Below are 72089 nucleotides of genomic sequence, written 5' to 3'. Positions count from 1 at the left end.
TTCAAATATGGCTCAGAAACTTATTTCAGTTTATGATAAAGAGGGAAAAATCATGTGCTTAAATTCTTATAAATAAGGAGACAAAGGGTGAAAACATTACTTCTGTTAACATTTAATTGATGAAAAATTAGCCTGCCAAAGTGGGGCAAGATGCTGGAAAATATATCTACCTGAATAAGAGTCTATCACAAAAGAGGAGCTAATGGATTTGTACCAATATTTCCTACCTTCAGTATATAGCACACACTGAAAAAAGTTTAGTCTCTCTATAGTCAGGTGTGGAATATGTAGAAGTTTGGATAGAACAGTTTTATTTTCTGTTTGAGTACAAAGAAAGGGGAGATGTCCATAGAAATTTGAGGGTATATGCAAAAAAATGGTTATAAGGTAAAGTGATCAAGCCTTTGGGAAAAGTAAAATAAATATATGAAATGGGGGCTGCTGATGAGGACTACTGGAAAAAAAATATATGAGAAATGCAGGTTTATAGGAAGTGAAATGTGACTATGGCCTTTGAAGGGACTTGAAAAGAGTAAAATACCTTAAGTCAATTTTTTTAATATGTAAAAATACTGAGAAATTCTAAGAAATAAATATAGGATTAAATTGTCATTACCGGACCTCCTGACTTGGCCCCCAGCAAGAGTCCTTCTGCTTGATGTTGCTCGCACCAAGAGAAGGAGACCAAGTTCAGTTCAGGAGCAAAGGATTCTCTATTCTATCAGAGAATGGAGAGGTGTGGGCATGTACTTTAGATACACTGTTCTCCTCCAAGGAGGTGGATGGGGCTGTTTTAAGGGTTTTTCAGTGGGGGAAGGGGTGGAGTTCTCCAGGGTCAGTGCAGCTGTAGCTGCAGTCTTGCTGCTCAGGCTCAGATGGCAGCTTCCAGGGCAGTGTCCTTGTACACCAACATCCACCACCATCTTGAATTAGGGTGTCCCACTGAGCTGAGGTGTCAGGGCACAGCCATCTCACATGGCAAGACCAATACAATATTGTAAAGTAATTAACCTCCAATTAAAATAAATAAATTTATATAAAAAAAAGAATTCTGGTCAGAATTGTCAAGTGCAAGATCTGTGTGTGCCTGTGGCACCACTGAAACTAGACTGCAGAACACATGTATATCTGTGGCGGATTCATTTTGATATTTGGCAAAACTAATACAATTTGTAAAGTTTAAAAATAATATTTAAAAGTAAAATTTAAAAAAAAAAGGAAAAATGGTTAGACTTTATTGTATTACTCGTATTCTGTTTTTATTCTGTGGAATTGCTGATGGGCTTTGCCAGGTGACATTATGAATTCATGTTGCTAAATAACATAATTGGAGGAGGGGTCTTCCCATGTGGCACTAGTTGTAAAGAAGCCACCTGCCAATGCAGGAGACGAAAGAGACATGGTTCATTCCCTGCGTTGGGAAGATACCCTAGAGGACAGCATTACAACCCACTCCTGTATTTTTGCCTGGAGAATTGCATGGACAGAGAAGCCTGATGGACTACAGTCCACAGGGTCCGCAAAGAGTCCGGCACTCCTGAAGCAACAACACATGAGTAATTAAAGAGAAATTCAAGCAATTGAGAGGCTAGATTCTTAGACACACATTGAAATACTCACTGGAAAACCTACCATCTGTAGGTCTACTTAAATGCCAATCATTTGTCCTCTCCTCTTGGAAAAAGATCTTAGCATAGATTTTCTATGTAAATGTTCCCTGCTTGCTTACAACTTTAGTGATGAGCCAGTCCCAGTCATTGTGAGTAACCTTTTATATGAAGGATTTAAAAAACAAAAATAACAAAGAAAAAAATGAAATTCTACTCCATAGATTGATAGTGAGTCAGACAACATATCCTATATCTTTCTGTTCTGGTTTTGATAACATAGTTCACATTCACTCCCTGTCAGTGCATGAGTAATCCATAAAATAACACATTTTAGTGTTTTGTGCAAGAGGGCATTTAGTGCTTAAGGAGAAAGATTGTTCTTCTATTTAGTAGTCCAGTCAGGAAGTTATGTGTGTGTATTTTAATCTTTCCTTGGCATAAATAACACTGCCAGTTTTCATTCAGATTGCATTGCCTCTAATTCTGCTTCCACCTCAAGAATTCCTTTTCTACTTGTTATTTACATCTTTCAAATATTTGCAGATCATTTTCATATTCCCTTAGCTCAGCTATAAATATTATACTGCTTTAATTTCCCTGCATAAATCAGTCTTCCCTTCTTATTATTCAGTTGTTTTTCCCCCCTGGACTCTTTCCAGCGTTATGCCATATGCCTGATATTGGAGTGCCCCAGAATTAACACAATATTGCAGCTGCAGTCTCACAAATGATAGTATCAATTTCCATTCTTATTACAGGATATCTCTTCATTTTGTATTTACTATTACTCATTTTTGTTTCTTTGTTGACTATGCTATATCACTTTTCTTTATGAAATGTTTTAATTAATCTAAAACCTTTGTATGTCATTATTTCTAATATCCATGGATTAGTCACAATGATAGTCTTTAAAATACATGATTTTATCTTGTATTTAATTGTTATTTTATTTTCCCTGGAAACTCTGTAATTTACAAAGTTCCATAAGCATCACATTATACTGTTCACTGCCTCATTTAGGATAATTTATAAATATGTTAAAGGAGAACTGAAATCTAATGACTGAAGGGACGCTAATTACCCACAGGTAAACTCTGCAATGTTTGTCATTACTTTGATGACCATTTTTCATCCAATATTTAAGCCAAGAAGAAATGTTTATATTCTAAAAAATTCGATTACATGGAAGGAGCATTTAATGAAATATTTTTTAATGCCAAATATGGTTCCGAAATAACCTCACAGAGTATATGTCCCCAGTGAAATAGAATATCTCTAAACACTTGGAAAAGTATTACATAGTTTCCAGCTGCTACTGTGATACTATGTCCTCAATACCCCAAATACTATCTATATTATATTATTAGTGTTTTGTATTAAAAAGGACAACTCTCTGTTTGTATTTATTTCCATGTAGAAGCCTGAAAATGGAATTACTAACCCTCTATATAAAAAAAAAATTGCCTAATGAATTTTTAATTTTTTTAAAATTTTTAATGAATTTTTTAAACTTAAAGTATACTTGGAGGTACATCATGCACATGGAGATACTGAGAATGTGTAATCTGGAAACATTAGACAGAATATACAAAGGCAGACAGGCCTAAAAGGAAGCATTCTGAAGACTTCAATTTTGACTGATGACAAGTTTGGGAAATAGGAGAAAGTAGCTTCACCTGCAAGATAGGTGAATGGATACTCTTGGTTCATACCCAAAATCCAGTGCCTCCATTAATTTTGTCTAGATGTCCGCTCCTTTAATGTATTATTGAGTTATAGGTGATCTCACATCCAGTTTGAGATTGCTTCTGATTAGTCATTTCCAATGTCAGTAATTTCAACAGATGTGAGAGAAATTTAACAAAATACAAAATTAACTTTTGTAAAGAAAAACTTTCAGCAAAGTAAGAGAAAAGGTTTTCTTCAGCCTGACATAAGCATTTATGTCAACTCTTTAGCAAGCATCATGATTAATAGCAAAGGACTGAATGTTTTCTCCTTGAAATCAGGAAAAAGACAACTATATCTCATTCTCATACTTCTATTTAATATTGTGCTGAAATTTTTAATTAGGTAATAAGATATGAAAAAAAAAAGTATCCAGATTGGAAAGGAAGAGTATTGATAAACTATCTTAATTTGCAAACAATAGGATAATCAATGTAGAAAATCTGATGGATTTACAAAACTGCTACTACAACTAATATATGAGTATAGGAAGGTTACTATGTGCCATATTAATATAAAAACCCTCTGATAATTTTTTAAAACAAAGTTAAATAAAATAACATCTATAATAATTTCATGGAATCTTTTTTTAAAATTTTATTTTATTTTTAAACTTTACATAATTGTATTAGTTTTGCCAAATATCAAAATGAATCCATCACAGGTATACATGTGCTCCCCATCCTGAACCCTCCTCCCTCCTCCCTCCCCATACCATAATTTCAATTATATGTCTTAAAATGTGTGAGACTTGCAAACTGAAAACATTGCTCATTGATGTTATATAATTAAAGAAAGCTTAAATAAAAAGACAGAGGTACCTTGGTCATGATGTCTCAAAAGTTTGAATATTATAAAGATGTCAAATATATCTAAGATATTAAGATGAATTAAATAACTATTAATATCTCAGCAGGCTTTGTATAGGAATTGATACACATTAATTCTTTCAGATATTTTAAGGACATATAATTGGCAAAATAACTTATTGGGTTAACCTGAGTAATTTTTTGTAATGGCTTTACTGAGATAATGGCTGTACTGAAATACAGGCTTCCCAGGTTGCACTAGTGGTAAAGAATCCACCTGCCAATGCAGGAGTTGCAGGAGATCCGGTCCAGTTCCTGGGTGGGGAAGATCCCCTGTCATAGGGAATGGTAACCCATTCTGGTATTCTTGCCTAGAGAATCCCATGGACAGAGGAGCCTGGCAGGCTACAGTCCATAGGATCACAAAGGGTTGGACACGACTTAGCAACTGAGCACATGAGAAAATTTACATACATGTACTTCCCGTAAATAAAGTGTGTGACTCAGTGATATTTATCAGAAAGTGTTGCCTGTCATCACTTGCTACTGTTTGACATTTTGGTTATATCATAATTCTACTGGATGTCAAGTAGAATGCCACTGTGCTTTGGATGTTCATTTCCTTGATGACTGATGATATCAAGCATCTCTTTATGGGCTCAGTAGCCATCTGTTTATCTTTTTTGAGACATGTTTATTCATAACCTTGATATGTTTTAATCATGTTACATGTATTTTTACAAGAGTTCTTTATATATTATCAGTTATGTAATTTGGAGATACTCACTGCCATTGTTTGGGTTATCTTCTTACCTTCTTGATAGTGTATTTTGATGCACAGAAGTTTTTACTTTTGATGAACTACAATTATTTTTTTTCTTTTATCACTTGTGTTTTTACTGAAATATTTCAGGATCTGTTGCCAAATGAAGGTCACAAATATTTATGCTTAGGTTTTCTTCTAAGAGTTTTATAGTTTGTGACTTTATATTTAGGTCTTTGATCTGCTTTAATTTTTGTACATGGTGTAAGTTTTGTTGTTAGCTTCCTTCTTTTGTATGTGGATATCAGTTGTCTTGAAATCATGTGTTGAAAAGTATATTCTGTCTCAACTGAATGATCTTGGTACCATGGTTGAAGATCAGTTAATCAAATGTGTATGGATTTTTTCTGTTCCATTGATCTACATATCTATCTGTATCCATGTATCACATTGTTTTAATTACTGTAACTTTGTAGTAATTTTTGAAATAGGAAACATAAGTTACCCTATTGTTCTTCTTTGTTCAAACTTGTTCTGACTTATTATTTTGTTTTGAACTTCCATATGAATTTAAAGGATGAATATGTTAATTTCTACAAAGAAGGCAGCTGTAATTCTGATTGGGATTGTAATGAATGTATAGATGAGATTAGTTAGGGTCATATTGCCAGCTTGTCAATATCAAGTCTTCTGATCCATGAGCATGGAATGAATGTGTTTCCATTTGTTTAGATCTTCTTTATTATCTTTCATCAATATTTTGTATTTTTCAGAATTTAAATTTTGTGCTTATTTTATTGACCGTATCCCTAAATATTTTGTTCTTCTGGGTGTTGTTATAAAAATTTTTCGGGGGGTTATTTCTTTGTTTTGGAAAATTAATTTATTTTAATTGGAGGCTAATTACTTTACAATATTGTAGTGGTTTTTGCCACACATTCACATGAATCAGCCATGGGTGTACATGTGTCCCCCATCCTGAACCCCCCTCTCACCTCCCTCCCCATCCCATCCCTCACGTTTATTCCAGTGCACCAGTGCTGAGTGTGCTGTCTCATGCATCAAACCTGGGCTGGAGATGTATTTCACATATGATAATATACATATTTCAGTGCTACTCTCTCACACCATCCCACCCTCGCCTTCTCCCACAGAGTCCAAAAGTCTGTTCTTTACATCTGTGCCTCTTTTGCTGTCTCACATATAGGGTCATTGTTACCATCTTTCTAAATTCCATATATATGCATTATTATACTATATTGGTGTTTTTCTTTCTGATTTACTTCACTCTGTAATTAGGATCCAGTTTCATCCACCTCATTAGACCTGATTCAAATGCCTTGTTTTTAATAGCTGAGCAATATTCCATTGTGTCTACGTACCACAGCTTTCTTATCCATTCATCTGCCAATGGATATCTAGGTTGCTTCCATGTCCTAGCTATTGTAAACAGTGCTGCAATGAACATTGGGGTACACGTGTCTCTCTTAATTCTGGTTTCCTTGGTGTGTATGCCCAGCAGTGGGATTACTGGGTCATATGGCAGTTCTGTTTCCAGTATTTTTAAGGAATCTCCACACTGTTCTCCATAGTGGCTGCACTAGTTTGCATTCCCACCAACAGTGTAAAAGGGTTCCCTTTCCTGCACACCCTCTCCAGCATTTATTGTTTGTAGACTTTTTGATAGTAGCCATTCTGACGAGTGTGAGATGGTGCCTTATTGTAGTTTTGATTTCCATTTCTCTGATAATGAGTGATGTTGTGCATCTTTTCATGTGTTTGTAAGCCATCTATATGTCTTCTTTGGAGAAATGTCTGTTTAGTTCTTTGGCCCATTTTTTGATTGGGTCATTTATTTCTCTGGAATTTAGCTGCATGGGCTGCTTGTATGTTTTTGAGATTAATTCTTTGCAGGTGCTTCATTTGCTATTATTTTCTCCCATTCTGAAGGCTGTCTTTTCACCTTGCATTTCTTTCATTGTGCAAAAGTTTTTTAAGTTTAATTAGGTCCCATTTGTTTATTTTTGCTTTTATTTCCATTACTGTGGGAGGTGGGTCATAGAGGATCCTGTTGTGGTTTATGTCAGAGAGTGTTTTGCCTATGTTTTCCTATAGGAGTTTTATAGTTTGTGATCTTACATTTAGATCTTTAATCGATTTTGAGTTTATTTTTTGTGTATTGATTTCTTAATTTCTTTTTTTTTTTTGCTTTGTTATTGCTGTTTTGATAAAAGCACAGCTACCTTGTGTGTTTATTTTGTATCCTGAACTTTGCTGTAATTTTTCAGCTCTAAATATGTGCGTGTCTGTGTGTGTAAGTATGTGTAAATTGTTTAAGTTTTTTTAAGTTATGTATATATCTTGTATTTATTTTGTAATTATTGTGTACCTTTAAAATTATTCAAATTTCAGAACTCTCTGGAAATAAATCCGCTTTATTGCCCTTGGCAGGCAGACTGCAAATAGATACTCTGTGCTGACAGCTCACAAGAGAAACTGAATTGCTATCTGTGGAGCTGTGTGTTCTCACTGAACCAAAATCAGTTCAGTTCAGTCACTCAGTTGTGTCTGACTTTTTGCGACCCCATGGACTGCAGCACACCAGACCTCCCTGTCCATCACCAACTCCGAGTTTACTCAAACTCATGTCCATTGAATTGGTGATGCCATCCAACCACCTCATCCTCTATTGCCCCCTCCTCCTCCTGCCTTCAATCTTTCCCAGCATCAGGGTCTTTTCAAACGAGTCAGCTCTTTGCATCAGGTGGCCAAAGTATTGGGAGTTTCAGCTTCAACATCAGTCCTTCTGGTGAATATTCAGGACTGATTTCCTTTAGGATGGACTGGTTGGATCTCCTTGCAGTCCAAGGGACTCACAATATTTTTCTCCAACACCGCAGTTCAAAAGCATCATTCTTTGGTGCTCAGCTTACTTTATAGTCCAACTTTCACATCCAACCAAAATACCTGTCTTCTAATATTGAAGGAATAACGACCAGTGAAGCTTGAATGAACGTGGAGGGCATTATGCTAACTGAAATAAGTCAGACAGAGCAAGACAGATACTGTATGATATGAGTTACACGTGAAATCTAAAAATATATAACAAACTAATGAATATAACAAAAGAAACAGACAGAGAAGTAACTAGTGGCTGGGTGTTCTTTGGAAGGAATGATGCTGAGGCTGAAACTTCAGTACTTCGGCCACCTCATATGAAGAGTTGACTCATTGGAAAAGACTCTGATGCTGGGAGGGGTTGGGGGCCTGAGGAGAAGGGGACGACAGAGGATGAGATGGCTGGATGGCATCACCGACTTCCATGGATGTGAGTTTGAGTGAACTCTGGGAGTTGGTGATGGACAGGGAGGCCTGGCGTGCTGCAGTTCATGGGGTCGCAAAAAGTAGGACACGACTGAGCGACTGAACTAAACTGAACTGAACCAATTTTGGGGGAAGGGCAATATAGCAGTGGGGGAGTGGGAGGTACAAACTATTGGATATAAGGCTCAAAAAGGTAATGTACAACATAAAATAGCCAATATTTTGTAACAGCTAAATGAAAAGGAACCTTTATAATTTTTATAAAAATGTTAAAAATATCTTTTAGATCAACACACTAAAAAAAAAAGACCAAAAACAACACTGCTATAGAGTCAGTATAAGGGTGGTTTTTAAAATATTAAAAACTAAGAAAGTCTGTCAGATTTCACTCTTTTGGTATTATAAAATTATTCTGATTGGGATATAAATGTATATAAATTATACTTTAAACCTGATTCTGATCAGCGCTTCTGCACACAGTATATCATCTATGAGGACTTACTTGTCTAATCATCGCCCAGAAAGGGTTCAGCAGGGCAAAGTCTGGATGGCTCCTTCCAGCTGGTTTATAGATTGTGTGATGTCCTTTGAGTTGATCCCTCTTGACAACTGAACTCGGACAGTGTGATAACCTAGTGACTGCACTGTTTTCATCAGTCACATTTTTACAAATAGGTAGAATCATTCATTGGAGAAGGCAATGGCACCCTACTCCGGTACTCTTGCCTGGAAAATCCCACGGACGGAGGAGGCTGGTGGGCTGCAGTCCAAGGGGTTGCGAAGAGTCGGACACAACTGAGTGACTTCCCTTTCACTTTTCACTTTCATGCATTGGAGAAGGAAATGGCAACCCACTCCAGTGTTCTTGCCTGGAGAATCCCCAGGATGGGAGAGCCTGGTGGACTGCCGTCTATGGGGTCACACAGAGTCGGACACGACTAAGTGACTTAGCAACTTAGCAGATTATACTTGGGGAGGACAGTAAAATCTGTTTCTAAATTAAATTTTTTTTCTTTTAAAAATGGCGACAAACTCTTGAGGTGATTTCTCTTGCAATCACCTATTTACACATGTACCATGCATCTGTATCTAATGTGTATGCTAAAAATGGGTTAAAGTCTGTTATATTAAACAATTTAATACAAAGTGAATACATTTAATTTTGACATCAACTTTAATTTACATTGATTCATAATACAATGAAGATTAATGAACAAGGATACAATTAATAAATACATCATATCACTGTATTGTAGATGGGATTTAGAAGAGAATCATAGAAGTATTAAGTTGATAGTATAAAACAGATTTTAAAAAGTAAATTGCCTTTCAAAATGCTCGAAAGATTGTTTTAACATATCTTGTTAAGAATCTAGTTAAGAATTTATTTTAGACAAGTATTCCATTTAGGTAAAATTAGAGAGAGGTCAGAGAAGGGAATGGCACCCCACTCCAGTACTCTTGCCTGGAAAATCCCATGGATGGAGGAGCCTGGTAGGCTATAGTCCATGGGGTCGCTAAGAGTCAGACACGACTCAGCGACTTCCCTTTCACTTTTCACTTTCGTGCATTGGAGAAGGAAATGGCAACCCACTCCAGTGTTCTTGCCTGGAGAATCCCAGGGACTGGGGAGGCTGGTGGGCTTCTGTCTATGGAGTCGCACAGAGTCGGACACAACTGAAGCAACTTAGCAGCAGCAGCAGCAGCAGCAGAGAGAGGTACTCAAATATAAGATCAATGCAGTTCTATGCAGTTCTAATGAGATGGATGAAACTGGAACCTATTATACAGAGTGAACTAAGCCAGAAAGAAAAACACCAATACAGTATACTAACGCATATATATGGAAATTAGAAAGATGGTAACAATAACCCTGTGTACGAGACAGCAAAAGAGACACTGATGTATAGATCAGTCTTATGGACTCTGTGGGAGAGGGAGAGGGTGGGGAGATTTGGGAGAATGGCATTGAAACATGTATAATATCATGTATGAAACAAGTCGCCAGTCCAGGTTCAATGCACGATACTGGATGCTTGGGGCTGGTGCACTGGGACGACCCAGAGGGATGGTATGGGGAGGGAGGAGGGAGGAGGGTTCAGGATGGGGAACACAGGTATACCTGTGGCGGATTCATTTTGATATTTGGCAAAACTAATACAATATTGTAAAGTTTAAAAATAAAATAAAATTTTAAAAAAAAAGATCAATGCAAAAAAAAAGAAAATACACATTTTCACCTGCTGGAGGGACAATATGGTGTACTAGTAACACAAGGCAGCTATATATCCAAAAAGTTCATTATTTGCAACTTTGTAATTATTTTATATATCTGAGTTGTTTGGTAGAGATTTGTAGCAGAAGAAGGAGACTGGGCTGGGGGAAAAAATACTGCTTGAAACAGTTGTAGAATTTAATATGAGAAACATAAATAATTCAATATGTTGGTATAATAATAAATTTATATATATAGTTATATTTTGTCATGGATATGTATTACAATTTTTTTTTTTTTTTGGTGATGTTAAGTGACCTTTTTATTTCATAACAAAGCATTGGAGAGATAACTGATGCTTGTATAAAGTAATTTGTACTATACTTTTTTTTTTTTTTCAGTTCAGCTCTTTTTTTTGTTTGTTTCTTTTTTTTTTTAATTTCAGATATACACATGCTCCCCACAATTTTAATGGATGTATCTTTTTAATTTCATTTTTTGTTCTTTGATGTTTATTGCTTCTGCATTATTTATTTATTTGCTATATTGTTTGTGTACACAAGTTTATTCTTACAAAAGTATGCCTTTCATCAGCAAATACTTTTTCCTTTATTAATTATCTTAATTTTAAACTTCTTTGTCTTTATATTACTTTTACTTTTTCAATATTATTTTGTTTCATATTTGAAGATATCCAAATTCATTGCTAGTATTTTACCATATTTTATATTTTAACTCTTAACTCATTTAATTTAAATGTAAAATTCATTGATATGAATGTATTTCAACATAGTTTTAATAGTGATTTTCTTTAGTTCACAACCTAGTTCTTGAATTTTTAATGCCAAGAAGTTAGAAAGTGTTGTTTCTGTTTTATACACAGATGTTTGTTTATGAGTGCATGTGAGCTAAGTTGCTTCAGTCGTGTCTGACCCATGTGATCCATAGGACCCCATGAACTGTAGCCTACCAGGCTCCTCTGTCCATGGAATTCTCCAGACAAGCATACTGTTGTGGGTTGTGATTCCCTTGTCCATGGGATCTTCAAAACCCAGGGATCTGAACTGCCTCTCCTTGTCTCCTTTACTGCAGATGGATTCTTTACCGCTGAGCCAACCTGGGAAGCCCATGTTTGTTTATATTTACTCACTGTTCTGGGCTTCACTGGTAGCTCAGTGGTAAAGAATCTGTCTGCTATGCAGGAGCCTCAGGAGGCACAGGTTCCATCCCTGGGTCAGGAATATCCCTTGACCCAGGATATGGAGGAGGGCATGGCAACCCACTCCAGTATTCTTGCCTAGGAAATGCCATGGACAGAGATGCGTGGGGGTTACAGTCCATAGGGTCACAAAGAGTCTGACATGACTGAGGCGACATAGAACACACAGTCTGTGTTTTCTTGCTTCCTCTCACATCTTCATCTGGGATTGTTTTATCATATTCTGAACAACAACCTTTAGAAGTCCTATCATCAGTAATGGCATTTGGGGTAAATAGTCTCAATTTGTACTTTGCAAATATTAAAAAAAAAAAAAATTTGAAGCCAATTTAATGAAAAAAAACAAACAAACAGTTTTTAGGTTGACAATTATTTTTAGGTTACAATTTAGGCATATTTTACACTCTTCTAGTTTCCCTGATTGTTATGTAGTCTGCAGTCTGATTTTTTGGATGTATTTTTCTGGCTTTATTTTTCCTTCCACTAAATTGGAAATTATATACTCTGTGTTTGTTTAATGATTAACCTAAATATTATGTCAAGAATTTTTAGTGTTTAAATATATAAATGTAATTCAATTTTTTGGTCTCCTTTTAGATAACAAAGACCTAGATCAGTATCAGTAGGTTTACCATCCCAGCTTTTTTATTTTTATATTTTAAGATAATATTTTATTTAATGATATGGGATATTATTGCTTTTAAGTGTGAATTTAATAATGTGTTTAGTTGAGTTATTTGCCTCTTTCTTTAACCTTCTTTCCCTTCTTCTATCTCAAATACCCCATCTGGAATAATATTCCTTTGTCTTCAAGGTCATTCCTTTACAGTTCTATTTAAATTTCCAAAAATTGAAAAGACAACGTTTATTTATATTATTTAAGTATCGTTAACCTCAGTTCAGTTCAGTTGCTCAGTCGTGTCTGACTGTAGTATGAAAAGTCAAAAAGTTTGTTAACCTAGCTATGTTGAAATATTAATATACATGGGTGGGTAGACAGATAACAATACATCGAAGGTAAGTAAGTAATTATGTTTCTATTAATGTTGTTAGGAAACAGGTTATCAGTGGAAAAGAGGTATCAATACAAGTATAAAATCTAAGTAGTTAAATAAATTTTGTGATCTTGCATTTCCATTTTTTTCTAAAGAATACATTTTTTCCAACTGTATTTGCTGAAAAGTCCTAGAAGAAGGCAACACAGAAAAATAAAAGCACCCCAAACACCCATAAAATAGTATCTAGGTAGTTTTGTGAAACTCTGAGCTATTTTCTCCCCAAATATTTGAAATATTATATCCCCAAGTATTGGCCTCCATTCTCTCTCTTTCTACATTCCCCTCTGGAGCTCTGATTAGATGTATGAAACTTCTTCCTTTGTAACTTTTCATGTTGTCACTTGGCTAAGATAAATACATCACTCGAATTTCATTGATATACAGATAATTTGAGTTATATATCCACAAAGTGGCCAACATACAGACATAAAGTTTCAAATATTTATTTGGTTTTTATTTACTGTGTTCTTATATGAAGATAACTTTTCATGAACTCCTAAGAGAGGATGGAGTACATTTATTTCTGGGTCACTGGTAAAAGGTTGGTAGTACTTTTAGTTCCTGTAGCTGTTGAGAGGGTCTGTATTAGAATCAGTAACATGTCCTGGGAAATATTTCCTTTCCTGCAAGTTCCTCAGGTGTGTGACCATAAATCTCAGTTTCAGTAGCTATATGAAATACCCACAAAAGCCATTGTAGTGTTCAGTTTACTGTTCTAGATTCTTTCTGTGTTTTCATCTGATACATATATAACTATATTGTTAGTAGTAGTGTTTTTTGCAATATTTCCCCAGTATTTTAAGGTGTTTGTTGTGGGGTTATCACTTAAATAATAGCCCATCATGTTACTGGAAGTAGAACTACAGAGAAGACTATATTGAAAATATGCTCAAAGTACCGTTTGAGTTTTTAATATTAATCATCTTAACTCTTCCCAGAAATTATATTTGGATTGTTCTTGTCAGTTCATTCTCTATGCCATAGTTCTTTTTTTTTTCTCTAAGAAATAACACATTAAACATGTTTTTTAACTCAATGAAAAGCAAATAGTTTTTCATTTGACAAAAACTTATCAAATAGTATTCATTAGGGACAATGATAGGAATCAAAGTCTCCAATGCCTAACAAAACAGACCCCCCCCCCAAAAAAAAAAACAAAAACAAAACCTGTTCTGTGAAGTTCAAATTGTAACAAGGGAGATGAATAACAACATAATAAATAGCTAAGATATTTGGTGTATTTGGAAGTAATAAGTGCTAAGGAGGAAAACAAGGATGAAAAAGGGTGTTAGAAACTGTCAGAGAATGGTGCTGAAGTTTAGATAGAATGCTCAGTATCTGGAACCATATGAGTGAAAAAGAAGGTGAAAAGAGGTTAGAAAGATAATAAGCAGAACATGTGTTTTAACATGTAAGAATTTTTGGCCATTATAAAAACTATACAATTTTGAATAAAGAGATAACGTCATTTAACTCACATTGAGCAGAAACGCTTTGAATGCCGTATTAAGATCCCAAGTGGAGCTAGTGATAAAGAACCTGCCTGTCAATGAAGGAGACATAAGAGATTAGAGTTCGATCCCTGAGTTGGGAAGATCCCCTGGAGGAGGGCATGGCAACCCACTCCAGCATTCTTGCCTGGAGAATCCTATGGACAAAGGAGCCTGGTGGGCTACAGTACATAGGGTCACAAAGAGTTAGACAAGACTGAAGTGACGTAGCACGCACGCACGTATAGGCAGAGGTAAAAGCAGGTATAACAGGATGTCTGTACTGTGATCCCAGAGAGATTTGGTGGTGATTTGTATCCAGGGTTGTAGTTATTAAGGTGAAGAGAAATAGTTGAATAAGGAGATTATTTGTATAAGTCAAACAAAAGGAATATATATTAAAATCAGAGTTTCTTGAATTTATTTCATATGCTGGATCAGCTTCATAATTTGCTAATAATTCAGAATCTATATGACTTAAAAACATGAATGCAGTCTCTCTACCAATAGTTAATAACTGCCTAATTAAGGACTTTTTTTCCTTGTTAGTAGCAGTTCATTTCTGTTAATTATCCAGACTTATACCTCTAAATTTTGTTTTGTTCTCACATTGAAGAAGATGGTTAGTTCTGTGGGCTCTTCCTTCTGAAATGTGTCTGATGTCAGTTTCTTATTTTACATGAAAGAAAGTGAAAGTGAAGTCACTCAGTCGTGTCTGACTCTTTGTGACCCCATAGACTGTAGCCTATCAGGCTCCTCCGTCCATGGGATTTTCCAGGCAAGAGTGCTGGAGTGGATTGCCATTTATATATGCAACCTCTAATCAGATTTTTTGATTTATCAGGAAAGAACCCTTACAAACATTTTCTGACCTCCACCTTTAACCACTTAAATAATTTCTTCTCTGCCTTAGTATATCAAGTTCTTAAAAGTCTGATTATTTGCTTCATTTCTTTAATACATGCTCATACTTAATTCTAGTTTCTTTTAAAAAGATATTATAAGGCCCGAAGTTTAGGCTAATAAAATTAATGCTTCTTGGAGTAGATTAAAATCACAAACTTTGAGGAATAGGGTAAAGAAGAGAATAACAAGGACTTCCCTGGCGGTCCAGTGGTTGAGACCATGCTTCCACTGCAGGGGGCACTGGTTCAATCCCTGGTTGGAGAACTAAGACTGTACATGCTTCCCACCTCAAGAAAAGAAGAGAATAACATGTGTTCCGTGTTATAGTTTTATGATTGTGTGCTGTATCTGTATCCATAACCATATCTATATCTGTATCCATATCTTGATCCATGTGTGCTTGCTCAAGTCACTCAGTCCTGTCTGACTCTTTTGTGACCCCATGGACTATAGCCTGCCAGTCTCCTCTGCCCATGAGATTTTCCAGGCAAGAAGACAGGAGTGTGTTGCCATTTCCTTCTCCAGGGGATCTTCCTGACCCAAGGATCAAACCCATATCTCCTGTATCTCCTGCATTGACAGGTAGATTCTTTACCACTGAGCCACCTGGAAAGACCTTATATATATGCATATCTATATCTAATCCACATTTTAGGTATGTAGAGATATGCGGGCAAGTTTTCCATGATCTATTGATGACATAAATCAAATATTCTTAGATGTCTATGTATAATTTTAGATTCATTATCCCCTAAAACTAGAAGATTTTCTGGAAGATTCACCTCAAACATCTGGAAATATTAATCCTTCAAATAGTAGCTAAAATTCAATTTCCTAAAAGATTCCTTTTCTATCTCCCACAGAATTTTGTTACTAATATTGTATTACTGCGCTTTTAGTATGTCTTCTATACTGTAATTTATTGAGCTTCGTTAGTAATTTCTCCAACACTGAGAATATTCTTGGACCAAACAGCCATTAAACAATTGATTCAGTGTTTCTGTTTTTTGTTCTTTCTTTTATGAAACAGTATTCATTGAAATTTTACTCATATGCAGATAATTATACTAACATTTCAAAAAATAGAATATTTTTCTCTAATCTCAAATTTTCAAAAGATAAAATGCTGTGGTGTGTTTATGCATTCAAAATATTTATCTAAGATTTGAACATGTGGATCAAAGCTTACATATTGTTCATGTTTATTTTCTTAGTCTTATAGTCTATGGCTAGAATACATTAATTTTATTCTGAGCATTTCATGGGAATGAAATTGGTAGCTTATGAACTTGCCTATTCTGCTTTCTATTGCAGCTAATAACATCTAAAAGAACTATAAATTTACAGTTACTTTTTCCAGATTCTCTAATAGTAGACCCACAAATTTGTGTGACCAATTTGTTATTTCAAGATTTGTTTTTTATTATACGAAACTTATTCTCCAAAACTACCAACTGCTGAATCCTAAATACAATTAGAGTATTGTCTTGAGATAGTTCTGCGATTACTTACATTTTAAAAACTCACTTAAATGCATGGAAATACTGACTTAAAAAAAGTTATATATGTTTTATATTGTCATGAATTTTGTAATGATTATTTAGTGCTGCGGGATAGTCATTTAATGCTAAATAAATTTATTTGGAAATGAACTAATTACATCTTTTAAATGGTAACTAAAATTCAGCTTCCTGAAAGGTTTCTTTTCTAATCTCCCACAGAAATTTTTCCATGCTCTTCTCTTGCCTCTATTTACACCTATCACTTTTTATTTAAATAATAAAAATATACTTCAATGTTAGTTTGCTAAGGCTGCAACACAAATAACATAGACTGGATAGATAACACCATTGTCCCCCACAGTTCTGAAGACTGGAAGTCCAAAATCAAAGTGTCTGCAGTTTGGTTTCTTCTGAGACCTCTCTCCTTGGCTTGCAGATGCTCAGTTTCATGCTATGTCTTCACGTTATCTTTCCTCTATGTGCATGGACCTCTGGTGTGTCTCTGTGTGTGTCCAAATTTCCTATTCTTATGAGAACACTAATCAGATTGAATTAAAGCCCACTATACTGGCCTCATTTTAACTTAGGTCCCATCTCCAAATCCAGTATAATTTAGAAATTCTGGGAGTTATGACTTTCACATATGAACTTGAGGGTACACAATTTAGCCTCTTTTATCAGTTATTTGCTTTCTTGCCCTTTTGTCAAACAAAGTTACTATTTATAAATCTACATTCAACTTGGGTCTGAAATACTTGAAATGTCTTCCTGAAGCTTAAATTATGTGATAACTTTCAGTTATGCAATATAGTCATATAATTATGAACTTAATAATTATAAGCTTATGCATATGGTACAAGGTGAAATAAAGGAAGGAAAAAGTACAGTTATTCCCCCAAATAATTGTGGATGATAAAAAGGATGCAGCTTGAATGTTTTCCTATTCACTTAATTGAGGCTTTTTTTTTTTTTTTTTTTTAATTTGATGTTCAGTCGCTTAGTCATATCTGATTTTGGAGCCCAAGAAAGTAGTCTGTTACTGTTTCCATTATTTCCCCATCTCTTTACCATGAAGTGATGGGACCGGATTCTGTGATCTTAGTTTTCTGAATGTTGAGTTTTAAGTCAGCTTTTTCACACTCTGCTTTCACTTTCTTCATGAGGCCCTTTAGTTCCTCTTCACTTTCTGCCATAAGGGTGGTATCTGCATATCTAAGGTTATTGATATTTCTCCCAGCAATCTTGATTCTAGCTTGTACTTCATTCAGCCTGGCATTTCATATGATGTTCTCTGCATATAAGTTAAATAAGCAGGGTGACAATATACAGCCTTGACGTACTCCTTTCCCAATTTGAAACCAGTCCGTTGTTCCATGTCTGATTCTAACTGTTGCTTCTTGACCTGCATACAAGTTTCTCAGAAGGCAAGTCAGGTGGTCTGGTATTCCCATCTCTTAAAGAATTTTCCACAGTTTGTTGTGATCTACACAGCCAAAGGCTTTAATGTAGTCAGTGAAGCAGAAGTAGATGCTTTTCTGTAATTCCCTTGCTTTTTCTACAATCCAGCAGATGTTGGCAATTTCATCTCTAGTTTCTCTGCCTTTTCTAAAGCCAGGATGTACATCTGGGAGTTCTCAGTTCAAGTATTTTTAATTGGAGGATAATTGTTTTACAGTATTGGGTTGGTTTCTGCCATTCATCAACATAAATCAACCATAGATATACATATGTCCCCTCCCTCTTGAACTTCCCACCACATCCCACCCCTCTAGGTTGTCACAGAGTCCCTGTTTGAATTTCCTGGGTCACACAGCAAATTCCCACTGTCTGTCTATTTTACATATGGTAATGTATTTTTACCTGATGAGATCATGCCTTATTATACACTTATAGGCAAATTTTATTGTTTATTTGTTTGTTGAGTATATAAGAAGCTTCTAATCTTTCCAACCTTTTAAAATTGTTCAGGGCAATTAAGCTGTAGAAAACTCAAAAGCAAGACCAGAATGTGGGATGCCCAATTTGCATATTCAGATTCCAAATTATGTGCATAGTAATATGCAAGTAAACTTTATTTTCGCTTGACTAAGAATGTTATGGGAGGAAGATTGCCTACTTGTTCTTGTAGAAAACCAGACACCAACCTCAAAGCTTCCACATAAATGATGAGCCTGGTGAGTTTTGCTTTCTTGCAAATTGCATATCTCAACTCTTCATATTTAACTACAATAGAAAAAAGAAAGGTATAACATTTTAAATATCTGTTGCTTTGTATTATATACATACATTTATGTGTGCATATTCACATGCATGGGTTTCCCTGGTGACTCAGTATTAAAGAATTGGCCTGCTAAGCAGGAGATGCAAGTTCATTTCCTAGGCCAAGAAGATTTTCTGGAGAATGAAATGACAACCCACTCCAGTATTGTTAGAAATCTCATAGACAGAAGAGCCCAGTGGGCTACAGTCTATAGCGTCACAAAAGAATCTGACCTGACTTAGGGACTAAACAACGACCTTCATATGCATATTCAGGTGTATGTGTGCATCTCTTTGTATACATTTCCTAGACAGCTCAAAATAGAACACATCCTAAAATACTGGAGAGCCTGTAGTCTAGGAGGGCATGAAGCTGGCCTAGGGTTTAAATATTGTGCAATAAGTTTTAACTACTTTTAAATATATATATTAAGGAATAAAGTTAATTTTCTTTATAGGTATAACTTCATATTACAATTAAGCACAGTATAAGATTAATTTTTAAATTATTAAAAAGTAAATCATTATTCTGAATATTAACATCATATATATACAGAACTAAAAAACCTACAATTATACAAAATAGAACTAAAGTTAATTTTTATAAGTGATTTATATTTTTCAATTTTTTCAACACTGACACCTAATGTTCTCATGTGTAGCACTTTGTTAATTAAACACAGCCTTTATGTTCAATAGTTTTATTTATAAAGTGTTTCGCTAAGTTCTATGGCATATGTTAAATAGTATTTATGAATTTCATTCATCTCATTTGTTCATATAATTTTAAAATCCAAATCAACCTAGTACTTCTAAAATTTATATGGATATTTTTTTTAAATTTTATTTTATTTTTAAACTTTACATAATTGTATTAGTTTTGCCAAATATCAAAATGAATCCACCACAGGTATACATGTGTTATATGGATATTTTAAGAGCAAACAATTTTAAATGTTCTTAAATGTACTCTGTAAAAATGAGTTACCAAGTTGTGATATTAATAATGGTGTAGAAATTAAGACACTGTCAGATTGCCATGGAATAGGAATAATATATAGATAAATGGATCAGAATATAGCTTAACGAAAAATATAAAAGAGAACATGGATTTCAGAATCACATGTACTTCAGTGGGAAGCAGTATAATGTGGTATTTGGAGATATACTAAGAAGTGACAACTGAGTGTCCTTGAGAAAATTAAAAATTACTTGACATCTTGGTGTTTCACTTTTGCCCTCTATAATCTGTGAGTAGGCTGGGAACTCAATGCTTGTTTCTCCTGCAGTTCTTATGTTGAAGCACGTTTACCCCAATGTGATGATATTGGGAATCGGACCTTGGGGGGTAATTAGGTCATGAGGATGGAGCCCCCATGAATGAGATCCTGAAGAGACGGAGAGTGATGATCTCTGTCATGGCCATGTGAGGTCACTGAAACAATGGGGTTTTCTCTGAGGTAGGAAGCCGACTCTCACCAGATATGAAATCTACTAGCACCTTGATGCTGTCTCCTTCATTCTTCACATGTTGCCATCACCTGAATTCAGTGGCATTATTCTGTCTGCTTTGACAATTTTTCTATAAATGAATTTTCCTGTATATCTGGCAGGTTTAATATCAGTTTTCCCTCAACTTTGTGGTTGGAAAACTTTATATTTGATATCTTTCTAGTACATTAATTTGAAATACTCTATAGACGTCGTTGTAATATTGTTCACATTTTATCCATTCTCCTTTAGTTGGCTATCTCACTTATTTAATTTACTTACTTTCAGGATCTGCTTTGGAAATCAACCCAGAATAAAAATGGGTACCTAAAGAATTAAGCACTCATAATTAAGTAGGGAATACAATCCCACAGAATCCTGCACTAGAAAATTTCTAGAATAATAAAATATTTTTTCTTTACCACTGTCCTAAATAAAAGAAGGATAAAACACAAAAGAAGAAACAAAACAAAAGGAAGGGGAGAGAAGGAATGAGAGGGGGAAAGGAAAATAAGAAGGGAACAGACAGAAAAGGAAAAAGAAACAAAAGGATAAGTTTTCTCATACAGATCTCTTCTTAATATAAACTTATTTCATACTTTATATATATATATATATGTGTGTGTATATATATATATATATATACACACACACACACAACTTATACCATAAATTATAAACTAGTAGAAAAAATTTACTATAGGCAGTGGATATTGTACAAGAAAAATAAATTTATTCTTATACCTTCATATATGGAATATTATAAAGTAGGGAAAAAGAGAGGCTGCTCTAGTAATATGAATCAAGGTTAGTATCAATAAACTAATTAGGCACTCATGTTTTTCTCTCTACTGCTTTTCAGAATTTATGCACTATTATGTATTTACCACACATGTTTAACTTAGTAAGGTCTTAAATTGAAAAGTATTTTGATCACTTTTCTTCCAAACAAGAAAGAGAATTAAGAGCTCTTCAGTTTGGAACTTCCTTTTCCTAGCTAGTGTATCATTATTATGAAATATTTTAGGTTGATCTTTTTTCACCCCAACATATTAAACACATTTTGTTTAATGCATGCAAGCACACACACACTTCTTCGGACTTACCTACAAATTTTTCAACCTGCCTGGAATCATTGATTTTCCTGAAGGACATCCTTTAGTATGTCTTTTACATGTTCAAATATAAAGGTCTATTGGTGATAAAATCCTGATTCTAGTTCTAATAAATATTTATCTTTTACTCTCAATCTTGATGCAATCCCATGTACTGCAACACACCAGGTCTCTTTGTCCATTGCCAACACCTGGAGTTTACCCAAACTTACGTCCATTGAGTCAGTGATGCCATCCAACCATCTCATCCTCTGTCATCCCCTTCTCCTCCTGCCCTCAATCTTTCCCAGCATCAGGGTCTTTTCCAATGAGTCAACTCTTCACATGAGGTGGCCAAAGTATTGGAGTTTGAGCTTCAGCATCAGTCCTTCCAGTGAACACTCAAACTGATCTCCTTTAGGATGGACTGGTTGGATCTCCTTGCAGTCCAAGGGACTCTCAAGAGTTTTCTCCAAAACCACAGTTCAAAAGCATCAATTCTTCGGTACTCAGCTTTCTTTATAGTCTAACTCTCACATCCATACATGACTACTGGAAAAACCATAGCCTTGACTAGATGGAACTTTGTTGACAAAATAATGTCTGTTTTTTAATATGATGTCTAGGTTGGTCATAACTTTACTTCAATTTCATGGCTGCAGTCACCATATGCAGTGATTTTGGAGCCCAAAAAAATAGTCAGCCACTGTTTCCATAGTTTTCCTATCTATTTGCCATGAAGTGATGGGGCCAGATGCCATGATCTTAGTTTTCTGAAAGTTGAGTTTTAAGCCAACTTTTTCACTCTCCTCTTTCACTTTCATCAAGAGACTCTTTACTTCTTCACTTTCTGCCATGTTTGTCATCTGCATATCTGAGGTTAATGATATTTCTCCCAGCTATCTTGATTCCAGCTTGTGCTTCATCCAGCCCAGTTTTTCTCATGATGTACTCTGCATATAAGTTAAATAAGTACAGTGGCAATATATAGCCTTGACACACTCCTTTTCCTATTTGGAACCAACTGTGTTGTTCCATGTCCAGTTCTAACTGTTGCTTCCTGACCTGCATACGGGTTTCTCAAGAGGCAGGTCAGGTGGTCTAGTATTCACATCTTTCAGAATTTCCAGTTTGTTGAGATCCACACAGGCAAAGGCTTTGACATAGTCAATAAAGCATAAATAGATATCTTTTTGTCACTTTTACTTTTTCATTGATTCAGTGGATGTTGGCAATTTGATCTCTGGTTCCTCTGCCTTTTCTAAAACCAGCTTGAACATCTGGAAGTTCACAGTTTATGTATTGCTGAAGCCTGGCTTGGAGAATTTTGAGCATTACTTTACTGGCCTGTGAGATGAGTGCAATTGTGCGGTAGTTTGAGCATTCTTTGGCATTGCCTTTCTTTGGGATGGGAATGAATACTGACCTTTTCCAGTCCTGTGGCCACTGCTGAGGTTTCCAAATTTGCTTTCATATTGAGTGCAGCACTTTCACAACATCATCTTTTAGGAATTGAAATAGCTCCACTGGAATTCCATCACCTCCACTAGCTTTGTTTGTAGTGATGATTCCTAAGGCCACTTGACTTCACGTTCCAGGATCTGACTCGAGGTGAGTGATCACACATCGCCACTGTCTCTTTAAATATTTTCTCTATTCTGTTTTCTAAATTTTACCCCTTCTATGATTTCAACCAAAGGCATTTTAGATTCCTTTCTTCTATAGTTTCTATCTTTTAATTCTTTAGTTTTCTCAATTGTTTCTAGTCTGTAGTTTCATCTATCCAATGTGATTTTTATTACAATTTTATGTTTTTTTTATTTTCTAGATGTTCAATTTTTAATGTTTTTCTGCTAATTTCTTCTAATTTCTCATCTATTTATAAGTTTGTAATTTTATTGTTTTCTGTCTTTAGATACTTTTTGCTTGGCTATACTTTCACACAGTCTGTGTATTCTCACTTTGATAGTTGTGACACCTGTAAACTGTGGGAGTGTAAATATATCTAGTTTCTTTCAATTTAACATAAATTGTCTTTCACATACATTTGTTGATTATGTACATGAGATCAAGGTCAGTTTCACTCTTGGAAACTGAACTGTCTACATTCATTTCAGTTCAGTTCAGTTGCTCAGTTGTGTCTAACTCTTTGTGACCCCATGGACTGCAGTACATCAGGCTTCCCTGTCCTTCACCAATTCCTAGAGCTTGCTCAAACTTCTGCATTAGTGAATATTTTCTGCAAAGGTAACTTGCTTCTGTTTTGCTGGAAAGAAGGAGGTAACCTATTCCAGGACAACCACCACCTCTAAGGGGCTTAGGTTCAGAGTCAAAGTCTCAAAAGTCAGCTCATCTTCCAGTTATTTCATAACATAATCCACATATAGCTATATATTTATGTAGTTTTATTCACATAGGGTATGTATGTGTATGTGTCTATGTGTGTGTGTGAGAGAAAACGGGGAAAAGAGCAAAATATCAGAAGTAATTTTCTATTTAATTGTTATTAAATGTTAATATTAATAACATTTATGTTAATGTTAATATGTTAATATGTTAATAAAATAACATTATTAATGTTAATAACATTAATTTAAATGTTTTGTAATTAGTGTATGTTGCTTTGATAATTGACAAATAACTTTTATTATAAATTTATAAAATTTATTTTATTTATAAATTTATAAAAAATTATAAAATTTAATAAAGATTTATTAAAAAATCTTTAAGTACATTATGGGAGTTGTTGATGGACAAGGAGGCCTGGCGTGCTGCAGTTCATTGGTTCGCTAAGAGTCAGACACGACTAAGCCATTGAAGTGAACTGAAGGTGGAAAATTTGTGGAAGGGACAGCATTGGGTATAAATATAAAGAATTTATTTTGGGTTATATTTATTTACATGCCTATTAAATATCCTAGGTAATGAGTGTGGAACAGAAAATCAAGAGCTCCAAGGGATGAAATCTAGGCTTTCTGATATTTAGAGGTTATAGAAATAGGGAGGGGGCCTCTTTGATGGCTCAGTCTAAAAAATCTACCTTCAAGCAGAAGATGAGTGTTTGATCCCCAGTTCAGCAAGAAGCCCTGGAGAAAGAAATGGCAACTACTCCAGTATTCTTGCCTAGGAAATCCCTTGGACATAGGAGTCTGTCAGGCTACAGTCTATGGGGTTGCAAAAGAGACACACCTTAGTGACTAGACAAAACAAGAAATGAGATAAGGAGATTGAAAAATGCAAACTAATGCACTATAAAGAGTTACAGAAAAGTGCAATACCACAGGTACTGAGTCCATGTGGTCTAGAGCCAATGCTCTGCAACAAGAGAAGCTACTGCGATGAGAAGCTCATGCACTGAAAATAGTAGCCCCTGCTCACTGCAAGTAGAGAAAGCCTGCACATAGCAATGAAAACCCAGCACAGCCTGTATATGTATATATATATTTTTTTAAAGACTATATACTAAGCTTAGTAATTGATTCTCCATAACTCAACTGTGAAAATGCATATGACATAATGCTGACACTAAGTATACTGTCAGCAGCTTGTTTCAGTCAGGCAGTATCCTTAGGATGAAGGTTATTATTATTTTACCAAAAAATTGCTTTAGACTGATGATCGAATGTGATCAGTGTTTTCAAGTATAAGTTTTTCCTTTCATAATACTGTCACCCATATTAATTAATAATTTTAATACTTAATCATTTCATATACCCTGTGTCACCCATGTTAATTAATATGCATGTCAAGGAGTTCACCAAAATTAGCAGATTGAAACCAAGAGATTATGTTTATCTGACTACAGAGCATTGCATGAGCAATGACTGAAATTTTTATAAACTTATGGAAGCACAGTAGGAGTAAAATAATCAAAGGAAATACTGGATATAAGATACGGATCTGACAGTTCTGATGCACGTGTACTAATTATTAGCTCTGCATATAGACAATCAGGACTTGTGTAACCTTTAAATTTTACTCTAGTCTCCAACCTTTTTTAGTTTCTTCAGTTCAGTTCAGTCACTCAGTCATATCAGACTCTTTGTGACCCCATGTATCGCAGCATGCCAGGCCTCCCTGTCCATCACCAACTCCCGGAGTTCACTCAAACTCACGTCCATCGAGTCAGTAATGCCATCCAGCCATCTCATCCTCTGGCGTCCCCTTCTCCTCCTGTCCCCAGTCCTCCCAGCATCAGAGTATTTTCCAATGAGTCAACTCTTCGCATGAGGTGGCCAAAGTATTGGAGTTTCAGCTTTAGCATCATTCCTTCCAAAGAATACCCAAGACTGATCTCCTTTAGAATGGACTGTTTGGATCTCCTTCTGTCCAAGGGACTCTCAAGAGTCTTCTCCAACACCACAGTTCAAAAGCATAAATTCTTCGGTGCTCAGCCTTCTTCACAGTCCAACTCTCACATCCATACTGACCACTGGAAAAACCATAGCCTTGACTAGATGGACCTTTGTTGGCAAAGTAATGTCTCTGCTTTTGAATATGCCATTTAGGTTGGTCATAACTTTCCTCCCAAGGAGTAAGTGTCTTTTAATTTCATGGCTGCAGTCACCATCTGCAGTGATTTTGGAGCCCCAAAAAATGAAGTCTGACACTGTTTCCCCTGTTTCCCAATCTATTTCCCATGAAGTGATGGGACCAGATGGCCATGATCTTAGTTTTCTGAATGTTGAGCTTTAAACCAACTGTTTCACTCTCCTCTTTCACTTTCCTCAAGAGGCTTTTTAGTTACTCTTCGCTTTCTGCCATAAGGGTGGTGTCGTCTGCATATCTGAGGTTATTGATATTTCTCCCAGCAATCCTGATTCCAGCTTGTGCTTCTTCCAGCCCAGCGTTTCTCATGATGTACTCTGTATATAATTTAAGTAAGCAGGGTGACAGTATACAGCCTTGACGTACTCCTTTTCCTGTTTGGAACTAGTCTGTTGTTCCATATCCAGTTCTAATTGTTGCTTCCTGACATGCATATAGGTTTCTCAAGAGGCAGGTCAGGGGGCCTGGTATTCCCATCTCTTTCCGAATTTTCCACAATTTATTGTGATCCACACAGTTTTAAGTTAGACAAATCAGTTAAGCTCTCTGACGTATAATTGAAATTAGAAAAGTATTCCCAAGCTAAGATGGTCTATTCCAATACATGTAGTTTGAGAAGGAACTATTTCCTAATTATAATGGAAATTAGTCACTAGATTATTGTCAGATATACAGTAAAACTATTTGACCAGATTATTCTTAATTTTGACATAACAGGCATAGAGAAAATCTTTAAAACATTTTGAGGTTTTATTTTCATGTTAGATATACTCTGCTATTTCAGAGAAAAAATATTTAAATTAAATTTTTTAAAACATTACAGTTTGATTACATCCTCATTTTTTACAAGATCCCTTTCAATTGTTTCATTGATTTAATATCCTCCTTTTTATACTCCTGCCAAAAACTAGTGTATGCAACAGTAAAGAATTTTACTGTATAAATTTAATTCATATTACTTATACTATAAAGCAATATCAGCTATAAATTACTATTATATTTGATTTCCAGATGATCTCAGCAAAATTCATTACACTTGTTTGAAAATTTTAAATCTACATTGTTTGTTTGACATGATATATTCAAGATATTTGTATCATCATAAGGAAAATTATGTCCAATGAAATTAACCTATATTAGTCATGATGATTAAACCAGGCAAATAGTACATGTTGCATTGGTATGTTAATTTCTAAACATGCTCAAGAATAGCTTAAGGAAGAGAACATAATACAATATTAAAATTTATTTTTAAAAATGAAATAATTTGTTTGAATTGCTTGAAGTAAAGTTTCCTCATTTTACTTTTATTTATTAATTATAGAACATGGTTAATGGTTGGCTTATAAAATTTTAACTTAGAGATAATGTCTGAAATTTGAGGGTATATTTTTCACAGTTATATGTTATTATATCTATTATTTAATTAATATTTAGTAGTATAATATACCTGAAGTACATATGACTTTCCTGGTAGCTGAGAAAATAAAGACTCCCTGGTGGCTTAGATGGTAAAGAATCTGCCTGCAATGCAGGAGACACAGGTTTCATCCCTGGATTGGGAAGATCTCCTGGAGAAGGAAGTATCAACCCATTCCAGTATTCTTGCCTGGAACATGGACAGAGGAGCCTGTTGGACTTATTAGTCCATGGAGTCGAAAAGAGTCAGACACAACTGAGCAGCTAATGCTTTCACTTCACTTTCAAAGTACATAATTCCAGACATATAAAATTAGATGTTTAAACAAGAAATGTTTAAAAAAAACATTGCATTCAGGTAAAATTAAATTCAACTATCAAATCATTTAATAATATGTAAGCCAAAAGCTTGGCTTCCCAGGTGGCACTAGTTGTAAAGAATCTGCCTGCCAGTGTGGGAGACATAGGGACATGGGTTTGATTCCTGGGTCAGGAACATACCCTGGAGGAGACAATGGCAATCACTCCAGTATTCTTGCCTGGAGAATCCCATGGACAAAGGAGCCTGGCAGGATATAGTTCATAGGATCTCCAAGAGTTGGACACAACTGAAAAGCCTTAGCATGCAGGCACTCAAGCCTAAAGCTTAATTAACATCTATTCTAATCTGCATCATAATCTAGAAACATTGCTTTCCCTAAAATGAAGCCTTTGTTTGAATGCCCCAGCAGCTTAGGTAGTGTTCAGAGTGACTGGACTTCCATTAGAGCAACAGCATTGACCAGAAATAAGAACTGAGTTTCAGTCTAGAAACTCAGTTTCCTAGATTTGGGAGATCAAATAACATTTCCTAGATTTATATACTTGGGAGATCAAATAACTTCTCTGTTGTAAATTTACAAGTGTGATCAAAATAGAAGATTGTTGAGGATCAAGTAAAATTATTTGTAAATCCATGCTAGGTTGGATATTATATAATTTTATCACTGTTTCTTTGATTATTTAAATTATTATTACTAATAGCCATATTATTTATTTGCTATATATAATAATAGAAATATTTGTTTGTGGGACCCACCAGTGGCCTTCTATCTAGGTGTAGACTGAAGAATCTACTCCCCCTTACATAGTCTTTATTTTTATTAATAGGACAGCTGCTTTTTTTTCTTCATAGGGCAATATATTTATTAGTCATTTTTCTTCTGAAAAGTCCTATTATCTTTGAATAATTATTTATGTGATACTGTGGTTGTATGTTTATTTGTATGCATTTTTCCTGTGGATTATAAAGTTTGTATTTGTTTTGTTGGTTGGTTGGTTTGATTGATTTGGCAGTGCATGGCTATAATGTAGTTGTTCTTTTATTCATTTTTCAGTCACTCAGTAGTGTCTGACTCTTTGCAACCCCATGTACAGCAAGTTTCCCTGTCCTTCACTATCTCCCAGAGTTTGCTCAAACTCCTGTCCGTTGAATTGATGATGCCATCGAACCATCTCATCCTCTGTCATTCCCTTCTCCTCCTGCCTTCAATCTTTCCCAGCATAGGGTATTTTCCTGTGAGTCAGCTCTTTGCATCATATGGCCAAAGTATTGGAGCTTCAGCTTCAGCATCAGTCCTTGCAATGAATATTCAGGACTGATTTCCTTTAAGATGGACTGGTTGGATCTCCTTGCAGTCCAAGGGACACTCAAGAGGCTTCTCCAGCACTACAGTTCAAAAGCATCAATTCTTCAGTGCCTCAGCCTTCTTTAAGGTCCAACTCTCACATCTGTACTTAACTACTAGAAAAACCATAGCTTTGCCTATATGGACCTTTGTCAGCAAAGTGACGTCTCTGTTTTTTAATATACTGTCTATGTTTGTCATAGCTTTTCTTCCAGAGAGCAAGCATCTTTTAATTTCATGGTTGCAGTCACTGTCTGCCGTGATTTTGGAGCTCACTGTTTCCATTTTTTTCCCCATCTGTTTGCCATAAAGTTCTGGGAATGAATGCCTTGGTCTTCATTTTTTGAATGTGAGTTTTAAGCCAGCTTTTTCAGGCTCTTCTTTCACCTTCATCAACAGGCTCTTTTATTCTTCATTTCATCCTGCTGTTAGAGTGGTATCATCTGCATATCTGAGATTATTGATTTCTCCTGGCAATCTTAATTCCAGCTTGAGCTTAATCCAACCCAGCATTTTGCATGATGTACTCTGCATATAAGTTAAATAAGGAAGGTGACAGTATACAGCCTGGAGGTACTGCTTTCCCAACTTTGAACAAGTCCATTGTTTATGTCCGCTTCTAACTGTTGCTTCTTGCCCTGCATACAGATTTCTCAGGAGGCAGGTAAGGTGGTCTGGTATTCCCATAGCTTTCAGGATTTTCCACATTTTGTTGTGATTCACACAGTCATAGGCTTTAACATAGTCAATGAAGCAGAAGTAGATATTTTTTGGAATTCCCTTGCTTTTTCTATGATGCAGTGGATGTTGGCAATTTGATCTCTGTTTCTTCTACCTTTTGAAAATCCAGGTTTTGCCCTGGAAGTTCTCAATTCATGTACTGTTGAAGCCTAGCTTGAAGAATTTTGAGCATTAACTTGCTAGCATGTGAAATGAGTGCAAATGTGTGGTAGTGTGAACCTTTATTTGGCATTGCCCTTCTTTGGGATTGGAATGAAAACTGATCTTTTCCAGTCCTCTGATCACTGCTGAGTTTCCAAATTTGCTGGGATATGGAGAGCAGAATTTTAAAAGTTTCATATTTTAGAATTTGAAATATTTCAGCTGGAATTCCATCACCTCCACTAGCTTTGTTCCTAGTGATGCTTCCTAAGGCTCTAAGTCAGTGATCACACTATTGTAGTTTTCTGAGTCTTTAAGACCTTTTTGTATAGTTCTTCTGTGTATTCTCACCACCTCTTCTTAATATCTTCTGCTTTTTCAGGTCCATTATCCTTTCTGTCCTTCATTGTGCCCATCTTTGTATGAAATGTTCCCTTGGTGTCTCGATTTTCCTGAAGAGATCTCTAGTCTTTCCCATTCTACTGTCTTCCTCTTTGTTTGTATTGATCACTTAGGAAAGTTTTCTTATCTCTCCTTACTGTTCTCTGGAACTCTGCATTCAATGGGTATGTCTTTGCCTTTCTCCTTTACCTTTCGCTTCTCTTCTTTTCTCAGCTTTTTGTAAGTTCTCCTCAGACAAGCATTTTGCCTTTTTGCGTTTCCTGTTCTTGGGGATGTTTTGCTCGCCACCTCCTGTACAGTGTTACGAACCTCCGTCCATAGTTCTTCAGGCACTCATCAGATCTAATGCCTTGAATCTAATTCAAGGGATTTTGCCCCTTCCACTGTATAATCATAAGCTGGTTGATTTAAGTCATAACTTAATGGCCTAGATTTTTCTCTACTTTCTTCAGTTTAAGTTGGAATTTTGCAATAAAGAGTTCATGACCTAAGCTACAGTCAGCTCCCAGTCTTGTTTTTGCTGACTGTATACAGCTTCCATTTTTGGCTGCAAAGAATAGAGTCATTCTGATTTCAGTATTAACCATCTGGTGATGTCCATGTGTAGAGCTCTCTCTTGTGTTGTTGGAAGAGGGTGTTTACTATGACCAGTGTGTTTTCTTGATAAAACTCTGTTAGCCTTTGCCCTGCTTCATTTTGTACTCCAGGGCCAAACTTGCCTATTATATTACTCCAGGTATCTCTTGGTTTCCTGCTTTTTCAATCCAGAACCATATGACTTACTGTTTAAGTCCCATAACACTTTAAAAAAGTGTTACTTCAACTAGCATTTTTTTTTTTTTTTTTTTAGTATTAGGTCTAGAAGGTCTTTTAGGTCTTTATTAAACCGTTCTTCTTCCTCGGCATTAGTGGTTGGGGTGTAGACTTCAATTACTGTGATATTGAGTAGTTTGTTTGGATACAAACTGAAATGATCCTGTTGTTTTTGAGATTGCACCCAAGTACTGCATTTCAGACTCTAGTGTTGACTGTGAGGGCTACTCTGTTTCTTCTAAGGGTGTCTTGCTCACAGCAGTAGATACAATGATCATCTGAATTAAATTCGCCATTCATATGTAGCTATTATGTACCATTTTTACATTCTGAAAATATTTACCAAATCAGCACTAATGTTATAGTAATGTGGCTTCCTTTGATGATAAAATTTGAATAAACTAATTTACCTGTTATTTCAGACACAATTTCATAGAAAATTATGAATACACTGAAAAATATTATGTGAATTTATTCGTGATCTGAAACATCAATGAGTATATGAAGAGTTCTGTGTCCATATTACCTCTCCAGAAATTGAAATTTCCACAGAGTTTATTTATACAAATATACTCTTACATTTTCAATAAAATAAAATACATTATTGTGCTGTATCTTTTTGCTATAGTGCCCCCAGTCATCATTAGTTTAGTTGATTGGTCACGTCTGACTCTTTGTGGTACTTTGGACTGTCGCCCCTCAGGCTTCTCTCTGTATGGGATTTTTCAGGCAGGAATACTGGAGTAGGTTGCCATTTCCTTCTCCAAAATATAAAAGGAAGCAAATTTAGTTGGTCACTCGTGTTGGTTGAAATTCATCTTCTCATAATGCCATCAAAGAGAGACATAAATAACTTTCTGAGTTTATAACTTCCCCAATGCCTCAGCAGGTAAGAAATCTGCCTACAATGCAGGAGACACAAGAGATGTACGTTTGATCCCTGCATCAGGAAGATCCCCTGAAGAGGAAAATGGAAACCCACTCCAGCATTCTTTTGCCTGAAAAATCCTATGGACAGAGGCTCCTGACAGGCTACAGTCCAAAGGACTGTGAACAGTCGGACAAGACTGACCAACTAAACTTGCTTGCTTTCATAATGTAAGGACAGACTGACCAGATCGGGTACTTTTAGTTTGTATTTTTTTCCTTCTGGAACACAGAGTGCCATTTCAATATATATTAATAGATTCAAATCTTCTTTAATTCTGGGTGTTTAAAAATTGTATTAGTTAACATTTATTGAATACTTACTATGTACTTTACACATTATTCAACAAGCATTATTAGGGATCTATTGTGTTCCTAGCATTATTCTTACCAATAAGAATATAGTGGCCAAAGAAAAAAGACAAAAATCTCTATGACCTCATTGACCTTGCATTCTAGTCAGGGAAAATAGATAAGAAACAACAGCAATAAGTAAATTGTACTGGATGTGAGAAAGTGATACTCTGTGGGTAAAAATAAATCAGGAAGAGTGAAAGATTCTGAATAGCCAACACAATACTGAAGGAGAAAAACTAAGTTAGAGAGCCAACACTCTATGTCTTAAAAGACTATAAAGCTACAGTGATCAGGACAAAGTGGTATCACTGAAAGAAAAGACAAATAGATCAGTGGAACAAAATAGGGAGCCCAGGCATAGACCCACATAAATATAGTCGACAAGTCTTTGACAATGGAATAAAGATAGTCTTTTCAATAAATAGTGCTGAAACAATTGGACATTCTTGTTCAAAAAAATCTATACATATATTTTAAAGTCAACATAAAAATTAATTCACAATGAATCACAAACCTAAATGTAAAATTCCTAAAGGATAACATAGGAAAAAGTTTAAATAATCTTGGGTTTGACAAGATTTTTTAGATAGGACAACTTTTTTAGATAGGACACCAAAGGCATGATCCAGAATGACAAAATATTTAAGTTGAACTGCATTGAAATTAAAAGCCTCTGCTCTGCAAAACAGAGTATCAAGAGAATTAGAAGACCAGTCACAGACCAAGTGAAAATATTTCCAAAAGACACTCTGACAAAGGACTGTTATCCAAAATATCCAAGGGACTCTTAAAACTCAACAATGGGAAAACAAATGCTCAATTAAAAAATAAATCAAAGACCTTAACAGACATCTCATCAAAGAAGATATGCAGGTAAACAATAGATATATCAAAAAATGCTCTATAATATATCATCATGAAAATGCAGATGAAAGCAATGAACTGTCACTACACACCTATTAGGATGGTTAAAATGCACAACACTGACAGCACCAAACGTTATAAAGCATGTAAAGCAATGGCATAAATTCGTTACTGGTGGGAATACAAAATGGTACGGCCACTTTGACAGGCAGTTTTTTTTTTTTTTACAGAAGTAAGCATATTCTTACCATATGATGCAGAAATTGTACTCTTTCATATGTACTCAAGGGAGTTGAAAATATAAGTTTACACAAAAGCCTACACATGAATGTTTGTGCCAGCTTAATTTCCACAATGTGGATGTAACCAAGGTATCTTTCATCAGGTGAATGGATTAAAAATTAAAAAAGAAAAAAAAAGGAACTATAAGACAGAGGAAATAAATGTATACTACTGAGTGAAAGAAGCCAATCTGAAATGGGTACATACTGTCTGATTCCACATACATGAAATCTTGACAAAGGAAAAAATGTGGAGATGATGAAAAGATCAATCATTGCCGGAGGTAGAGAGTGAAAACAAAGATGAATAAAAGGAGCACAGAGGATTTTTAGAGCAGTAAAAATACTCTGTGTGTGATACCATAATTATTCACCATTATACATTTATGTAAAACCAAAAAATGTATAACAAAAAGTGAACTTTAATGTAAACTATTGGTGATTTTGATGTGTCAACAAAGGTTCTCCAGTTGAAATACATGCAGTACACTATTGAAGAATGTTGATAGGAAGGAGTCTACGCATGTGTGAGAATAGGAGACATATGGATAATCTCTCTATTTTTTCATCTCAATTTTTCTGTAACCCTAAAAGCGCTCTAAAATATAGTCTTAATAATATTATAGTAGGAAAGATTTGCAGCTTACATAGTTGAGAATCTAGGAACATGATGACAGGCTTATTAAACTTACCTGAAGTAAGAGAGGAAAGGAAGTAAATGTAAATATTTGAAATAAGAGATAAAAAGTTTGGGATTTGCTATGGTTAGAGGAAGAGCAGAGAAGGCAATGGCACCCCATTCTAGTACTTTTGCCTGGAAAATCCCATGGATGGAGGAGCCTGGTAGGCTGCAGTCCATGGGGTGGCTAAGAGTTGGACATGACTGAGCGACTTCACTTTCACTTTTCATTTTCATGCATTGGAGAAGGAAATGGCAGCCCACTCCAGTGTTCTTGCCTGGAGAATCCCAGGGACGTGGGAGCCTCATGGGCTGCTGTCCATGGGGTCGCACAGAGTCAGACACGACTGAAGCAACTTAGCAGCAGCAGAGGAAGAGCAAGATGTGAATGTCTGCTGGCAGGAAGATGATTTCATGGTTAGAATCTCCAGTTGACACCAAAGAGACAGTTCTCAGACTTTATCAGCTTACCCAAATGTGGAGCAGAAGGAAAAATGGAACAATGGTACTTAAAAGTACATAGCAATCCAATATCAAAAACTTCATCTCTTTATTACATGTAACTAGAAAACAATTGCAAATCCAACTATACCTGCAAAGTCAAATCCTGATATAAGATTTCACCTGGTAACCTAGTTCCACAGAAGCTGTTCCAAACAGGAAAATGGAACCAATACTTTTTTTTTTTTTAATCATTTTTCATGAAGGTAAGTTAATCTTCTCTTGTAGAAGCATGCTAAGTATCTAGTAATAAAAGCTACTTCTATCAAGTGTTGCCAAGATTTTTTTAAAATAGTGCAGTTTCACTTAGATTCCATGACAGAGATACTGAGTTTACCACCAATACTTATTCTCTTCTATATTAATGAAACACCTAATTCAGTGAATTCAGTTAAAAAATATTTATTACATGCATAACATGTACCATGAACTGTTGTAGGGCTTAAGATAAAGTATGATAAAAATAGAAAAAAATCTATTTCCTTTTCCTGTAAGACTTATAATCTATGGTGGGGGACTTAAACTATCTATACATGTATGTGTATAAATATATATGTAGGTTACATATATAATAAGTCATAGTATATTCAAATTAATCAATATGTATTATGGAATAAACACTAAATCTTTGGTAATTGGAGTTGGAAATGATTAAATCAAGTGGGAATGAGATTTCAGTGACAAATAGGATGGTCAGTGTCTTACAGAGAAGGTGTTGTTCAGTCACAAAGTTGTGTCCGACTGTTTTTCAACCCCATGGACTGTAGCCCACCAGGCTCTTCCATCCATTGGATTTTCCAGGCAAGAATACTGAAATGGGTTGTCATTTCCTTCTGCAGGGGATCTTCCCAACCCAGGAATTGAACCTGTGTCTTCTGCATAAGGTGCATCTCCTGCATTGCAAGTAGATTCTTTGTCACTGAGCCATTTGAGCAAATGCTTAAAGGATCCAAGTGGATTACTAGGGTAAGAACATTCTAAATGGAGGTACAGGTAGAGAAATGTGCTAAAGTGGTGGCATGTCAGACTTGTTATTGAACTTGGAATTACAAAAGAAGCAGTAAATGAGAATGTCAAACAGGCATTGGGGGGCAGCTTCTATAGGGATTTTTGGCTTTAACTCTGAGTGCAATGATGAGTCATAGCATGGTTTGGAGTAGAAGAGTAATATCAGTTTAGAAAACCCACTACTGAGCTACTGACATATAGTGGAGAAGGAAATGGCCACCCAGTCCAGGATTCTTGCCTGGAGAATTCCATGGATGGAGGAGCCTGGCAGGCTACAGTCCATGGAGTCGCATAAATCTGGATATGACTCGGCGGCTCTCACTCACTCACTGACGTATAGAATGGATAAAGTGTGATTGGAAAAGTTGATCAAGATTATCAGTTCTGAATATTAGGAGTTTAAGTTATTTATTAGACAATCAAGCAAAGATATGATATAGGGGTTGAATATAACAGTCTGGTGTTCCAGAGAGAAGTCTGAGTCAGAGCTGCAAATTTAGAATTTGTTACGATATAAATGGAATATAGAGCCTTGAGACAGCACAGGATAACCAAGCTGTGCATGTTGATTAAAAAAAAAGGAACAAGGTCCAAATATGGAACATTTAAAACTGAAGAGGAAAGAGACTTAAATTTTCAGCTGAATACATAGATACCTAAAATAAGATCTTCCTTTAACTTGATGTGAGTATGTGAACTAGTACTGGCCAAAGGAATTTAAGTAAGTGGGTTACTTGATGGCTTGAGTGAAGCTCCTGGAAACCAAATGTCAAACTCCTTTCTCTTTTTCTTCTCTTCCCTCATTCTTGCTCTCATGGATATAGATAAACCTCTAGTTACCATATTGGACTTGTGTGCAAGAGCACACTCTGGGGAGGGCATATTGAGTGCAGGATGATGCTTGAGTTCTTGGGACTTTGAAAAATTATACTATTATACCATCCATGGGCTACCATCTTCCAGGTAGTTAAATGAGATATGAATATTTTTGTTTCTGCCTGCTTACCTTTAGATCTGCATTGTTTTCAGGTGAAATTAATCCTGAGTGGTAGGTTCCCCTAAAACAAAATGAAACAAAAGAGAATGTACTAGTTGCCTTCATTATTTTTATAGTGAGGAATAAAATATTCTCCTTTTGGTAAGATAAATTTAGATTATATTATACTACCTGAAATATCAGTGTATTTTCTTCCTGCCATGTGGGAAGGGACAACCCATGTGGTTTACTCTTTATTTAATAGCAAGTAATTTAATAAAGTATGTATGATAGTATTGAAGCAATCATGGAGCAGTCATGAAGTGGATAAGGTGTCAAAAGTTTGACAGTGAGCTACAGAAAGATATAAACAGAACCTGTGAATTAGTATACATTTTGATGGCTTCTCAGGTGGCCCTAGGGTAAAGAACCTGCCTGCCAATGCAGGAAGCATAATGAGACTCAGTTCGATCCCTTGGTAGGAAAGATCTCTGAAGAAGGGCATGGCAACCCACTTCAGTATTCCTGCCTGGAGAATCCCATGGACAAGAGAAGCCTGGCAGGCTGCAGTCCATAGGGTGGCAAGGAGACATGACTGAAGCTTTTTAGCATGCACACATCCATTTTGAAATGTATAGTTTTGAGTGCAATTTTTCTGAATTGCTTAGCAGGGAAATCCTTCCTAAAATGTGCTATTATGATCCCATTACATAAAACAGAAAACAGCAAAATGCTTTGGTAGGGAAAGTACCTCCCCTTTTTTTACACTACTAATCATTCAGTTAGACAACCTTAAAATATCTCTTGAAACTATAGTACAGAGTAAAATTTAAAATACTGTGTAAAAGTATTAGGGGACAAAGTTTTAAAATATGTTGACAGTGTTATTTCTTTATTATAATCTCTGGTTATATTAGCATGAGCAAGGAATCTATTCAGAATTTTAGGTAATTATCATAGTCTGTCACTGTGAGACTATGAGACTATCTGAGACTATGGTACTTGGAGAATATTTTGGGTGGGATGAACAGCTGCTAAATGTCTTTAAGTCATTTTCTAAATCCTAGTTAAAGAAAATCATGGTTTTGCATATAGAAAGCACCAGTGCATAAATTTCTCTTTCAGAGTTTTTCTTTGAGAACTTTCTTGTTGTTGTAAATGAGAACCTACATACACAATTACATAAGATTCAAGAAGGCAGCTACAAATATATAACACTATGGATGCATCTGTAAAAGAAGAAGGAAAAAAAAAAAAAAAAAAAGGCCAATGCTATGATTTTTATTTAGACTCCTTTCAAAGAGGAGATGGGACCCAATAGGAAGAAAAGTCACTAGGCAATTAATAAACATTACTTTTCATCTCACTGCTTTACTTTTATTGCCTCATCCTTTATAGTTTTATGGGTTTGTTCTTGCCGCCCTAATCTTTCCCTCTTGTAATTTTGTGTTGATTTAAAATCAGCTTTCCTGCAGCTTTTTTAGGCTAGGGACTTCTCCTTTAATAGTGTGCTTGCCTAGCATTTTTGCTGTATCCTTCACAGCTCTATTTAAGAGTTAAAAAGTAGGTGATAAGATTGAAATATGTTAATATAAAAATGAAGAAAAGGATTTGTCTTTAGTATATTAGCAAGATTAAGCAATGGTTAGAGAGTTCTAGACCATCTGGGTTTTATCCTTTGCTTGTCAAAGCTGCTCCCACATCTCTATAAAGACACTAAATGGAAGCTCTCCTCCAAGGTCAGGTTATTCTGTTACTGCAAGTGAAAAGCATGAAAGAGATTTATTAGGCAGCAGCATGCATCTATGCATTTTATCTCTCTCCAATATAAATACCTAGGAGATGCTTGAAACAGTGTTTAAAAGGAGTCCTAATGAATTATAAATGATGATAAATCTGACTTGATTTCAAAGTGATGGGTGTTTTACACTTAACACTTTTGCTATGGAGGTTGCCTTTTATTACCTAGTTCTTTTAAGTTCGAATACATGATGCATTATGCAAAACTGATATTTAGAGATACCAATTCAAACAATAAAAACATAAGAATAAAGTATAAAACATTTTATTGTATATATACTGAATACTTAGATATATAAACATTCATGTACAGTATCTACATAGATTTGCTTTTTCATATAAAATATATTAATTATTGAATTGGGCATATTTGATTTTTTGTTTGTTTAAATCTATTTTTTTTATTGAAGGATAATTTCTTTACAGAATTTCGTTCTTTTCTGAAAAAAATCTCAACATGAATCAGCCATAGGTATACATATATCCCATCCCTTTGGAACTTCCCTACTATCTCAGTCCCCATCCCAACCCTCTAGGTTGAGATACAGAGCCACTGTTTGAGTTTCTTAGCCATGCAGCAAATTCCTGTTGGCTATATATTTTACATATGGTAATGTAAGTTTCCATGTTAGTCTTTCCATACGTCTCACCCTCTCCTCTCTTCTCCCCATGCCCACAAGTCTATTTTCTATGTCTGTTTCTCCACTGCTGCCCTGTAAATAAATTCTTCAGTATCATTTTTCTAGATTCCATATATATGTGTTAGAATAAGATATTTATCTTTCTCTTTCTGACTCACTTCACTCTGTATAATAGATTCTATGTTCATCTACCTCATCAGAACTGACTCAAAGGCGATATGGCTGAGTCATATTCCGTTGTGTATATGTACCACTACTTCTTTATCCATTCATCTGTTGATGGACATCTAGGCTGCTTCCATGTTCTAGCTATTGTAAACAGTGCTGCAGTGAACAATGGGATGCATGTGTCTCTTTCAATTTTGGTTTCCTCAGGGTATATGCCTAGGAGTGGGATTGCTGGGTCGTATAGTGGTTTCATTTCTAGTTTTTTAAGGAATCTCCATAGTGACTGTTTCAGTATATATTCCCACCAACAGTGCAAGAGTGGTCTCTTTTCTCCACACCCTATCCAGCATTTATTGTTTGTAGACTTTTTGATGATGGCCATTCTGACCGGTGTGAGGTGATATATCATTGTAGTTTTGATTAGCATTTCTCTAATAATGAGTGATGTTGAGTATCTTTTCATGTTTGTTAACCATGTATATATCTTCTTAGAAGAATGTTTAGGTCTTTTCCCCACTTTTTGATTGGGTTGTTGGTTTTTCTGGCTTGAGTTGTATGAGCTACTTGTGTATTTTGCAAATTAACCCTTTGTCAGTTGTTTGATTTGTTATTATTTTCTCCCATTTTGAGGGTTGTCTTTTCACCTTGGCTATAGTTTCCTTTGCTGTGCAAAACTTTTAAGTTAATCAGGTCCCCCTTGTTTACTTTTGTTTTTATTTCCATTACTCCAGGAGGTGGGTCATAGAGGATCTTGCTTTGGTTTCTGTCATCTTTTTCTGCCTATGTTTTCCTCTAAGAGTTTTATAGCTTCTGGTCTTACATTTTAGATTTTTAATCCATTTTAACTTTTATCATTTGTATGGTATTGGGAAATGTTATAATTTTGTTCTTTTACATGTAGCTGTCCAGTTTTCCCATCACCATTTATTGAAGAGGCTGTCTTTGCCCCATAGTATATTCTTGCCTCCTTTGTCAATTATAAGATACCCATAGGTGCATGGGTTTCCATTGGTCTATGTTTCTGTTTTTGTGCCAGTACCATACTGTCTTGATGACTGTAGCTTTGTAGTATAATCTGAAGTCAGGAAGGTTGATTCCTCTGGCTCCATTCAACTTTCTCAAGACTTCTTTGGCTATTCGGGGTCTTTGTGTTTCCATATGAATTGTGAAATTTTTTGTTCTAGTTCTGTGAAAAATGTCATTGGAAATTTGATAGGGATTGCATTGAATCTATAGATTGCATTTGGTAATATAGTCATTTTCACAATATTGATTCTTCTTACCTAAAAACATGGAATATCTCTCCATCTGTTTATGTCATCTTATGATTTCTTTCATCAGTTTCTTATAATTTTCTGTGTACAGTTCTTTTGTCTCCTTAGCTAAGTTTATTCCTAGGTATTTAATTCTTTTTGTTGTGGTGGTGAATGGGATTGATTCCTTAATTTCTTTTTGACTTTTCACTGTTAATATATAGAAATGAAAGTTATTTCTGTGTATTGATTTTATATCCTGCAACTTTGTTAAATTCACTGATTAGCTCTAGTAATTTTCTGATACTATCTTTAGGGTTTTCTATGTACAGTATCATGTCATTTGCAAACAGGGAAAGCTTTATTTCTTCTTTTCTGATCTGCATACATTTTATTTCTTTTTCTTGTCTTATTACTGTAGCTAGGATTTCCAGAACAATGTTGAATAAGAGTGGTGACAGTGGACACCTTTATCTTGTTCCTGTCTTGGGGAATGCTTTCAGTTTTTCACCATTGAGAATAATGTTTACTGTAGGCTTACCATATATGGCCTTTACTATGTTAAGGCCCATTTTTTGAGGAGTTTTATTCATAAATTGGTGCTGAATGTTTTCAAAGGCTTTTTTTGCATCTGTTGAGATGGCCATATGGTTTTTATCTTTCAGTTTGTTAATATGGTGTATCTCATTGATTTATTTGCTTATTTTGAAGTATCTTTGCCTTCCTGGAGTAAACCCCACTTGATCATGGTATTTGAGTCCTTTGATGTGTTGCTGATTTCTGTTCACTAAAATTTTGTTGAGGATTTTTGCATCTATGTTCATCAGTGATATTGGCCTGTAATTTTAATTGTTTTTGTGCTATATTTGTCTGGTTCTGATTTCAGGGTGATGGTGGCCTGGTAGAGTGAGTTTGGAAGTGTTTCTTCCTCTGCAATATTTTGAAAGAGTTTTAGAAGGATAGACATTACTCTTCTCTAAATGTTGGAAAGAATTCTCCTACGGAGCCATCTGGTCCTGGGCTTTTGTTTTTTGGGAGATTTTTGATCACAGCTTCAATTTCAGTGCTTTAATTGGGTTTTTCATAATTTCTATTTTTTCCTGGTTCAGTCTTTGAAGATTGAACTTTTCCAAGAATCTGTCCATTTCTTCTGAGGTTATCCATTTTATGGCCATATAGTTATTCATAATTGTCTGTTATAATCCATTGTATTTCTGCATTGTCTATTGTAACCTCTCCTTTTTCATTTCTAATTTTTTTAATTTGATTCTTCTCTCTTTTTTTTTTTCTTGATGAGTCTGGCTCAAGGGTTGTCAATTTTGTTTATCTTCTCAAAGAACCAGATTTTATTTTTATAATACTATCATTTCTTGGAGAAGGCAATGGCACCCCACTCCAGTACTCTTGCCTGGAAGATCCAATGGATAGAGGAGTCTAGTAGGCTGCAGTCCATGGGGTTGCTAAGAGTTGGACACAACTGAGCGACTTCACTTTCACTTTTCCTTTCATGCATTGGAGAAGGAAATGGCAACCTACTCCAGTGTTCTTGCCTGGAGAATCCCAGGGACAGGGGAGCCTGGTGGGCTGCCATCTCTGGGGTCATACAGAGTTGGACACGACTGAAGCGACTTAGCAGCAGCATACTATCATTTCTTTCATTTCTTTTTCATTTATTTCTGCTCAGATCTTTATGATTTCTTTCCTTCTACTAATTTTGGCAATTTTTTGGTTGTTTTTTTCCAGTTGTTTTAGGTGTAAAGTTAGTTTGTCTATTTGATGTTTTTCTTGTTTCTTGTGGTAGGAATGTATTGCTATAAACTTCCTTCTTAGAACTGCTTTTGCTGTATCCCAAAGGCTTTGAGTTGTTGTGTTTTCATTGTCATTTGTTTCTAGATTTTTTTTTCCTTTTTGATTTTCAGTAACCTGTTGGTTATTTAGAAACATATTGTTTAATCTCCATGTGTTTGTGTTTCTTACAGTCTTTTTCTTGTAATTGATACCTAGTCTCATAGCATTGTGATTGGAGAAGATGCTTGATACGATTTCAGTTTTAAATTTACTGAGGTGTGATTTGTGCCCCAAGATGTTGTCTATCCTGAGAATGTTCCCTGTGCACTTGAGAAGATGTATTCTTCTGCATTAGGGGTGAATGTCCTGAAGATACCATGAGATCCATCAGATCTAATGTATCATTTAATACTTGTGTTTCCTTATTAATTTTCTGTTTTGACGATCTGTCCATTGGTGTGAGTGGGCTGTTAAAGTCTCCTACTACTATTGTGTTAATGTCAATTTCTGCTTTTATGTCTGTTAGTGTTTTTCTTATGTATTGAAGTGCTTCTATGTTGGGTGCATAGATATTTACAATTGTTGCATCTTCTTTTTGGATTGATCCCTTGATCATTATATAGTGTCCTTCCTTATCTCTTGCAATCTTCTTTATTAATTAATTAAATTTATTTTAAGGTCTATTTTTTCTGATATGAGGATTGCTACTCCAGCTTTCTTTTGCTTCCCATTTGCATGGAATTTATTTTTCCATTCTCTCACTTTCAGTCCACATGTGTCTTTAGGTCTGAAGTGGGTTTCTTATAGACAGCATATATATGGGTCTTGTTTTTGTATCCATTGAGCCAGCCTGTGTCTTTTGGTTGGAGCATTTAGTATATTTACATTTAAAATAATTATTGATATACCTGTTCCTATTGCCATTTTCTTAATCGTTTCAGGTTGTTTTTGTAGATCTTTATCCTTCTCTTGTATTTCTTGCCTATACAAGCCCCTTTTACATTTGCTGTAAAGTTTGGTTGGTGGTATTGATTTTTTCTGACATGTTCTTGTCTGAAAAGCTTTTTTCCCCCATCAATTTTGAATAAGATCCTTGAAGGGAACAGTAATCTTGGTTGTAGATTTTTCCCTTTCAGTACTTTAAATATATCCTGTCATTCCCTTCTGGCCTGCAGAGTTTCTGCTGAAAGGTCAGCTGTTAAGCATATGGAGTTTCACTTGTATGTTACTTGTTGCTTCTCCCTTGCCACTCTTAATATCCTTTCTTTATGTTTAGTCTTTATTAGTTTGATTAGTATGTCTTGGCATGTTTCTCCTTGCGTTTATCCTGTATGGGAGTCTTTGTGCCTGTTGGACTTGATCGACTCTTTCCTTTTCCATGTTGGGGAAATTTTCAACTATCATCTCTTCAAAAATTTTCATATAACCTTTCTTTTTTTCTTCTTCTTCGGTGACCCCTATAATTCAAATGTTGGTGTGTTTGATATTGTGTCAGAGGTCTCTTAGACTATCCTCAGTTCTTTTCATTCTTTTTACTTTTTTTCTGCTCTTCAGAAGTTATTTCCACCATTTTATCTTCCAGAACAATTATGTGTTCTTCTGCTTCAGATATTCTGCATTGATTCCCTCCAGAGTATTTTTAATTTCAGTAAATGTGTTGTTTCTGTCTTCATGTTTATCCTTTAATTCTTCTAGGTCTTTGTTACTTGACTCTTGCATTTTCTCCATTTTGTTTTCAAGGTTTTTGATCATCTTTACTATCATTATTCTGAATTCGATTTCCCCTTCATTTATTTGGGTTTCTGTGTTTCTTGTTTCTTCTTTCATTTGTGTAGTATTTCCCTGTCTTTTCATTATCTGTGTGTGTATATATGTGTGTGTGTGTATATATATACACACACACACACATATATATATAAACTTACTGAGTATGAGTCTCCTTTTCCCAGGCCTCAAAGTTGAATTCCTTCTTCCTTTTGGTTTTTGCCCTCCTCCTGCTGCTGCTGCTGCTGCTAAGTCGCTTCAGTTGTGTCCAACTCTGTGAGACCCCATAGACGGCAGCCCACCAGGCTCCCCGTCCCTGGGATTCTCCAGGCAAGAACACTGGAGTGGGTTGCCATTTCCTTCTTCAATGCATGAAGTGAAAAGTGAAAGTTAAAAGTGAAAGTGAAGTCGCTTAGTCGTGTCCGACTCATAGTCACCCCATGGACTGCAGCCTACCAGGCTCCTCCGCCCATGGGATTTTCCATGCAAGAGTACTGGAGTGGGGTGCCATTGCCCTCCTTTGCCCTCCTAAGGTTGGTCATCCATGGGAAAATCCCATGGATGGAGAAGCCTGGTAGGCTACAGTCCATGGGGTTGTGCAGAGTCGGACACGACTTAGGGACTTCACTTTCACTTTTCACTTTCATTCATTGGAGAAGGAAATGGCAGTCAGACACAACTAAAGTGACTTAACAGCAGCAGCAGCAGCAGCATACAGTATTTGTGTTTCTCTTTCTGACTTATTGCACTCTGTATGATAGGTTCCAGGTTCATCCACCTCATTAGAACTGATAAAAATGTGTTTCTTTTTATAGCTGAATAATATTCAATTATGTATATGTACCACAATTTCCTTATCCTTTCATCTACTGGTGGACATCTAGGTTACTTCCATGTCCTAGCTATTGCACATAGTGCTGCAATGAACATTGGCATAGATGTGTCTCTTCCAATTCTCATTTCCTTACTGTATATGCCCAGCAGTGAGATTGCTGGGTTGTATGGCAATTGTATTCCCAGTTTTGTAAGGAGTCTCCATACTCTTCTCCGTAGTGGCTCTGCCAGTTTACATTTTCACCAACAGTGTAAGAGGGTTTTCATTCTGTATACCCTCTCCAGCATTTGTTTGTAGACTTCTTGATGATGGCCATTCTAACAGGTGTGAGATGATATCTCATTATGGTTTTGATTTGCATTTCTTTAATAATAAGTTATGTTGAGCATTTTTCCATGTGTTTATTAGCCATCTATATGTCTTCTTGGGAGAAATGTATATTTAGGTCTTTTGCCCACTTTTTGATTGGGTCATTTATTTTTCTGGTATTGAGCTGCATGATCTGCTTATGTATTTTGGAGATTAATTATTTCTTGGTTGTTTCATTTGCTATTTTCTCCCATTCTGAGGGCTCTCTTTTCATGTTGCTTACAACTTCCTTCTTTGTGCAAAAGCTTTTTAAGTTTAATTAGGTCAAATTTGTTCATTTTTGTTTTTATTTCCATTACTCTAGGAGGTGGGTCATAGAAAATCTTACTATGATCTATTTAATTATTAATTACTATTTATTTTGGATCAAAGATAATAGAGTATATCTATGGATAACAGTGGCCATGAATAAATCTAAATTTTACATAGAAAAATCCAAATAAAAATAATTATTTTGACTCTTTTAATAAGCTTTGAAACTTTTTTTTTAATTAAGACTTGATTTTTGTAAAGCAGTTATTTCCCATACTCCCTGTACACATACATATTTTCTCTCATTATCAACCTAGGATTTGCCTTTTTGTATTCACATTTAAAGTTATACTTGTTCACCTACGAGTGTTCATGAAACCCTATATTTGGGATGCTTTTCCATACTAAAATGTTATAATTTTTGGAAAAGAAAAATTCCCCACCCCACCAGAATGTTATATTTGATACAGCTGATAAATCTACATTGACATATCATCAGTTCAGTTCAGTCACTCAGTCTTGTCCGACTCTTTGACCCCATGAATCGCAGCACGCCAGGCCTCCCTGTCCATCATAAACACCCAGATTTATTCAGACTCACGTCCATCAAGTCAGTGAGGTGATCAAGCCATCTCACCCTCTGTTGTCCCCTTCTCCTCCTGCCGACAATCCCTCCCAGCATCAGAGTCTTTTCCAATGAGTCAACTCTTCACATGAGTTGGCCAAAGTACTGGAGTTTCAGGTTTAGCATCGTTCTTTCCAAAGAAATCCCAGGGCTGATCTCCTTCAGAATGGACTGGTTGGATCTCCTTGCAGTCCAAGGAACTATCAAGAGTCTTCCCAACACCACAGTTCAAAAGCATCAATTCTTTGGTGCTCAGCCTTCTTCACAGTCCAACTCTCACATCCATACATGACCACAGGAAAAACCATAGTCTTGACTAGACGAACCTTTGTTGGCAAAGTAATGTCTCTGCTTTTGAATATGCTATCTAGGTTGGTCTTAACTTTTATTCCAAGGAGTAAGCGTCTTTTAATTTCATGGCTGCAGTCACCATCTGCAGTGATTTTGGAGCCCAGAAAAATACAGTCTGGCACTGTTTCCACTGTTTCCCCATCTGTTTCCCATGAAGTGATGGGACCAGATGCCATGATCTTCGTTTTCTGAATATTGAGTTTTAAGCCAACTTTTTCATTCTCCTCTTTCACCTTCATCGAGGCCTTTTAATTCCTCTTCACTTTCTGACATAAGGGTGGTGTCATCTGCATATCTGAGGTTATTGATATTTCTCCAGGCAATTTTTATTCCAGCTTGTGCTTCTCCCAGCCCAGCGTTTCTCATGATGTACTCTGCATATAAGTTAAATAAGCATGGTGACAATATACAGCCTTGACGTACTCCTTTTCCTATTTGGAACCAGTCTGTTGTTCCATGTCCAGTTCTAACTGTTGCTTCCTGACCTGCATACAAGTTTCTCAAGAGGCAGGTCAGGTGGTCTGGTATTCCTATCTCTTGAAGAATTTTCCACAGTTTATTGTGATCCACAAAGTCAAAGGCTTTGGCATAGTCAGTAAAGCAGAAATAGATGCTTGTGGAACTCTCTTGCTTTTCGATGATCCAGTGGATGTTGGCAATTTGTTCTCTGGTTCCTCTTCCTTTTCTAAAACTAGCTTGAACATCTCGAAGTTAGCGGTTCACATATTGCTGAAGCCTGGCTTGGAGAATTGTGAACATTACTGTACTAGCATGTAAGATGAGTGCAATTGTGCGGTAGTTGGAACATTCTTTGTCATTGCCTTTCTTTGGGATTGGAATGAAAACTGAACTTTTCAAGTCCTGTGGCCACTGCTGAGTTTTCCAAATTTGCTGGCATATTTAGTGCAGCACTTTCACAGCGTCAACTTTCAGGATTTGAAATAGCTCAACTGGAATTCTATTACCTCCACTAGCTTTGTTCATAGTGATGCTTTCTTTTTTTTCCTTTTTTTTTTTTAATTTTATTTTTAAACTTTACAATATTGTATTAGTTTTACACAACATCGAAATGAATCCACCACAGGTATACCCATGCTCTCCATCCTGAACCCTCCTCCCTCCCCATACCCTCCCTCTGGGCCGTCACAGTACACCAGCCCCAAGCATCCAGCATCATGCATTGAACCTGGACTGGCGACTCGTCTCATACATGATATTACACATGTTTCAATGCCATTCTCCCAAATCTCCCCACCCTCTCCCTCTCCCACAGAGTCCAGAAGACTGATCTATACATCAATGTCTCTTCTGCTGTCTCGTACACAGGGTTATTGTTACCATCTTTCTAAATTCCATAGATATGTGTTAGTATACTGTATTGGTGTTTTTCTTTCTGGCTTACTTCACTCTGTATAATAGGCTCCAGTTTCATCCACCTCATTAGAACTGATTCAGATGTATTCTTTTTAATGGCTGAGTAATACTCCATTGTGTATATGTACCACTGCTTTCTTATCCATTCATCTGCTGATGGGCATCTAGGTTGCGTCCACGTCCTGGCTATTATAAACAGTGCTGCGATGAACATTGGGGTACACGTGTCTCTTTCCCTTCTGGTTTCTTCAGTGTGTATGCCCAGCAGTGGGATTGCTGGATCATAAGACAGTTCTATTTCCAGTTTTTTAAGGAATCTCCACACTGTTCTCCATAGTGGCTGTACTAGTTTGCATTCCCACCAACAGTGTAAGAGGGTTCCCTTTTCTCCACACCCTCTCCAGCATTTATTGCTTGTAGACTTACGGATCGCAACCATTCTGACTGGTATGAAATGGTACCTCATAGTGGTTTTGATTTGCATTTCTCTGATAATGAGTGATGTTGAGCATCTTTTCATGTGTTTGTTAGCCATCTGTATGTCTTCTTTGGAGAAATGTCTATTTAGTTCTTTGGCCCATTTTTTGATTGGGTCATTTATTTTTCTGGAGTTGAGCTGTAGCAGTTGCTTGTATATTTTTGAGATTAGTTGTTTGTCAGTTGCTTCATTTGCTATTATTTTCTCCCATTCTGAAGGCTGTCTTTTCACCTTGCTAATAGTTTCCTTTGTTGTGCAGAAGCTTTTAAGGTTAATTAGGTCCCATTTGTTTATTTTTGCTTTTATTTCCGATATTCTGGGAGGTGGGTCATAGAGGATCCTGCTGTGATGTATGTCAGAGAGTGTTTTGCCTATGTTCTCCTCTAGGAGTTTTAGAGTTTCTGGTCTAAGGTCGAGATCTTTAATCCATTTTGAGTTTATTTTCGTGTATGGTGTTAGAAAGTGTTCTAGTTTCATTCTTTTACAAGTGGTTGACCAGTTTTCCCAGCACCACTTGTTAAAGAGATTGTCTTTAATCCATTGTATATTCTTGCCTCCTTTGTCAAAGATAAGGTGTCCATAGGTGCGTGGATTTATCTCTGGGCTTTCTATTTTGTTCCATTGATCAATATTTCTGTCTTTGTGCCAGTACCATACTCTCTTGACAACTGTGGCTTTGTAATAGAGCCTGAAGTCAGGTAGGTTGATTCCTCCAGTTCCATTCTTCTTTCTCAAGATCGCTTTGGCTATTCGAGGTTTTTTGTATTTCCATACAAATTGTGAAATTATTTGTTCTAGCTCTGTGAAGAATACCTTTGGTAGCTTGATAGGGATTGCATTGAATCTATAAATTGCTTTGGGTAGTATACTCATTTTCACTATATTGATTCTTCCAATCCATGAACATGGTATATTTCTCTACCTATTAGTGTCCTCTTTGATTTCTTTCACCAGTGTTTTATAGTTTTCTATATATAGGTCTTTAGTTTCTTTAGGTAGATATATTCCTAAGTATTTTATTCTTTCTGTTGCAGTGGTGAATGGAATGCTTTCTAAGGCCCAGTTGACTTCACATTCCAGGATGTCTCGCTCTAGGTGAGTGATCACAGCATCGTGATTATCTGGGTTGTAAAGATCTTTTTGTACCGTTCTTCTGTGTATCTTGCCACCTCTTCTTAATATCTTCTGCTTCTGTTAGGTCCATACCATTCCTGTCCTTTATTGAGCCCATCTTTGCATGAAATGTTCCCTTGGTATCTCTAATTTTCTTGAAGTGATCTCTAGTCTTTCTCATTCGGTTGTTTTCCTCTATTTCTTTGCATTGATTGCTGAGGAAGGCTTTCTTATCTCTTCTTGCTATTCTTTGGAACTCTGCATTCAGATGCATATATCTTTCCTTTTCTCCTTTGCTTTTCACTTCTCTTGTTTTCACATCTCTTTGTAAGGCCTCCCCAGACAGCCGTTTTGCTTTTTTGCATTTCTTTTCCATGGGGATGGTCTTGATCCCTGTCTCCTGTACAATGTCACGTACCTCAGTCCATAGTTCATCGGGCACTTTATCAGATCTAGGACCTTAAATCTATTTCTCACTTCCACTGTATGATTGTAAGGGATTTGATTTAGGTCATACCTGAATAGTCCAGTGGTTTTCCCTACTTTCTTCAATTTAAGTCTGAATTTGTCAATAAGGAGTTCATGATCTGAGCCACAGTCAGCTCCTGGTCTTATTTTTGTTGACTGTATAGAGCTTCTCCATCTTTGGCTGCAAAGAATATAATCAGTCTGATTTCGATGTTGACCGTCTGGTGATGTCCATGTGTCATACTCACCCTTAATTCTTAGTTTACATTACTGTTTTTTTTTTTTTTTTTTTTTGGTGTGGTACACATGATGGATTTGGACAAACATATAATGACATGTATCCATCATTATGGTATTATATATTTTTGAAATTCCCTGGAGGCTCAGATGATAATGAATACGCCTACAATGTGGGAGACCTGTGTTCGATCCCTGGGTTGGGAAGATCCCCTGGAGGAGTAAATGGAAACCCACTCCAGTATTCTTGCCTGGAGAATACCATGGACAGAGGACCCTGGCAGTCTGTAGTCCATGAGGTCTCAAAGTGTTGGACAGGACCTAGTGACTTTCACAAACACACATACACACAGACTTTCAGTATTTTTGAGGGCTTCCTTGTTGTCTCAGTGGTAAAGAATCTACATGCTAATGCAGATACACTAGTTCAATCCCTGAGTCAGGAAAATTCCCCAAAGAATGAAATAGTAACGACTCCAGTATTCTTGCATGGGAGATCCCTTAGACAGAAGAATCTGGTGGGCTACAGTCATGGGGTCCTGAAAGAGTTGAACATGAATTAGTGACTACACAAAACAACAGAATATTTTTACTGCTCTAAAAATTCTCTGTACTCCATCAATTAATCCCTTCTCCTCCCAAACCCTGGTAATCACTGATTTTTTTTTTTTTTTTTTACTATCTCCATAGTTTTTTTTTTTTTTTTTTTTCAGAATATCATATAGTGTTTTAGCTTTTTTAAAGTGGCTTCTTTCACATAGTGATACAAATTTTAAGCTCCTCATATCTTCTCTTGGCTTTGATGGCTCACTTTTTTTCACTCTGAATAATACTGAACCATTTTAAATGTTCTCTGAATAGAAGCCAAATTTCCAAAGAGTCCATTAAAAAAAAAAATGAAGGGAATGTTTTTTAAGCAAGGTTGCAGTGGTCTTATGCAAAATTTGCTAGCTAAGAGTTACACCAACTTTTACTCAATACAGTGTTATTATTCAGCCATTTTCTTTTGAAGTCTCATTTACAATTTACCACAAAACATTACCCCTTTAGTTTATAATTGAGCTTCAGTTTACAGTACCCAGAGGCAATGATGCAGGTCAGTTGTTCTCAACCTCATCTACCTTTCTTTCAGAAATGTTTAATGTCTTCTTTCAAAATCTCAGGTCTATAAAAAATTTAAAGTCCTTCATGGAGGACAAGACATTTTTAAACTTGAGCTAGTTGATGAGTTTGTATTCAAATCTTTGAAAAAATAAAAAGAATGTAAAACATATATAAGAAACATAAAATTTATCTAAATCAAAATCTAGTGCAATATGATGCAAGTGAAAGTGAGAATCCCTCAGTCCTGTCCAACTTTTCTATATAGTCCATGGAATTCTCCAAGCCAGAACACTAGAGTGGGTAGCCATTCCCTTCTCTAGGAGATACCCCCAACCTAGGGATCAAACCCAGGTCTCCTTCAGTGCAGGCAGATTCTTCCCTGAGCCTCCAGGGAAGCCCAATCATCAAATTAAGAATAAATTCTAAGATGTTTGGGAAAACTACATAAATACTAAATATTAATTTAGTTTGCCATTCTAACATCATTGTATTTATTAAATAATTACATTAGTGAATATTTATAATTTATATATCAGGCAGATGATTGGAACTAATATTTTCAAAGATTCTCAAAATACATCTTGAAAGAGCATATGACTCCACTGAAATAAGGAAAAGGAGAAGACTAGAAATTTACAACAGAGAAACTCTGCATGCAGATAAACAAGAAAAGTACATTTGGTTCATTTGTTATGATTAAACACAAACTAAGGGATTCCCCGGTGGCCCAGATAGTGAAGAATCTGCGTGCAGTGAGGGAGACCTGGGTTTGATCCCTGAGTTGGAAAGATACCCTGAGGAAGGAAATGGCAACCCATCCAGTATTCTTGCCTGGAACATCCCATGGATGTAGGAGCCTGGCAGGCTACAGTCCATGGGGTTGCAAAGAGTCAGACATGACTCAGGTATCCTTTTATAACCTTTATATTGACAAAACATTTTCTGAATATATTAATGTGAGTAATAGCAGAGGATGTGGAAAATGAAAGGTGTATTTACCTCTGATTTTTGAAAAGCCGGTTTGTAATGTGCAGAAACTAAGTGGCCAGCTAAGTAGACTAAAGGTGTTTCTCAACTTTGTTCACATCCCCAAGTGAAGCTCTCACATAGACAACAGTGATGTAGAATTGTATATTAGACGATCTGTTTGGCCAACCAGAGTGGCCCCTTTGTGTGGTCATGACACAACAATTGCAGTCATGGGTATATTCTCTATCTAGAATAAGGTCTTATATACCTGGTTTGGAGAAACAATTTAATACCATTAAAATAGACATATATTTGTACATGATGTGATTACTTAATGTTATTAACAAAATTATATTAATATTTTAAGATATTAATTTATGTAATACAAATATTTAAAAGAGTAATCGTGAAGACTCTATATCTACTTCTAAATAATTATTGCCTCTAGTTAACAGAGGCATTCAACAATAGAATGAGAAAGACTAGAGATCTCTTGAAGAAAATTAGAGAAAACAAGGGAACATTTCATGCAAAGATGGGCTCAATAAAGGAAAGAAATTGTATGGACCTAACAGAAGAAGATATTAAGAAGAGATGGCAAGAATACACAGAACTGTACAAAAAAGATCTTCACAACCCAGATAATCACAATGGTGTGATCACTCACCTAGAGCCAGACATCCTGGAATGTGAAGTCAAGTGGGCCTTAAGAAGCATTACTAAGAACAAAGCTAATGGAGGTAATGGAATTCCAGTTGAGCTGTTTCAAATCCTGAAAGATGATGCTATGAAAGTGCTGCAGTCAATATGTCAGCACATTTGGAAAACTCAGCAGTGGCCACAGGACTGGAAAAGGCCAGTTTTAATTCCAGTCCCAAAGAAAGGCAGTGCCAAAGAATGCTCAAACTACTGCACAATTGTACTCATCTCACACGCTAGCAAAGTAATGCTCAAAATCCTCCAAGCCAGGCTTCAACAGTACGTGAACCATGAAATTCCAGATATTTAAGCTGGTTTTAGAAAAGGCAGAGGAGCCAGAGTTCAAATTACCAACATCCACTGGATCATCGAAAAAGAAAGAGAGTTTCAGAAAAATGTCTATTTCTGTTTTATTGACTATGCCAAAGCCTTTGACTGTATGGATCACAATAAACTGTGGAAAATTCTTCAAGAAATAGGAATACCAGACCACCTGATCTGCCTCTTGAGAAACCTATATGCAGGGCAGGAAGCAACAGTTAGAACTGGATATGGAACAACAGACTGGTTCCAAATAGGAAAAGGAGTACGTCAAGGCTGTATATTGTCACCCTGCTTATTTAACTTATATGCAGAGTACATCATGAGAGACATTGGGCTGGAGGAAGCACAAGCTGGAATCAAGTTTGCCAGAAGAAATATCAATAACCTTAGATATTCAGATGACATCACTCTTATGGCAGAAAGTGAAGAAGAACTAAAGATCCTCTTGATGAAGGTGAAAGAGGAGCGTGAAAAATTTGGCTTAAAGCTCAGCATTCAGAAAACTAAGATCATGGCATCCGGTTCCATCACTTCATGGCAAATAGATGGGGAAACAGTGGAAACAGTGGCAGTCTTTATTTTGGGGGACTCCAAAATCACTACAGATGATGACTGCAGCCATGAAATTAAAAGATGCTTACTCCTTGAAAGGAAAGTTATGACCAACCTAGACAACATATTAGAAAGCAGAGACAATACTTTGCCAAGAATGGTCCGTCTAGTCAAGGCTATGGTTTTTCCTGTGGTCATGTATGGATGTGAGAGTTGGACCGTAAAGAAAGCTGAGCACCAAAGAATTGATGTTCTTGAACTGTGGTGTTGAAGAAGATTCTTTAGATTCCCTTGGACTGCAAGGAGATCAACCAGTCCATCCTAAAAGAGATCATTCCTGGGTGTTTATTGGAAGGACTAATGTTGAAGCTGAAACTCCAGTACTTTGGCCACCTGATGTGAAGAGCTGACTCATTTGAAAAGACACTGATGCTGGAAAAGATGATGGCAAGAGGAGAAGGGACAACAGACGATGAGATGGTTGGATGGCGTCACCGACTCGATGGACATGAGTTTAGGTAAACTCCGGGAGTTGGTGATGGACAGGGAGGCATGGCATGCTGCGACTCACGGGGTCGCAGAGAGTCGGACATGACTGAGTGGCTGAACTGAAATGAATATATTGACAGTGTGTGAAATCTTTACCTCTAATTCCAGAATAGTTTTATTACCTCCCTCCAGAAGAAATTCAGTACGCATTAGCAATCTCTGTTCTTTCTTCCAAGCCCTGAAATCACTTAATCTGCTTTACATATTTTTGGATTTGTCCAGTCTAATAATTTCATATAAATGGAATCATAAAATATATGGCGTTTTGTGTCTGGATTCTTTCACCTAGCATAATGTATACAAAAGCTTCCTTTGTTGTATCAGTAGTTTATTTTTTTAAAAAGTAGATGATGTTTTGTCATATGGATATACCATATTTTGTTAATCCATTCATCTGTTGATGGCCATTTGGCTTGTGCTAATGTGGGGACATTATGAATAATATACTATAAACATTCATGTACCACTTTTGTTTCAGTTCTGTGGAGTATATATCTGAGAGTCAAGTTTCTGTGTTATACAGTTATAGCTCTTTATCTGACTCTTTGAGAAACTCCTACACTATTTTCCAAAACATTTGTACCATTTTACATTACCATAAGCAATATATGATTGCTACAATTTCTGCATACACTTGCCAGCACTTGTGTTTATCCATCTTCGGTGTAAAGTGGCACCTCATTGCTATTTTGACTTGTTTTTTCTGAAAAAATAAGGTTGAGCTGCTTTTCATGTGTTTGTTGGCTATTTGATTATCTTCTTTGGAAAAATGTTTATCCATATTTTTTGCCCATTTTTATTTGGGTTATTATCATTTGATCATTGAGTTGTAAGTCTTCATATATGCTGGATACTAGTTTCTTGTCTATATTATTTGCAAAGATTTTCTCCCACTTGTATTTTTTTTTTTTCACTTGTTGGTGAACTTTGAAGCCTACTGTTATAAACTTCTATGAAGTAAAATTTCTTTCTTTTTTTTTTTTTTTTTTTTGCTCCTTGGGATTTTGGTGTCATATCTAAGAATCTAGAACCTACTATAAGGTTACAAAAACTTTGCCTTATGTCTTTTAAGATCTTTATAGTTTTAGCACTTGCATTTAGGTCTTTGATGCATTTTGAGTTACTTTTTGTATATAGCATGAGATAGTATGAGATAGAGTTCTGACATTACTTATTTTGTATATGGTGTGAGATAGAATGTCTAGTTATCCTATTACCAATGTTATAAACATTATTGTTTCCCCATTGTAATATCTTCCTAAAAATCAACTGACAATATATGTATATGAATTCTCAGTTATATTTTATTAATTTATGTGCCTATTCTTCTGACAGCACCAGAGTGTTTTGATTATTGTAGCTTTGCAGTAAAATTTAAAATTGAAAGGTTTGTATCTGCCCACATCATTCTTCTTTTTAAGATTATTTTTATTGTGTTGGGATACTTATATTACTACATGAATTTTAGGAAAAATTGATACAGAAAAATAAAGGAGATGAGATTTTGATAGAGAATGCTTTGAATCTCTATATCAATTGGAGGAATATTGCCTTCTTAATGAATTTAACAAAGCAATGTATTCTTATCAATTGCCATAATGTGAATGTTTGTGTTCTTCCAACATTCATATGTTAAAACCCAACTATCAAATGTACAGAATTAGGAGGTATAGCCTTGGAGAGTTAATTAGATCATGAGGATGTAGCCCTCATGAATGGAATTAGTGCCCTTATAAAAGAATCCTGTGAAAGTGCTCTTGCCCCTTTTACCTTGGGAGGTTACAGTGAAATGACTGCCAACCTTCTAGGAAGCAGAGTCTCATCAAAAATAACATCTGTCAGCACTCTTTGTTTGAACTTCTCAGCTTCCAGAATTGTGAGAAATAAAATTTTATCATTTACAAACTGCCCAGTCTTTGGTATTTTGTTACGACATCCCAAATGAACTAAGACAATATTATATCATCTTTCCATGGATGCACATGAAATGCATTTCTGTTTATCCACATCTGTAACTTATTCAGTGTTACGTTGTAGTTTTCAGTGTTAACATTTCATGCTTCTTTTGTTAAATTTATTCCCAGTTATTATATTATTCTGATGTTGTTTCAGGTGAAATTTTTAGTTTAATTTTTAGATGGATCATTGCTAGTGTCTAGAAATATAGTTTATTTTTATGCCAATCTTGTGTTCTGTAAACTGACTGAACATGTTTATTAGACTTTTTTTTTTTAATTCTTAGGAATTTCAGCTTACAAGAATATGTCATCTGCAACTAGAAACAGGTAATGTCTTCTGTGCCACTATGGATTTTTTCTTGCCTAACTTCCTTTTCTAGAACTTCAGTATACAGTTGAATAGAAGTGGTAAGAGTGAATATTTTTGTCTTTTTCCTTATCTAGGAGGGGTTGCTCTCAGTTTTCATTCATTAAGAATGATGTTAGCTGTGGGAATTTTGCAGATGACCTTTGTCATCTTTGTCAGACTGAGGATGTGGAAATATTTTTAACACTGTCTGCTAAGTTTGTTAGTGGCAGAAACATGTGAATACTATTTTATTCCACTCATGTTGGGTTTTTATACTATCTTTTATTTGTTTATTTTATGTGTATCTATCATATGGTCAATTGGAATTTACACACCATAAAATGTCAAGTAGTTGCAGAATTAATCTTCACATAGTAAAATGGTTGGATAACTGTCTGTCAATTTTAATCAAGAGAAATCTTTTTCTATTATTAAAATAACCACTGAGTGATACATATATTAATAGGTTCAAATAATATGTTGTTATTAAACACAGAATGCAATCATAAGTTGTGCCAGTAAGAAATGTCATAAACTTCAGATAATGTGATTCTTTTTTCATATTCTTTTCTGATGAGCAACAAACCAAATTCAAAATTAATTGCTTATGACAACAACATTTTAAAAAATCATTAACATACCTATGTGTCATGTGGTTATTCTGTTGGCATCTTGCCCAACCTTACAATAGCAGTATTAGTCACTCAGTCATGTCCAATTCTGCAATCCCATGGAATGTAGCCCTGTAGCCTGCCAGGCTCCTCTGTCCCTGTAATTCTCCAGATAAGAATACTGGAGTGGATTGCCATTCCGTTTACCCACAGGGTCTTCCCAACCCAGGGATCAAACCCAGGACTCCTGCCTTGCTGACAGATTCTTCACCCTTTGAGCTGCTTCATCCTTGTTGGGCTTGTCTGTTCATCTGTGTTCTGCTGCCACGTAATTTGGGAAATTCCTATCCTATTCAGAAATCTTGTATAATTAGAATGACTGTCAGTTTGGGTGATAGGGTCAACTGAAATCTCATTTGCTATTCTCCAGCTGATTAGTTTAGATAATGGTGGCAGAGTTGTAAAGTAACATGAAGATAAATAGTATTGGTAGAGTGATGTGAATTTTTAGTGATGTTTTTCTCTTTAAAAATTGGGAGGCAATATAGAATGTTTATATATTGATTTCCTACCAGATTCCAAAGAATTCATGTGTAAGACAATTATGACTGCATGGATTAGATAGGAAACACTGTAAACATAGAGAAAGAGAGTGTAAATGTGTTCATTGTTTAATATTTTTCTCATCAATATTAAGAGGGTGGGAAAAACATAAATCCTTTATGCATATGACAAGGTATTATTAAATCTAATTAAATTAATGCATGAATAAATGAATGGCAATGAAAGGAGTAGTTTAATTCTGGTAATGAAAACTGATTCAGATTTTGAGAAAAGGATACGTTCTAGGTGTATGTAGGAATGGCTCAGGGAATCGGGGACTGGTAGAACGTGACATAATGGAATATTCCAGGAATGGTGAGGGATATTGAACAACAGATGAGTATCCAATAATTTTGCGAAGATAAGTTGACTGAATCTTTGGTAAACTTTGAGAAAATAAGGAGCAGATGTTATTTTTAAATGGGTGCAATCGCATTAATGCTATCATTTAGGAATATATCTGCTAAGTTGCTTGAGTCGTGTCCAACTTGATGCTGTCCTATAAACTATAGTCCACCAGGCTCCTCTGTCCATGGGATTCTCCAGGCAACAATACTGGAGTGGATTGCCATTCCCTTCCCCAGGCGATCTTCCACACTGGGATAGAACCAGTGTGTCTTATGTCTAACCTGCATTGGCAGTTTAGTTCTTTACCAATAGCGCCACCTATCCGAAGATACATCGTTTTTAAAGACATTTCAGTGAACAGAGTCTCAGAGCAATGGAAATCAATCTGAAGGCTTCACTACTAAAGTATGAGATACAGAAGGGCTCAGGCTACAGTGGTGTCAGAGCATATAGAAAGTAAGGGTGGTTGGATGTTAAGAACATTTTGGATAGAACATATTGGCTAAATACCTTGTCTCTCATCTTTGTATGCCTTAGTGATACTGTATTTTGCTTAAGCAATCCTTGCTTTTCTGTGAGTAAGCTTCTTTAGCTGCATTCTTTTCTCATTTCTGACCATATTCTCTCCATTTAGATCCCACCTAAAATATCTCATTTTCTATGAAACAATTATCAAATTTTACATAGTCAATGATTAATATTCATTCCTTTTTGTGTCAGTATTACTGTATTTGCACTTTGTTGAGCAGTAAATTGTCTACCTTATTCTATAGTCATTATCTTTATTATTTTTTAAAAATGTAGATTTGAACCCTATAAGGCTAGAAATGTGTCTTATTGACATTAGTAACTTTTTAAATTTAATGTTTTCTTTTAAAGTTTAACCACCTGATAATAAATTCGACCAGTTCACAATGGCATTTTAATGGTGGAGGGAGAGTTCACAAATAACTGAGGCTTCCAGGCTAGAAAACTAGTGACCATTGACAATTTTAAGATATTGATCTCTTTTCACTCTAAGTCTCACTTCCCGTCAAAACAGAACAGTAGCAAAATGTAGGAAGCAATGCAATAATTGGTGGAAAAAAACTTTAATGAATAATTAGGATGAGAATGCATGAATGCATGTGAATTTGCTTCAGTTGTGTCCGACTCTTTATATAATGATTATATATATACTCTGATGCAATTTTCATACAACCCTAGGAAGTATTGTAATTTTCACTTTATAAAAGAAGAGACATTTGAATTTGTCATACTGTAAATAGTGGATTTCAAGGTTAGTTGTTAGATTTTTGACCCTATACAAATGTTTCTTTCTTTCCGCCACAGTTTATACTGTAATTTAGGTACTATTTTCTTGTGTATTTTCAAGATGATTATATTATAAATTTCCACTAACGATAAATTCACCTTCCTTACATAAATTTTAATACTTTGATGAGTAAACTGTTCCTGGTACTAGTTTAAGCTGTGCTACCCATGTATTGACATTTGGTCAATTAATAGAGTTGAAGCCCATAAAAGTGTTTATTTCTCCTCTTTCTCAATAATATAATTTCCCTTCCAATCTAAACCTGACCTGAATGTGGAAGGAAAGGAAAAAAGAACTAATGAAAGAACTATTGAAGACTTAAGTTGTTCGATTTACCTTGAATTTGAAGAAAATTGGAATATATTAGTAGGGAGGTTCTTGAACTTAGAATGTATCTTTGATGTGAAGTGCATCTAAAGGATTCTCACATACGAGTTATATGAAAAGTGGCCTACCACCACTCAAATCTATTCCCAACAGTTACCTGCCAGTCTCAGTGGTTCAGTAACATTATAAAAATCTGTCAAGCATTCAAAACCAATTAGCCATAGGATGTCAAGTGTTGTCATGCCAGCTGTCCTTTCACTCCTCCTGGGATCCTACTGCCCATTTTCAGTTAAAAATACATCTTACTGTATTTAGGCTTTTGTCAAAATAAACTTAACTATTTTTATGTTCTTCTCAAATTTAGCAAAAGTAAAATATGATTGTCTTTGAATGACCAATAATTTTCAAAGGTCACAGAAGTCTTCCTGGTTATTATATTCTACAAATGTCTATTATCAAGATAAAAATCTGAGTGTCCGGGGTTGATTTTCCAAGAATTTTAGATTTATCGTAGAATAATTTTTCTATCTCATCAGAAAAAGCTTCCTATCTATATTATTTAAGGGATAAACATGTGGAAGCTAGTCATCAGAGTGAATGAGCTGCTGAAAATAGTTTAGAATATTTTCCTTAAATGATTGGTATATGCATATCACTGAAAAAAATTTGATGAGTTTTAATGACTTCAGCAAAATTTTTAAATCACACATCAGTCACAGTAATAAATCAAGCACTTGCTTTGTGCTCAGAAGTTTCAAGAACTTTGAGACCTAGAAAGTGGTACTGTTTTGAAAATATTAGAACACAGTGAATAAATTTAAGTCCTAAAATGTTTTTGACAGTTGTAATTAATACTTTATATAGAGAAGTATAAGAGAAATATAAATTGCATGTTCTGGTTTCAATGGTCTATATTTATATAATTTAAATTAATAGGAAGGAATTGATAATAGTAAAATAAGTAATATAGAATTTAGAAGAAAGTATTGTATTTATTAAGGCTGTTCAAAATATATTTAATAATATTATAAATATATCTTAATTAGAACCCATACCATCTAAACACATATCTGCCTTTGAATTTTTATATTTATTTCCATTTTATCATTTTAGTATCCAGCATATATTAATGCGGTTCACATAATTAGCTATATGACTGAGATAAGTAGCTTTATTTTTCATTGCTTTTATCTAAAAGAGAAGCATATTTATTGGAAGTTGAAAAAAATTTAGTATTACACATTCTGAAATTACAAAATGAAGATATCTAGATATGAACATAAGCCAACATTAGATTAATCAATAAAGATATTAACAATGTTACGTATGAAGTATTAATACCTGTTCACCGTGTACCTGCTCTGTCCACAGCAGAATCATGAGATATAGAGATTACCAATGAATATTCAGGACTGATTTCCTTTAGGATGGACTGGTTGTATCTCCTTGCAGTCCAAGGGACTCTCAAGAGTCTTTTCCAACACCACAGTTCAAAAGCATCAATTCTTTGGCACTCAGCTTTGTTTGTACACTAATTATTTTAATGATTAAAATAAAAATAAATTATTGAATGAAATTTAACGTTTAGGTTAAATACCTTCATATGTACATGTAACATTTCATATATGTTATGTCAGACATTCATTTATATATCTATCCAGCTCATCACTATATCTATCCATCTAATCTGTGTGTCTACAATCCTTACATGGCACTTTCCCACATAATTTCCTTTTAGTTGCTGTATATTTGTAAAGGAAATATTAATTGGAGTCCTAAGAGTGCTATATTCTTGAAGCTGTTTGAAATCACGGCTGGGAATTATGATTGTGCCAAGAAAAAGAAAAAGAAAAAACCTACACAAATGGTTCACCACCAGGCACAGAACTTGTAATCCCATTGATTTACTAAACAAAAGCTTTCATAAAATTCCAAATCTATTAACAATAAAATATCTGATTGTTCCACATACAAATTCTTTGTAACAATAGGAACATTATTTAATTATAATTAAATGGAAGCAGGAAGCCTTCAGATTGATTAAATTGGTAAAAATTATGATAGCCTAAGAAATATGAAAAATCACACAATTTTTAATAAGCATAGTTTTCTTCTATTTTAGCTTATGTTGAAGATCTTTATTAGTATAAAATTTCTGTCATTCCAAGCAAACACAGGTATTCAGAGTATATTTTCATAGCTAGTAGTTGTTTAAAATATTTTAAAATTTTTGTAAGATTCAGTTTGATTAAGCATATATTAAAATTAGTTCCTAAAACTGGACAAATAAAGTATACTTATGTAGAGATAACACAAATATTTTTATTGTCAGAAGTTCCATACATTTAGTAATGATATGTAGTAATGGTGTCATGAATACCTGTGAATGCAAAATAAGAGCTCAAAGATATTTGATAACATAACATTGGATACTGTGTTTTAATACATTTGACACAAATTTGAGGCACTATGACTTAGGAAGATACAAGAAACTGTACAAATGATACAGAGGAATAAGTTTTGGTAGTAAAATCATCAAAGCAATTTTTCTTGTTACTCTAGCACTAAAGCCAGAGGACAGAAAGAAAGAGCAATTCTGTACCACCAGTTAATTTTTGGCAGTTTGATCTTTTGAGTGCCAAGGTAAAAAGTACATTTTAAGTAGCTATAATTTTGTCTAAATGGAGAAATTCTAAGGCAGTCAGATGCTTTGGGAATAGGAAATGGGGAAGTAATATGCAATTATGTTTCTTCTGAGTCTTCAAATATTTTAATATTACATTTGGGTCTTTTGATTGGTATGACTGACTTTTCAAAGTCCTTTACAGTTACACTTTACAAGGCCAAATTGATATTTTAATTATGTTTAATTGAAGTTTCAGAATTTTATAATTTTAGACTATCTGATTAAACGTGTTTATTTTTTTAATATAATTTAATTTTATTTTATTTTTTAACTTTACAATATTATATTGGTTTTGCCATATTTCAAAATGAATCCTCCACAGGTATACATGTGTTCCCCATCCTGAACCCTCCTCCCTCCTCCCTCCCCATACCATCCCTCTGGGTTGTCCCAGTGCACCAGCCCCAAGCATCCAGTATTGTGCATCAAACCTGGACTGACGACTCATTTCATATATGATATTATACATGTTTCAATGCCATTCTCCCAAATCATCCCACCCTCTCCCTCTCCCACCGAGTCCAAAAGACTGTTCTATACATCAGTGTCTCTTTTGCTGTCTCGTATACAGGGTTATTGTTACCATCTTTCTAAATTCCATATATATGCGTTAGTATACTGTATTGGTGTTTTTCTTTCTGGCTTATTCACCTGTATAATAGGCTTCAGATTCATCCACCTCATTAGAACTGATTCAAATGTACTCTTTTTAATGGCTGAGTAATACTCCATTGTGTATATGTACTACAGCTTTCTTATCCATTCATCTGCTGATGGACATCTAGGTTGCTTCCATGTCCTGACTATTATAAACAGTGCTGCGATGAACATTGGGGTACATGTGTCTCTTTCAGTTCTGGTTTCCTCAGTGTTAATGCCCAGCAATGGGATTGCTGGATCATAAGGCAGTTCTATTTCCATTTTTTTTTAAGGAATCTCCACACTGTTACACCATACACAAAAATAAACTCAAAATGGATTAAAGATCTAAATGTAAGACCAGAAACTATAAAACTCCTAGAAGAGAACATAGGCAAAACACTCTCTGACATACATCACAGCAGGATCCTCTATGACCCACCTCCCAGAATATTGGAAATAAAAGCAAAAATAAACAAATGGAACCTAATTAAACTTAAAAGCTTCTGCACAACAAAGGAAACTATAAACAAGGTGAAGACAGCCTTCAGAATGGGAGAAAATAATAGCAAAGGAAGCAACTGACAAACAACTAATCTCAAAAATATACAAGCAACTCCTACAGCTCAATTCCAGAAAAATAAATGACCCAATCAAAAAATGGGCCAAAAAACTAAATAGACATTTCTCCAAAGAAGACATACAGGTGGCTAACAAACACATGAAAAGATGCTCAACATCACTCATGATCAGAGAAATGCAAATCAAAACCACAATGAGGTACCATTTCACGCCAGTCAGAATGGCTGAGATCCAAAAGTCTACAAGCAATAAATGCTGGAGAGGGTGTGGAGAAAAGGGAACCCTCTTACACTGTTGGTGGAAATGCAAACTAGTACAGCCACTATGGAGAACAGTGTGTTTCCTTAATGTATGTTTTTAATGACAAATGATATTATTATAAAATATTAGAGACTATTATCTGAAATCTTATTGCTATATCTATCATCATAAAATTATAGTTTTTGTAATATAAAAATTTTCATTATAGTTTTATTTCATTAATCAAAACATTTTAATTCTTTCATTTGTTGTTTTGCATCTAATCATGGATATAGAAAATCTATAAATGCTTGTTAAATATTTTAATGCTGATTCAACTGTACTGTTGATGTTTCTGTTTTTTAATTATGTATTGAAGGACCATGGTATTAATCACTTACTGTTACTCAGTTCATTTGCCTATAGTTTGAAATCATCCATGGTAGGTGGACTACTCAAAAGGTTACGTTATAAACTACAGCAGATTAATTCTAACAACATGTAACTGAAATGGAAATGTAAGCTGCACCAATAACAAAAGTAGCAAAACGTTAAATTCTTGCTACTTATTTTAATGGGTATAGCACAGCCTTCTTGCAGTTAGTAATACAGGACAGCACTTCAGCACTTCAACTGGTGAAATTTTAAACTGCAAAATCATCAAAAAGCATAAAAAAATAAAGCGCTAAATAGATTATGTAATGGACACTGCAGTGTTCAAAGTATGTGAGATGAAGCAAGCAGAACATTGTTTTGCTTGCCTTCATCTGGGATGAGATCTTTAATAGTCTGTCAGATTCCCACTGTAATAATATTATAAAAGGTTAAATGTATACTATATGTAAAAGCTGAATTAGTGCTTAATTCTGGAAGGAATTAAAGGTATAGAACATGGTTAGAAACAGAGATTATTGATGATATCCAATTTCTAGCCAATGACATTGAATAGAAATGTAGTTACTTTAAACTTTACAGAACAGTTTTATTGAATATCATACACATACATGTGCACACACACACAGTAGTAAAATGAACCCATGTCAGATATATTATGTGCATTTTCTAATGCTCTGAAGAACACAAGAAGAGGATAAAATCATCTTTCTACATGGAAAATAGCATAATAGTATAGTAGGTTTCTTTTTTTTTTTTTTTTTCTGAAAAGGAGTTCCATCATCCCTAAAAATTGATAGCAATAAGGAAGTAGCACCTGACTAGGTGGTATGATTCCTGAGATTTAAAAAATAAAAACATTGAAAAATAAATAAATACAAGGAAGAAAAGATGTTAGGAGAGAAAAGAAAGAGTGCTGTTGCTGAGAGGAGATAGTGTTGTCAGGCTCTAAACACTACAAGGTCTAATTGTGTCTACTGTGTTGTGTTGTTGTTGTTTAGTCACTAATGAATCTGACTCTTTGTGACTCCATGGACTGTAGCCCTCCAGGTTCTTCTATCCATGGAATTCTCCAGGCAAGAATCCTGGAGTGGGTTGGCATTTCCTTTCCAGGGTATCTTCCCAATCCAGGGATTGAATCCATGTCTCTGGCATTGGCAGGCTGATTCTTTACCAATGAGCCCTTTACCAATGAGTAGATAAGGAAGCCCTTATCTACTATGTACTTTTCTCTATATCAGCACTATCAATAATATTTTTGGTCTACCAGAGTAACAGATGAGAGGAAATTGATAATATGTAATTTGGTTAAAAAATAAGACCTAGTATTAACTGTTGCTGTGACAATGCTGTGTAATAGAATACTGTAAAATTCAGTGAGTTGAAAAATCCTTTCTATTTTAAGGATAGAATATATATGTACTTTTTTTCATTCACTAGTAGGCAGGTCAGCTGGAACAGCTTTCTTCTAAGCTGAACGTCCAAATTATGAGTTGGATTCTCATCTCCGTCTACCATTCTTATCTCTAAATTCCCCTCAGATGAGAATCAGACTCTAACTCTATTCTTCTTATGGAGGATCACAAATACACAAGGGGCTTGTTAGTTGATATAGGTGTGTTTAATCAGTCTGCTTGTACCAATTGGTTAACATTTCATTAGCTAAAAATCAGTGTGTCATGGTAATATGCCCCATTTCAGCAGAGAGGTGTAGAGGAGAATATGTTTGCTGAATAACTAACTATAATACAATTTCTCAAAGATAAATGAGGTTAAGTCAAAGTTTTTGAAGAAAAACCATATTTTACTTTCATTATCATATTTTGTTATACTTAGAAATAGAAAAACAAGGAAGATACTAGTGACACCCACATATACATACACATATATGTTAATTTTAGAAGAATATAGATTTGTATACTTCTTGTAAATATAGTGTGATATTTTTGAAGTCTTAATTCCTATAAATGTTAAAAATCATAGTACATTATGAAAGCAAAACTTAACAAATTTGAATAATTGTGCAAATGTTCACATGTCTCCAAGGTGTTAAGAAAAATTTTAGACAGTAAAAAAGAGATACAGACACATATGTACAGCAATATAATGATCATTTTCAATAAAACTTCAGATCTTAATAGCCAAAATGATTAACGGGCTAGACTCTGAAATATCATGACTGTATTAACTTCCAGTATTTTTCTAAATATCACCAAGGTAAAGTATGTTACTCAAATTTTGGGTATAAGGAAATTTAAGGTAAAATATTAATTTTTTAAAATATAAATTTATTTATTTTAATTGGATTTTGTCACAATGGCTTATAAGTTCTCTATGTGAGAGGCAGTATTAATTAATTTTATTGGTAGAAAGATAAAAATATACAGAGCTGACTCTGATTGGTCATCTCTGTCAGATTCATAGTAGTCATTGGTGATAGGAACAAACTATTCTTCTTGTCTCCTGGCAGTGACTATTCATCTTTCAATGTTCATTTCAGTATACCTGCTTAGAGATGTCTATGTTTTCCATAAGCAGAACTGTTTATCTTTTAGTTTCAAAGACCATAATATACTTTTTGTTCTCATGAAAATATATTCAATTTACTATACATGTATAATATTAAATAACAAGGCTTGACAAAACAAGGCTGTGTTTTATTTCACTTTATGTAATACCATCTTGCATAGTTGAGATCCTTAGAAAATGCTAACTGAGACAAACTAAAGTACTGAATGTGAACAAGAATGTGCACAAACAGTAAAGTTCATAAGAGGAAAAGAATATGGTGGTGGTGGGGGGAGATTTTTAAATAAGTAGATAGGAAACTCTATGGAATTTTTCTATTTTAACAATTATTATAATGTAACATTATGGGTCCATTATTCTGCCCATCTTTGCATGAAAAGTTCCCTTGGTGTCTCTAATTTACTTGAAGGGATCTCTAGTCTTTCCCATTCTATTGTTTTCCTCTATTTCTTTGTATTGATCAGTGAGGAAGGTTTTTGTTTGTTTGTTTTATCCCTGCTTGTTAGTCTTTGGAATTCTGCATTCAAATGGGATTAACTTTCCTTTGCTTCTTTGCCTTTCAATTCTCTTCTTTTCCTAGCTGTGTGTAAGGTCACCATTTTGCCTTTTTGAATTTCTTTTTCTTGGGGATTTCATGCAAAGATGGGCACAAAAAGGACAGAAATGGTATGGACATAACAGAAGAAGAAGATATTAAGAAGAGGTGTCAAGAATACACAGAAGAACTAAACAGAAAAGATCTTCATGACCCAGATAATCATGATGGTGTGATCACTCATCTAGAGCCAGACATCCTGGAATGCAAACTTAAGTGGGCCTTAGGAAGCATCACTACAAACAAAGCTAGTGGAGGTGATGGAATTCCAGTTGAGCTTTTACAAACCCTAAAGATGATGTTGTGAAAGTGCTACACTCAATATGCCAGCAAATTTGGAAAACTTAGCAGTGGCCACAGGACTGGAAAAGGTCACTTTTTTTACAATCCCAAAGAAAGGCAATGCCAAAGAATGCTCAAACTACCGCACAATTGCACTCATCTCACACGCTAGCAAAGTAATGCTCAAAATTCTTCAAGCTAGGCTTCAACAGTACGTGAAACGTGAACTTCCAGATGTTCAAGCTGGTTTTATAAAAGGTAGAGGAACCAGAGATCAAATTGCCAACATCTCTTGGGTCATTGAAAAAGCAAGAGAGTTCCAGAAAAACATCTATTTCTGCTTTATTGATTATGTCAAAGCCTTTGACTGTGTAGATCACAATAAACTGTGGAAAATTCTAAAAGAGATAAAAATACCAGACCACCTGACCTGCCTCTTGAGAAACCTGTATGCAGGCCAGGAAGCAACAGTTAGAACTGGACATGGAACAACAGACGGGTTCCACATAGGAAAAGGAGTACGTCAAGGCTGTATATTGTCATGCTGCTTATTTAACGTATATGCAGAGTACATCATAAGAAATGCTGGGCTGGAGGAAGCACAAGCTGGAATCAGTATTGCCGGGAGAAATATCACTAACCTCAGATATGCAGATGACACCACCCTTATGGCAGAAAGTGAAGAGGAACTAAAAAGCCTCTTGATGAAAGTGAGAGAGGAGAGTGAAAAAGTTGGCTAAAAGGTCAACATTCGGAAAACTAAGATCATGGCATCTGGTCCCATCACATAATGGCAAATATATGAGGAAACAGTGGAAGACTTTATTTTGGGGGGCTCCAAAATCACTGCAGATGGTGATTTCAGCCATGAAATTAAAAAGCACTTATTCCTTGGAAGGAAGGTTATGACGAACCTGGACAGCATATTAGAAAGCAGAGGCATTGCTTTGCCAACAAAGGTCCGTCTAGTCAAGGCTTTGGTTTTTCCAGTGATCAGGTATGGATGTGAGAGTTGGACTATAAAGAAAGCTGAGCCCCGAAGAATTGCTGCTTTTGAACTGTGGTGTTGGAGAAGACTCTCGAGAGCCCCATTGGACTGCAAGGAGATCCAACCAGTCCATCCTAAAGGAAATCAGTCCTGGGTGTTCACTGAAAGGACTGATGTTAAAGCTGAAACTCCAATATTTTAGCCACCTGATGTGAAGAGCTGACTCATTTGAAAAGACCCTGATGCTGGGTAAGATTGAGGGCCAATGGAGAAGGGGACGGCAGAGGATAAGATGGTTGGATGGCATCACTGACTCAATGGACATGGGTTTGGTGGACTTTGAGAGTTGGTGATGGACAGGGATGCCTGGCGTGCTGAGGTTCATGGGGTTGCAAAGTGTTGGACACGACTGAGCGACTGAACTGAACTGAATGTGTATAATCAGTTACGCTTTTTGTTGTTGCTATACACCTCTGCCTCTGCATTGGCCTTTCGTAGTTCTGTGGAGTTTTCCTTCCCCCCTCCCCCTTTTTTCTTTCTTCTCCTGTCTCTTTGTTTCTTTTCTCTTTTTTATACTTTTTAATTTTATTAAACCTATTATATTTTTCTACAATTATGCCTTTATTTCCCTTTCCTGACTGTTCTTTTCCCCTTGCAGTTAATCTTTTATATATATATATATATATATATATATATATATATATATATCTTTTGCATATATCTCTATTTAACTTTGCATATATCTTCTTTCTTTCCTTTCCTCTCACCATATTTGTTACTATTGTTTTCATTGTGTTATTCCCCACTTAGCATCTTGCTTTAGTTTTGTTTCCAGTTTGTGCTTTAATTAGTTTTATTCTAAACTTGGAAATATAAATTTTGATTTTGAAGGAAAAAAAAAAAAAAAAACCAAAACTACGGATCAATCTTCTGTACTTTATTTTTTTTTGGACTATTTTGACTTTGCTCATGGTTGTATATGTATATGTGTATATTCCATTATTTTAATTATTAATTGTTTGATTTTTTTTTTTTTTGTAACTGCCATTTGTCTAGGGTTTATCTTGGTTTCTCATTTTTGGATATTTGTTTTTCTCTCACTTAATTCCATAACAAACTACTTGTGGAATCCTCATTCCTGACCATAGATCAAACTCTGAGCCTTTGGAGTGGGAGCACTGACTCCAAGACCCTAGACTACCAGAGAACTAACCCTAGGGAGTATCAGATAGTGAGAACTCACACAAAGGTAACCACTTGAATATAAGACCTGGCATCATCCAACCACCAGTAGAACCATGTGCAGGATGCCTCATCTAAAAAACAAACAAAACAGAAATATAAACCCAATCATCAGTAAACAGGATTACCACCTCTCTCAGCCTTGCTGATCCGAGCAAAAACAAACAAACAAAAAGTCAGCACAAATCTCACCCTATATGAAGCTTATGCAAACCACTGGACCAACCATAGGAGGGAAGAAATCAAAAGGAAGACAGAATTCAACTTTGAGCCTAGGAAAAGGAAATCTCAAACACAATAAGTTAAAAAAAATAATGAAGAAGCAGAAAAATACTATGAAGGAACAAATAAGAAACACAGAAGTCCAAATAAATGAAGAGGAAATAGGCAAACTACCTGAAAAATAATTCAGAATAATGATAGTAAAGATGATCCAAAACCTTGAAAACAAAATGGGAAAAAATGCAAAAATCAATTAACAAAGACCTAGAAGATTTAAAGAATAAACATACAGAGACAAACAACACAATAACAGAAATTAAAAATACTCTAGAAGGAATCAATTGCAGAATATCTCAAGCAGAGGAACCAATCAGTTAACTGGAAGATAACATGGTGCAAGTAACTTCTGAGGAGCAGAATAAATAGAATGAAGAGAACTGAGGATTGTCTTAGAGACCTCTGACACAATATAAAGTGCACCAACATTTGAATTATAGGGGTCACAGAAGAAGAAGAGAAAAAGCAAGTGTATGAGACAATTTTTGAAGAAATTATAGTTGAAAATTTTCCCAACATGGAAAAGGAAATAGTCAAACAAGTCCAAGAGGTGCAAAGAGTCCTATAAAGGATAAACCCAAGGAGAAACATGCCAAGACACATACTAATCAAATTAACAAAGACTAAACATAAAGAAAGAATCTTAAAAGCAGCAAGGGAGAAGCAACAAGTAACATACAATGGAAACCTCATATGCTTAACAGCTGATCTTCCAGCAGAAAATCTTAAAGACCAGAAGGGAATGGCAGAATATATTTAAAGTATTGAAAGGGAAAAAAATCTACAACCAAGTTTACAGTACCTGGCAAGGATCTCATTCAAAATTGATGGAGAAATATAAAGTTTTTCCATCAAGCAAAAGTTAAGAGAATCAGCACCACCTAACCAGCATTACAACAATTGTTAAAGAGACTTTTCTGTCAAGAAATGCAAAAGAAGAGAAAAGATCTACAAAACCAACCCCAAGCAATTAAGAACATGGCAATAGGAACATATATATCAATAATCACTTTAAATGTAAATGGACTAAAAGGCTCCAAACAAAAGACACAGACTGGCTGAATGGATACAAAAACAAGACCCATATGTATGCTGTCTACAAGAAACCCACTTCAGACCTAAAGACACATATAGACTGTAAGTGAGAGGATGGAAAATATATATTCCATTCAAATGGGAAGCAAAAGAAAACTGGAGTAGCAACCGTCATACCAGACAAAATAGACCTTAAAATAAAGAAGATGACAAGAGATAAGGAAGCAAACTACATGATGATCAAGGGATCAATCCAAGAAGAAGACATAACAGTTGTAAATATGTGTGCACCCAACATAGGAGCACCTTAATACATAAGAAAAACACTAACATACATGAAAGCAGAAATTGACAGTAACACAATAGTAGTAGGAGACTTTTAACAGCCCACTCATTCCAATGGCCAGATCATCAAAGCAAAATTAATAAGGAAACCCAAGTCCTAAATGATATCTTCAGGACATTCCATCCAAATGCAGATAAATACACCTTCTTCTTATGTGCATATGGAACATTATACAGGATAGACCATATCTTGGGTCACAAATCACACCTCAATAAATATAAGAAAATTGAAATCGTA

The sequence above is a fragment of the Bos taurus genome, chromosome 3 (genome assembly GCF_002263795.3).
Source record: "Bos taurus isolate L1 Dominette 01449 registration number 42190680 breed Hereford chromosome 3, ARS-UCD2.0, whole genome shotgun sequence".
Classification (NCBI taxonomy): Eukaryota; Metazoa; Chordata; class Mammalia; order Artiodactyla; family Bovidae; genus Bos; species Bos taurus.
This window is presented reverse-complemented; position numbering follows the sequence as displayed.